Below are 70,000 nucleotides of genomic sequence, written 5' to 3' on the forward strand. Positions count from 1 at the left end.
ATGACTTGGACTCTTCCCTTAGAGATTCACCTTGGACTTTCACCTCAGAGACTTGAGACTTGACTCAGACGCTCACCTCAAAGACCCAAGACTCAACTTGGACTCTCACCTCAGAGACTTGAGACTTGACTCAGACTGTCACCTCAAAGACTCAAGACTCAACTTGGACTCTCACTTCAGAGATTGAAGACTCAACTCGGACTCTCACCTCAAAGGCTCTAGTCCCGAATCAGATTCAAACCTCAGAGACTCAACTCAAACTCTCACCTCAGAGACTTGAGCCTTGACTCAGACTCTCACCTCAAAGACTCAAGACTCAACTTGGACTCTCACTTCAGAGACTGAAGACTCAACTCGGACTCTCACCTCAAAGGCTCTAGTCCCGACTCAGATTCAAACTTCAGAGACTCAACTCAAACTCTCACCTCAAAGACTTGAGCCTTGACTCAGACTCTCACCTCAAAGACTCAAGACTCAACTTGGACTCTCACCTCAGAGACTCGAGACTTGACTCAGACTCTCTCCTCAAGAGACACAAGACTTCACTCTGACTCTCCCCTTAGAAACTTGCCTTGGACTTTCACCTCAGAGACTCAACGTGGAATCACACCTCAGAGACTCAAGACGTGACTCAGACTCTCTCCTCAAGGGACTCAAGACTTGACTCTGTCTCTCCTGTCAGAGACTTGCCTTGGACTTTCACCTCAGAGACTCAGGACTCAACTCGGACTTGAATCTCGGAGACTCGAGACTCGACTCGGACTCTCACCTACATTCACACAGAATGTAGCCAGACACACAAATCCAGCAGCTCCACACAGTGAGAGGCAGATGACGTGTATCTCAGCCCCTCTTCACAGGCTCATAACTTCGGATGTGAGTGTTGTATGAGCCCATGATGAGATGGAATGGAAAGGGCGGCTCTACGGATTCAGGAAGGGCTCGAACTGGATTTCTGAGCTGGATCATCATAAAGACACACACAGATATAGAGACAGGGCCCCAGAGGGTGTAAAGGCCATATCAGTGAAACCTGAACGTCCCTTTTCTTTTCTTTTCTTTTCTTTTTTTTTCTTTTTAAATAAAAGAGTTTGGTGCGCTTTGCTAATATTGTTCACTATAAATGGAAACTGTGGTCTGTTTGGAATTCAGGTTTTTGTGATGTCACATCCTCCTGTTCAGCCCACAGCACCCATTCACCCTTAATTAATAAGGAGTGTGATATTTGAATGAGGCGCAGCCAATCAGACTAGAGCTCATTTACATTTATCAGTCTTAAAGGCAGACTAACAAAAACAGTCTAATACTGCACTCCCAAAAAAGACGGCTCTTTAAGCGTTCCTTTGTAAAGTCGGTGGTTCTGTTTAGAACCATGAACAGTCAAAGAACCCTTTGCATGCTTAAATGGTTCTTTGAGTGGTGAACTGGTTCTTCGGATTGACAGGGAACGTGCTGCATTTTTAAAATAGAACCACAGATGGTGCTGCTATTGACGGCAGCATGCAAATAGTTCTTTGAGTGTTCATCGTTCTAAATAGAACAACTGTCTTTACTAAAGAACCACTGAAGAACCATCTTTGTTAAGAGTGTAATGGATAAATAGAGTTTAGAAAATAATAAAGTGAATTATGAGAGTTTTTGGTACATGAAACCGCTGAAATTTGTACAAGTGGTGGTTTTGTGTCGAAATTCGACCTCAGAGGTAAAAACGAATGAAATCAGTTTGGGCGAGTCTCTCCTCTTTATATGACACTGTAGTGATTATAACTCATTTATTTTAGTATATTTGCTGTTGTTTACCTGTTTACTGCTGCTTCAGCACCATATTAGCATGCTGTGTAATCTGACCACACCCTCCAGCTTTTCACACGTGCAGCGGTCACTCCAGTCTAGGGTTGCTGCTGTTAAATATAGGCCAGTCCAGCACCTGCAGTTCTCTCTCCACTTCACCTTTCAGTGCTTTTCTGCTTGTATGTCTCTGTTTAACTCTTAGACATCTAGTTGTTACTGTTATTTCACAATATAATCACAATTATAGTGACTAAATTACACAATGATTGAAATACATTAACATCTGATTTACGTTCTGTAGGGTCAGGTGTATTTTTTTTTTACTTCAGTCTTTCAGGAAAACAAGACACAACAACTTTTCATCACATTCAAACCATAATAAAATATTTGCTGTTCAAAAACGAATGTGATACAGATTTTATGGACTGAAACTTCAGTGCCCTACACAAAATTTCTCCGCTGTTTTAATGAGTTATGAGTCAGAAATAATTCCAATTTTACAGTATGACAAAATTTGCCTTGTCCACATCCTTGTGTTTGTTGTCCAGTATACAGTTCGGCCCTTGGCCCAGATCTGGCTCACACACTGTATAGTGAGTAGAACTAATGAAAGTGACCCAAATCTGGCCCAACTATATTATTGGTCCACAATATTCACACCAAAATTGGTCCACAAATAATGACACAAGGCAAAAGTATATGAAGCTGTCTGGCATCTGGCCCAATTCTGGCCAGAATACCTAGAATCTGCCTGGTAATCAACCAACACTCAGGTAATAAAGCCAGAAATCGGCCCAAAACTGTCTGAGAAGGGTTAAACTCATGACAGATTTGGTATGAGCTGGTAGTTTAGTAGTTTTAGACCAGATAATAGACTACAATAATGTAAAATAATGTGTAAAATAATGTCTTGGTGAAGAAGGAAACACAGCAAAGCCATGATTTCTGTTACGCCACGGTCCACCAAAGGCTTTGCCTTACTTGCCATCTGCTTTGAAGTTCTTCCATTGCCTGCTGCAGTGAGGCGCTATCCCACTTCTGACACCAACTGTAGCATCTTAGCGAAGAAGGAGACACAGGAGAGGCCAGGATTTCTACTACGAGAAGAGCTGTTTATCAAGACCAGCCGAAAAGACACATACACAAATGTCCCTTCTGCACTCGGCCCAAAGTCCACAGCTACCTCCAATCCTCCCTGTCAGCTTCCATTTCCCCACTGGCTCAGGTCTAGCACTGCGTCCCTTCTTCCTGCAGTGCCAGCACACCAGGTGCATTCAAAAGTCAGGTCTCGTTCAGAGGCCGGCACGGCATGCAGGCTCCTTTACCACGCAATGCTGTGCTGCTCACCACTGAGCTTCAACAGCGTCCATTTCGCCAGCCGCTCTCTTGCCGGCCTCTCCTCTGCTGAGCCTCACCGCACTGCTTCTGTTGTTGAGCCTCGCAAGAAAAACTTTCCTTCATTCTTCTAAACTCCTTGTCCTACTTGGATCTGGGGGAAGCTGGAAACACCCTGGGCAGGCCACCGGTCCATTACAGGGCAGATAGACAGACACATACATTCACTCACTTATTCATACCTAGGGGCAATTTAGCATGTGCAATTAGCCTGACCACATGTCTGGACAGTGCGAGTTCATGCGAACTCCACACAGAAAGGACCCTGGTGACCTGGCTGGGGAATCGAACCCAGACCCTTCTTGCTGTGAGGCAAGCAAATGTCTCCAAAATGCCAATTTTACAGGAGGGAGCAAAAACATTACCTTTAATGTTAATGTAAATTTGATTTCAAGCAGTTTCGGAGCATTTCTGTTGGTCCATTCATCATGAAATGTCCACTCAATGTAAAGGGCAGCTGCTGAGCGGAAATTCTGTCAAAAAAGAAAAAAATTGATCATAAACATCAAATCACAAGACTGTCTCTGGGGTGGTTCCCTAAAGGCTGCATCTCAGTACCTTCAGTCAGGGAACATAACTGAACCATAATCCACTGAAATGATCTGTTCTAAGCTGGACTGACTCCACACACCCCGCCTCGCCTCGCCTCCAGGCTTTTACTCTACTGCTCTGTTTTAAAACATTCGGTTATGAAAAGGAACAAATACCAACTTTTCACCTGGAGAACCTGATTTAAGCTCCACAATCAGACCTTAGAACCACTGTAGAACCTCTGAGGGAACATCTACACTGTTTATACCTCGATGAATGAAAAATGGACCTGAACAGACCCTTCATTTCTGACAGTGTATGGGAGACATGGAATCAGACCTGTGTTGTCTTCACATTTCAGATGGACAGAGAGAAGATCGCTCTGGTTTTGTGTCACAAAGTCACAGCGAGACTGGCTGAGCTACAGCCGAGTTAATCTGACCTGATCCACGGCTAATGAGGCAAGCAGACGCAGCCTGATCTCGTTCATACTCTCTCTCTGTCTCTCTCTCTCTCTCTCTCTCTCTCTCTCTCTCTGTCTCTCTCTCTCTCTCTCTCTCTCTCTCTCTCTCTCTCTCTGTCTCTCTCTGTCTCTCTCTCTCTCTCTCTCTGTCTCTCTCTCTCTCTCTCTCTCTCTCTCTCTGTCTCTCTCTCTCTCTCTCTCTCTCTCTCTCTCTCTCTCTGTCTGTCTCTCTCTCTCTCTCTCTCTCTCTCTCTCTCTCTCTCTCTCTCTCTCTCTCTCTGTCAGATGTAGGTCAGTGGAGAGATCTGAGTCACTGTGATCCAGTCTGGAGGGAACAGCGCGAGCGACTGGAGTGAGGAAAACACTTGGAGAACAAAACAGGTGAGTTTATTTCATACGGAGTGGACGAGCTCTGTCTTTACTGCAGAGAACATTTACTCAAGTACATGTACTTAAGTACTCATTACGATGGATTTCTGAGCTTATTTAAATGCTAATAGTTTGACTCCTGCTCAGATACACTAGAAGCCAAAGATGCACTGCAGGTGAAAGACCTGAGCCGACACAAAGCAGGCTGACTCAGCAAAATAAATAAATAATACAAATAAACCAGCTGTTATTCACGTGTTTGAAACTCTCTGCTTGTGTCTATACTTTTTGTATATGTGTAGGAAAAGTATTTACTTCTTCCTCAGTTCCACTTTTTCACTACCACTCAGTAACTCTCTTTCCTGGGTTTCATGTGGTTCTGCCTCACTGTCTCACACTCTCAGTGTGGAACCTCAGCATTTTTAGACCAAAAAGAGCAGATTAGAGTCAACAAACTACAGTTCCTGTGCTGAGCGATGCTGGATGGGCTGCACTGCAGTTCTATAGGGCGACTATCGCTACTACATGTACTTGAGTTGCTTGTTGCTGAAGTAGCAGTAACTGAGCGTGGGTTTAAACCCAGGGGTCGACAGCACACGGCTCCAGAGCCGCATGCAGCTCTTATACTGCCCTGTTGCGGCTCCAGATTTGGGGGTAAAAATAAAACATTGATCATTTGGAGATAAATTGACTTATTTGTATTTATAGTCACTCCAGCTGGTTTCCTGATACGTTGAATCTGCAATGAGAAACTGATAAACACTAAAGTCTCGAAGCTGAAGTCAGTTTCTCTGTCTTGTTTGAGTTTTCCCGTTCCACCTTAAATGGTGCTGCTACATTCTGGTGTCTCAGGCACTATTTAAGGTGGAATGACAAAACTTGAACAAGACGACGGCGAATGGGAATCGACTTCAGCCTCGTAAAAAGTCAAACATTACGAGACGCTTTACAAGAAACTGTTGTAATTCTGAGGAAAAGTTTCCTGCTGGAGATGCGAGAAAAGCAGCTATAGCTGAGCTGAAGCTTAAAGCTGAGCAAATTAAGTCTGCGTTTTTGTTTCTATTATACTTTTTATCCTCTACTAGCACATCAGCACATATTGAGACATATTTACAGCCAAACTGGTGGAAATGGTGTGGCTCTGTAGGTGGTTTGAATTTTGTTGAAACTTCTTCTTAATATTTGGGTTGCTGACCCTGGTTTAGGCTTTGCATGTCTTGTCCCCCAAAGGCTGGTGGGAAACACAGTTGTGAGAATTAAGACCAGGGCTCATAAAACCAAGCACTTTAAGGAGCACTGAAACAGTATCTATCTGTGTTTCACGCTGACATGACTGGCCGTTGAACTGTGCATGAAACAGCTGCTACTCAGCTTCCACGAGTTAGTCGGTTTCCCTGCAGCGTGCTGTCAAGAGCTGAAGAGCATCTGAAGCTTTTTGTGCTTAGATTAAAAACTCATGCAAAGCTGATGTAACAATAACAAGAGAGCACTAATTAGACTGTAACCAAACACTGCACTAGTACACAGTAGCTACAACAACAGAACCCTATCACATTCCAACCATAACAGTGGAGAACTGTCACACTGTGAGCATAACAATGAACCAATATCACCACATAACTATAACAAGGGACTATTATTGTGATGTAGCTCTTTAACAAGGGGACTATCCCACTGTAACTATAACAGGCCACTGTCACAGCATAACTAGTCTTATTAACTACTATCACATCATGACTATAACAATAGACCAATATCACATTATCACTATAACAGACACAAATCACAACATAACAAATAAATATTACTTACTGAATAACTATAACTATAAGCATAACTATTACAATGGACAATGGTCACATCATGAATTAAAACAACAGACCACTGTGACACTATAACTATAACAGACCACTGTCACGCTGTAACTATAAGAACCGACCACTGTCACACCATAACTAATCTTATTAACTATTAACTATCACATCATCACTATAACAGACAAAAATCACAACCTAACAAACAAATATTACTTACTGAAGACACAATACACAGCATAATTACAACAGACCACTGTCACACCATAACTATAACAACAGACCAGTCACACCATAACTATAACAACAGACCAGTCATACCATAACTATAACAACAGACCAGTCACACCATAACTATAACAACAGACCAGTCACACCATAACTATAACAACAGACCAGTCATACCATAACTATAACAACAGACCAGTCACTCCATAACTATAACAACAGACCAGTCACTCCATAACTATAACAACAGACCAGTCACTCCATAACTATAACAACAGACCAGTCACTCCATAACTATAACAAAAGACCGGTCACACCATAACTATAACAACAGACAGGTCACGCCATAACTATAACAACAGACCAGTCACTCCATAACTATAACAACAGACCAGTCACACCATAACTATAACAACAGACCAGTCACTCCATAACTATAACAACAGACCAGTCACTCCATAACTATAACAAAAGACCGGTCACACCATAACTATAACAACAGACAGGTCACGCCATAACTATAACAACAGACCAGTCACATCATAACTATAACAACAGACCAGTCACGCCATAACTATAACAACAGACCAGTCACGCCATAACTATAACAACAGACCAGTCACGCCATAACTATAACAACAGACCAGTCACACCATAAGTATAACAACAGACAAGTCACTCCATAACTATAACAACAGACCAGTCACTCCATAACTATAACAACAGACAAGTCACGCCATAACTATAACAACAGACAGGTCACGCCATAACTATAACAACAGACAGGTCACACCATAACTATAACAACAGACCAGTCACACCATAACTATAACAACAGACCAGTCACACCATAACTATAACAACAGACCAGTCACGCCATAACTATAACAACAGACCGGTCACGCCATAACTATAACAACAGACAGGTCACGCCATAACTATAACAACAGACCAGTCACATCATAACTATAACAACAGACCAGTCACACCATAACTATAACAACAGACAGGTCACGCCATAACTATAACAACAGACCAGTCACGCCATAACTATAACAACAGACCAGTCACACCATAACTATAACAACAGACCAGTCACGCCATAACTATAACAACAGACAGGTCACGCCATAACTATAACAACAGACAGGTCACGCCATAACTATAACAACAGACCAGTCACACCATAACTATAACAACAGACCAGTCACACCATAACTATAACAACAGACCGGTCACGCCATAACTTTAACAGACAGGTCACGCCATAACTATAACAGACCAGTCACTCCATAACTATAACAACAGACCAGTCACACCATAACTATAACAACAGACCAGTCACGCCATAACTATAACAACAGACAGGTCACGCCATAACTATAACAACAGACCGGTCACGCCATAACTATAACAACAGACCAGTCACGCCATAACTATAACAACAGACCAGTCACACCATAACTATAACAACAGACAGGTCACGCCATAACTATAACAACAGACCAGTCACGCCATAACTATAACAACAGACAGGTCACGCCATAACTATAACAACAGACCAGTCACACCATAACTATAACAAAAGACCAGCCACTCCATAACTATAACAACAGACCAGCCACTCCATAACTATAACAACAGACCAGTCACACCATAACTATAACAACAGACCAGTCACACCATAACTAAAACAACAGACCCGTCACTCCATAACTATAACAACAGACCAGTCACGCCATAACTACAACAACAGACAGGTCACGCCATAACTACAACAACAGACCAGTCACACCATAACTATAACAACAGACAGGTCACGCCATAACTATAACAACAGACCAGTCACGCCATAACTACAACAACAGACAGGTCACGCCATAACTACAACAACAGACCAGTCACACCATAACTATAACAACAGACAGGTCACGCCATAACTATAACAACAGACAGGTCACGCCATAACTATAACAACAGACCAGTCACACCATAACTATAACAACAGACAGGTCACACCATAACTATAACAACAGACCAGTCACACCATAACTATAACAACAGACAGGTCACGCCATAACTATAACAACAGACCAGTCACACCATAACTATAACAACAGACCACTGTCACACCATAACTATAACAACAGACCAGTCACGCCATAACTATAACAACAGACAGGTCACACCATAACTATAACAACAGACCAGTCACGCCATAACTACAACAACAGACAGGTCACGCCATAACTACAACAACAGACCAGTCACACCATAACTATAACAACAGACAGGTCACGCCATAACTATAACAACAGACAGGTCACACCATAACTATAACAACAGACCAGTCACACCATAACTATAACAACAGACAGGTCACACCATAACTATAACAACAGACAGGTCACGCCATAACTATAACAACAGACCAGTCACACCATAACTATAACAACAGACAGGTCACGCCATAACTATAACAACAGACAGGTCACACCATAACTATAACAACAGACCAGTCACGCCATAACTATAACAACAGACAGGTCACGCCATAACTATAACAACAGACCAGTCACACCATAACTATAACAACAGACAGGTCACGCCATAACTATAACAACAGACAGGTCACGCCATAACTATAACAACAGACAGGTCACGCCATAACTATAACAACAGACCAGTCACACCATAACTATAACAACAGACAGGTCACGCCATAACTATAACAACAGACCAGTCACACCATAACTAAAACAACAGACCCGTCACTCCATAACTATAACAACAGACCAGTCACGCCATAACTACAACAACAGACAGGTCACGCCATAACTACAACAACAGACCAGTCACACCATAACTAAAACAACAGACCCGTCACTCCATAACTATAACAACAGACCAGTCACGCCATAACTACAACAACAGACAGGTCACGCCATAACTACAACAACAGACCAGTCACACCATAACTATAACAACAGACAGGTCACGCCATAACTATAACAACAGACAGGTCACGCCATAACTATAACAACAGACCAGTCACACCATAACTATAACAACAGACAGGTCACACCATAACTATAACAACAGACCAGTCACACCATAACTATAACAACAGACAGGTCACGCCATAACTATAACAACAGACCAGTCACACCATAACTATAACAACAGACCACTGTCACACCATAACTATAACAACAGACCAGTCACACCATAACTATAACAACAGACAGGTCACGCCATAACTATAACAACAGACAGGTCACACCATAACTATAACAACAGACCAGTCACGCCATAACTACAACAACAGACAGGTCACGCCATAACTACAACAACAGACCAGTCACGCCATAACTATAACAACAGACAGGTCACGCCATAACTATAACAACAGACAGGTCACACCATAACTATAACAACAGACCAGTCACACCATAACTATAACAACAGACAGGTCACACCATAACTATAACAACAGACAGGTCACGCCATAACTATAACAACAGACCAGTCACACCATAACTATAACAACAGACCAGTCACTCCATAACTATAACAACAGACAGGTCACGCCATAACTATAACAACAGACAGGTCACACCATAACTATAACAACAGACCAGTCACGCCATAACTATAACAACAGACAGGTCACGCCATAACTATAACAACAGACCAGTCACACCATAACTATAACAACAGACAGGTCACGCCATAACTATAACAACAGACAGGTCACGCCATAACTATAACAACAGACAGGTCACGCCATAACTATAACAACAGACCAGTCACACCATAACTATAACAACAGACAGGTCACACCATAACTATAACAACAGACCAGTCACGCCATAACTATAACAACAGACAGGTCACGCCATAACTATAACAACAGACCAGTCACACCATAACTATAACAACAGACAGGTCACGCTATAACTATAACAACAGACCAGTCACACCATAACTATAACAACAGACAGGTCACGCCATAACTATAACAACAGACCAGCCACTCCATAACTATAACAAAAGACCAGCCACTCCATAACTATAACAACAGACCAGCCACTCCATAACTATAACAACAGACAGGTCACACCATAACTATAACAAGCAAGCAAGCAAGCAAGCAAAATTTATTTATATAGCGCTTTTTACAACAGGTGTTGTCACAAAGCAGCTTTACAGAACAATCAGCATTACAGAGAGAAGAGAAAAGAAGAGAGAAACTCCGGGTCCGAGCCCCCATGAGCGTCGCCAGCGGCAACGGTGGCAAGGAAAAACTCCCTAAAAGAGGAAGAAACCTTGAGAGGAACCAAGACTCAGAAGGGGAACCCGTCCTCCTCTGGTCGACACCGGACAGCGAACATTATTAGTATGAAGTTTTATAGTAAAGTGGGAAAAGAAAGAGAAGATCTGAGGGTGAGGACTGCACAGCGCTGTACAGCAAGAAGCTCAGTGGTGGTCAAACCGGTCCAGAAGGCTGGTGAGCAGCGGCACCAATCAAGGCAGTAGAGGCAACAGCATCAGGCGCACAGGATGGGCAGCTGATCAGCTCGGCAGAGAAAGGAGAAGAAAAAAAAAAAAAATAACAACAGACCAGTCACGCCATAACTATAACAACAGACAGGTCACACCATAACTATAACAACAGACCAGTCACACCATAACTATAACAACAGACAGGTCACGCTATAACTATAACAACAGACCAGTCACACCATAACTATAACAACAGACTAGTCACTCCATAACTATAACAACAGACCAGTCACATCATAACTAACCTTTTGTTACATGTTCAATGTTGCTGCTATGGGAAATTCATTCTCTCGTTCTGATTGGCTAGCAGTAGATTTATAAAGAACTTCATAGAAAATCATTATATTATGCAGTGCTTGGTCTGAAATGTCTGCCTGTGTTTGAGCAGTGATGATTCTATGAATATCCTGCTGCCCTGTGGGTCATGAACATGAGCAGGTGTTTATCCGGAGGCTCTTGTGCCCGTTTCTGTAACCCAACTCCAGAGTGTTTACTGAGCCGGTGCTGTTGCTCCTCAGTCCGAGTGTGTATGCGTTTCTGCAGTGTTTACTGAGTTAAACTGCTTTAAAGTGCTAGTTTGTATGATTGCTCCTGTTGTTTGACTGCTTCTGTCCTCCACCATGACGAGAACAGCACCGCAACTTGGCCACTTGGTGCTACATTGATATTACGTTCACATTACGAGCCGCGTTGCTCAAATCCGATCTCTCTGACTCAGTGTTTCTCAGCTTCATTATTAGAGCCAGACGAAGGAGAAAAAGGTGAGATGAGCTGCTTTTCCACCGTTTACAGGCTTTACCGTCTGTTCGGCGCTGTTGCCATGGTAACGCTGAATGATGCCGCATGCGCAGTGGACAAATAGCGCATGGATTCCGATCTGAGCGTCACGTTAAGGTCATCGGATACGTATCTGATCAGCTCAGGTCGGTTTTGAAAAGATCAGATTTGTGTCCACACAGCCCTGAAAACACCGGATCTGAGTCACATCAGGGCAGGAAATCAGATTAGTGCCACTTTAACCTGGTAACGTAACGAAGCCTTAGCTGTACCCGATTTCTTCGTCTGACTACGAGGGCCGTTCATGCGGTGCCTTCTTGTGGGAAACTCCAGAGTAGATCTGTCACAGATACTACACCCGTTTGAGATGAGCGGTTCTTTCAGCTGCCTGTGGTCATTTTCCACATTTGCCAGTTTTCAGAGAATTGTGTGTGTGTGTTTGAGGTAAATAACTGAAAATAAATAAATAAAATAAAGCAGTAAACGTGTACCGGGGAGCGAGGAGGCGGACGGACGTGCTGAGATAAGCGAGATTTATGAAGGGCAAATCCAGAACATCCAACACAGCAGATAACACCACAAGACAAGGGGCAAACACAGGGCTTAAATACGCAGGGAAAACGAGGGAAACAGGTGGAGACAATCAGGGGCGGAGTCAGGAAACCAGGGGGCTAAACCAAAACAAACGCACATGGAGTGGGAGGAGCCAATGCTTTTCCTGAGACATCATGGGGCTTCTAATAAAAGCAAACCTAGTTTTTACATCTAACTTGGTCCTCGAACACATTTAGAGCTAGTTCTAACGTTTAGCCAATGCTAATGTTTTTAGCATGTATGCTAACAGAGTGAGGTTTTTTTTTCCGTATTTTCTCTCCAGTGAAGAACACGTAGCTTTGCTGAAACATGATCCTGTGTAGACGTTTGTGTCTGTGCTGATTCCACAGCACTAGCAGGAGAGATCGCTGGTGCACATTTTGCTTTTTGTTGAATAATTTAAAAAATATTTAATTTGGAATATTCTCGTTTTTATACAAGCAACATGAACATCCCTGCTACTAATGAGTTGTAGCTCCTACCGTTCAGCATGAGGGCAGTGCAGTGTGCCAGTTTAGCCCATCAGATTATCTAAGAACACTGACTGAGAGCCAAACAATTACCAGTTAACAGTAAAGCCAGTAAAACCTCAAGGTTCTTTAGTAAACAAAATGGTTCTATATAGAACCATGAACACTCATAGAATGGTTTGCATGATTAAAGGGTTCTTTGCATGGTTCATATTGATGGAGAATGTGTTCTAGATGCTTCTATATAGAACTTTTTGAAAAGGGTTCTATATAGCACCAAAAAGTGTTCTGCTATCAGAATAAGCCTGATATTGTAACAATAGAAGAACCCGTTTTGGTGCTACGTAGAACCCTTGGGGGTTGTCGTGGGCTAGAGGTTAGGGAACCAGCCTTGTGGCCGGAAGGTCGCACGTGACTGAGGTGCCCTTGACCGAGACACCTAACCCCCAACTGCTCCCCGAGGTGGATTGGGCTGCCCACTGCTCACTGCCTCCTAGTGTGTGTGTGTAGTCACTAGTGTGTATGTGGTGTTTCACTGCACGGATGGGTTAAATGCGGAGGTGGAATTTCCCCGTTGTGGGACTAATAAAGAGGATCTTACTTGTCAAAAAAGTAGAACCATTTTCTCCACTTAAGAACCCTTGAAGAACCATAATGTTTAAGCGTGTGCTTAAAACCAAAACAATCTGGAAGACCCTAATAAAGAAGAAAATCCAAATGTTTTCTCTTCATTTAGTTTCATGTCTGTGTCAACTGGAACAAAAAGACTGAATGTCTTCTATTAGGCTTTGTGTGCTGAAGGAGTCTGAGCTGTAACGCTGTCTAAGAACTGACCCCACAGTGCGGAGGCCGGACTGAAGCCCAGCTGCACTTGCTGTGAGCTGGTCAGCTTCTTCAAAACGATGCTGCACTGTAGGAAACAAGTCGGTGATTAAAGTGATATCGACTTACATGCCATGAAAACACAATCTGGCTCAGATCTGTTTAAAACACTGACCGGTCGCTCTGAATCTTGGTGGGAGACTGCGGCTAAGAGATGTGGTGATGTGGGCAGAAGCTCACGCCGCTACGATCTTCTGTAACAACGTAAAAAGTCAGTGTTACATTGGGCCCCCGTTAGGTTGTTCCCCCGGCTCCCCACACATGTATTTTAACATTTTACACTAACATTAAAACCTTATTCTCGGTTCATATTCCCCCTGTGTTATTGTCTGCTGTCCGGTGTGGTCTAGAGGAGGACGCATTCCCCTTCTGAGTCTAGGTTTGTTCCTCTTGCTCTTAGGGGGTTTTTCCGTGCCGCTGTCGCCACTGGCGACGGTCCTGGGGTCTCGGACCTGGATTTTTCTGTAAAGCTGCTTTGTGACAACACCTGTTGTAAAAAGCGCTGTGTAAGTAAACTTTGACTTGACTAACTGGACTCGGCTGATTCGGCCACTTTAAGCTTCTGTTTTAATAGCTGCAAATAACGACCAAGAAAATAATTCAATCCTTAATCCTGACGGTTAACTGGCAGCTGTAATCTGATGACGGTGGTGGCCTTTAGTCCAGAGTGCTCACTGAGATGGTGCTGCTGCTTCACACTGTGTGTATGTACAGTTCCAGGTCTGGTGTGTTTACAGAGTTGGTGCCGTTGCTCAACAGTCTGGGTGAGTGTCCAACATGTCGCTCTACAGGACAGGCCGAGTCTCCCTCCACCCCCATTGGCTGGGGTTTATAGGTCGTACGGCTGCTGCGGTATTCAGGACGGGGATCCATATAATTGGCCTCTAATTGGCTGTCGCGTCTGCATGCCATACCAGCTGCCCACAGAACCAGTTCAGAGAAGAGCAGCTGCTCCTAAACAGAGCTAGACAGACATATTCATATATTCATATGCCCCAAATTATATATATATAAGAAAGATTTTACATTTATTATAATATTTTAAAATGATGCTGATGCACTATACAGGGCATAATCTGTAAATAGGGTTCATTTTAGGCTTTGGAACTCCTTAAAATTGAGCTTTGATTTACACTCTTAAAAAACATGGTTCTTCAAGGGTTCTTCAGTAAAGCAAATGGTTCTATATAGAACCATGAACACTCAAAGAACCCTTTGCAAGATTAACCCGTTCTCTGAATGGTGAAATGGTACTTCAGATTGATGGAGAACGTGTTGTATTACAATCTCAAGCTTATAACAATAGAAGAACCTTTTTTGCGCATAGTGATCTTAGGCTTATGTGCAGCTGCTCAGCCATGGAGACCCATTTCATGAAGCTCCTGATGGACAGATCTTATGCTGATGTTGCATCCAGAGGCAGTTTGGAGCTCTGTAGTGAATGAATCAACAGAGGATAGGTGATTTTACATGCTATGCACTTCAGCACATGGTGGCCCCACTCTGTGAGTTTGCATGGTCTACCAGTTAACAGCATATCATTTCACACTAATAGCACTTACAGTTGTCTGGGGCAGACCTAGCAGGACAGAAATGTCAGAAACAGAGGTGGCGTCCTATGACAGAGCCATTTGGCCATATAGTGTACGAGGCTAGAGTTGGGCTATAGAACGTGTTAAATCAAAATGCTTTACTGTTTCTTTCAGTGATGTCTCGGGAAAGTCCGAGTGGCTGGAGTGTGTGGGACGGGAACAGGGAGACAGAGGCCATTCCTGCTGTGACGACCCTCGACCCAGAGGAGCGAGGGGTGCAGGTAGGACAGGTATGCATGTGTGTATGTTTGTAAAAAGTGGGTGTGATAGTTCAACCAAAAATTTAAAATTCTCCCTCACTGCAAATGTAGCTCAGCTAAGACGTGTTTAACCCCAGCTGGTCCGGTTGGCGATCCTGTGCTGCTCCCAGACTGGACTCAGCTCGGCAGCAAAGTGACAAGTTTCCCTTGTGCACCTTTAATAAAGATTAAGACCCTTATTAATCCCACAACAGGGAAATTCCACCTCTGCATTTAACCCATCCGTGAAGTGAAACACCACATACACACTAGTGAAGACACACACACTAGGGGGCAGTGAGCACACTTGCCCGGAGCGGTGGGCAGCCCTATCCGCAGCGCCCGGGGAGCAGTTGGGGTTTAGGTGTCTTGCTCAAGGACACCTCAGTCATGGACTGTTGGCTCTGGGGATCAAACCGGCGACCTTCCGGTCACAAGGCTGGTTCCCTGACCTCCAGCCTTGTTCTTTGCATGTTCTTCAGATTGATGGAGAATGTGTTGTGCATGGTTCTATACTGAACATTTTTGAAAATGGTTCTATACAGCCCCAAAAAGGGTTCTGCTATTGTTAGGATGTCAAGCTTGTAGCAATAGCAGAAAACTTGTTGGTGCTACACAGAACCATATACAACATGTTCTCCATCAATGTGATGAACCATAGAAGGACCATCTTTTTAAGAATGTAGGATCAATGAAGTGCATAACATTTTGTGCGCTAAGAAAACTAAATGCAGCCTGTAATTCTCTTGGAGGAGGGGGATAAACACCCACGTGGTCGATCTGGATGGGAATAAATCACAGAGTGGCAGCAGTTCAAGAGGAAACGACCCCAGTACCACAATAATTTACCAGAGCTTACGTTGTGTGTGTGTGTTATATATCTATCACATTTATGTCTTGTAGGTCTTGCCCAAATAATTGGAATTCTGGAGTTAATTTGTTACATTTGTTGTCATTTATTATTCAAAACGTTGTCTTTAAAGCCACACATTTTAAAGGGCTCATATCCAGCATTTTTCCCTTGATGTCCACTTACAGTATTTGTGTTTGTTTACGTATCAAAAACAGTCATAATTCCTTTGTTTTTTTAATTCCTCTGGGATGAGCTTGAGTAATGAAGGTCCAATGAACAGCTTTGAGATAGTTAGAGTTGATAGACCTCCAATGAACACCTTTGGGATGAGCCAGTGAAGCTCCACTGAACACTTTTGGGATGACTTGGACCGATAAAGCTCCAATGAACACCTTTGGGAAGAGTTGGGCCGATAAAGCTCCAGTGAAGACCTTTGGGATGGGTGGGGCCAGTAAAGCTCCAATGAACACCTTTGGGATGAGTTGGGCCGATAAAGCTCTAATAAACACCTTTGGGATGAGTTGGGCCGATAAAGCTCCAATGAACACCTTTGGGATGGGTGGGGCCAGTAAAGCTCCAATGAACACCTTTGGGGTGAGTTTGGCCGGTAAAGCTCCAATGAACACCTTTGGGATGGGTAGGGCCAGTAAAGCTCCAATGAACACCTTTGGGGTGAGTTGGGCTGATAAAGCTCCAATTAACACCTTTGGGATGAGTTGGGCCGATAAAGCTCCAGTGAACACCTTTGGGATGAGTTGGGCTGATAAAGCTACAATGAACACCTTTGGGGTGAGTTGGGCTGATAAAGCTACAATGAACACCTTTGGGTGAGTTGGGCCGATAAAGCTCCAGTGAACACCTTTGGGATGAGTTGGGCTGATAAAGCTCCAATGAACACCTTTGGGATGAGTTGGGCTGATAAAGCTCCAATGAACAGCTTTGGGATGAGTTGGAGTGATGAAACTCCATTGAACCCCTTTGTGTGTGTGTGTGTGTATGTGTGTGTGTGTGTGTGTGTGTGTGTGTGTGTGTGAGCAGTCAGACTATGAGGAGTACCAGCCCGTGACGGAGTGTGTTCCAGCTGAGACGCCTCTGGTGGTTCCTGTAACCGGGGAGTCATTCTGTCAGTGTCCGACACAAACAGACCTGAGCTCTCAAACACAGCTGGACACGTACGCACTCGAGTGTACCTGCGGAGAGGACGAGTCAGGTAACCTCTGCACGTCTGAGTGTCTCTAAACAGCAGTTTCTAAACTTTCAGTGCAAGTCAGTGTAAAGAGGTTTTATTCCAAGTGATTTTAGAGCATTTCTATTGGTCCAATTATCGTCAAATTCTCACACAATGTAAAGGCCAGCTGGTGAGTTGAAATGATGTAGAAAAATAAAAATCAACAAAAACGGAGATAAATGGTTTTCTTTGGACAGCGACGATATGTTGAGTCACTGACAGTGATGAATGTAATTCAATACAGAAAAATCAATAAAAAGAAAAGAGAAAGAAAAAAGTGGGAGAGAGTAAAGAAATAAATATATCGTCGCTGTCCAAAGAAAAATAAGTATCTCCAAAATAGTAACTTTACAGGAGAGGGCAAAACGTTCTTCGCTTATAGTGTAAATTAATGGAAAAGGTTTTTATTCTAAGCAATTCTGGAGCATTTCTACTGGTCCATTCATCATAAAAATGAATACACAATGCAACGTAAAGAGCACAAACAAATTGAGATACAGGTTTTTCATTGGGCAGTAATGTTATACGTATATGTATATACAGTCACATAAAAGTGTACACATACAGCAAAAGATACATCAGTTACCAGTTAATGCATTGCCCCCAAAGGGTGCAGTGTAAAGCTGTAATAATATAATAATGCCTCCCAACTTTTCAAGAAAATACCTTCTCAACTGGACAAACCCAAGTCAGAATATGTGTACAACTGTTATTAACATAAAGAAATGAGAAAATGGTCCACATATTCTGGAGAATTTATTAGATGATCCTTTAAAGACCATCTATTTTTTCCAAACTAAAAAAATAAATATATGATTAAGAATAGCCATAAACCAACTCCACTGAACACCTTTGGCATGAGTTGGGCCGATAAACCTGCAATGAACACCTTTGGGATAAGCTGGAGTGATGAAACTCCACTGAACACGTTTGGGATGAGTGGGGCTGATAAAACCCCAATGAACACCTTTGGGATGAGTGGGGCCGATAAAGCTCCAGTGAACACCTTTGGGATGAGTTGGGGTAATAAGGCTCCAATTAACACTTTTGGGATGAGTGGGGCTGATAAAACCCCAATGAACACCTTTGGGATGAGTGGGGCCAATAAAGTTCCAATGAACATCTTTGGAATGAGTTGGGCAAATAAAGCTCCAGTGAACACCAGTGGGATGAATTGGGCCAATAAAGCTCCAATTCACAGTTTTGGGATGAGTGGGGCCGATAAAGCTCCAATGAAGACCTTTGGGATGAGTTGGACCAATAAAGCTCCAATGAACACCTTTGGGATGAGTTGGGCTGATAAAGCTCCAGTGAACACCTTTGGGATGAATTGGGCCGATAAAGCTCCAATTCACAGTTTTGGGATGAGTTGGGCCGATAAAAGCTCCAATGAAGACCTTTGGGATGAGTTGAAGCGAATAATGAAGCTAATTCACCTAGTGTGATAAGTACGGTTCATTTGATTTTAATGTGTGTGTGTGTGTGTGTGTGTGTGTGTGTTGCAGGTTGTGTGTGGGTGTGGCACGAAGAGTGTAAATCTCCCGCAGTGTTGCTGAGCTGCTCTAACAGGAAGGTGAGTTTTCACCCCGATTACAGCTGCGGCACAGCGGCCGTCCGTGGGTCAGCAGAGCTACGGCACGGTCAGCACTTCTGGGAGATAAAGATGACCTCGCCTGTGTACGGCACTGACATGGTGAGATACGTTCTGTAGAGATGGGTGCACTTATTTAAACATACTCTTAGTGTTGGTTCACTTAACTGGATGTTCTTAATGGGGCTAATTTGGCTAACAAGTAGTGCAGTCTTGTACCCCACCAGTTAGCATGGTGCTAACTGCATGTCTAAGTCATTATGAAGGAGAGATGATTGCGAGACTGCAGGCGTCCCGAAGCCGGAATTCTGGCCGTACTTCAGTCCGTGTTCGTAGATAATAGTCATCAGAATCAGAAACCACGTCATCAGGTGTGTTTAGGATCACTGTGTGTGTGTTTGTGTGCAGATGGTGGGGATCGGAACGCCGGAGGTGAATCTGGATCAGTTTAGACACAGTTTCTGCAGCATGCTGGGAGCAGACGCCCACAGCTGGGGGCTCTCCTACACAGGTACACACCGCAGGTCATGTGACCTTTCCCTTTATTTTAATAACTCATTTATTTGTAAGCAAACAAAATGTTGCTTCAAGCTCCCAGGAAGCACAGTGTAAAGTGTCAAATGGGTTTGATATGAAAATTAAGGGTCAAATTAAACATTTAGTAAAATTTGAATGGAAAAAAAGACAGAAATATGGACATCTTTATATTCACTGTGTAACTCGCCGTAAGTCGAACAAGCCTGCAGTCATTTAGGGTAATTGTTTGGTATTTGGGTGAGTAAGAATTACAATTATAAGTATTTACATGTGATAGTCGCACAGGCCATCTGCTGTTATTTTCAGGAATCCCTGAGCTGCTTAGATATGCCATTGTTTGACACGTTAATGCTAACAGACATTTGATACACTATATTTCCAAAAGTATTCGGTCGTCTGGCTTCACACGAGTGACGTCCCATTCTTAATCCATAGGGTTTAATATGTCGGCCCACCCTTTGCAGCTATAACAGCTTCAGCTCTTCTGGGAAGGCTTTCCACAAGGTTTAGGAGTGTTCATGGGAATTTCTGACCGTTCTTCTAGAAGCTCATTTGTGAGGTCAGACACTGATGTTGGACGAGAAGGCCTGGCTCACAGTCTCCACTCTAATTCATCCCAAAGGTGTTCTATGGGGTTGAGGTCAGGACTCTGTGCAGGCCAGTCAAGTTCTTCCACACCAAACTGGCTCATCCGTGTCTTTATGGACCTGCTTTGTGAACTGGTGGGCAGTCATGTTGGAACAGGAAGGGACCGTCCCCAAACTGTTCCCACAAAGTTGGGAGCAGGAAATTGTCCAAAATCTCTTGGTGCTGAAGCTTTAAGAGTTCCTTTCACTGGAACTAAGGGGCCGAGCCCAACTCCTGAAAACACCCCCACACCATGATCCCCCCTCCACCAAACTTTACACTCGGCACAATGCAGTCAGACAAGTACCGTCTCCTGGCAACCGCCAAACCCAGACTCGTCCATCGGATTCCCAGATGGAGAAGCGTGATTGGTCACTCCAGAGAACTCGTCTCCACTGCTCTAGAGTCCAGTGGCGGCGCTTTACTCCACTGCATTCCACGCTTTGCATTGCGCTTGGTGATGTAAGGCTTGGATGCAGCTGCTCGGCCGTGGAAACCCATTCCATGAAGCTCTCTACGCTGTTCTTGAGCTGATCTGAAGGCCACATGAAGTTTGGAGGTCTGTAGTGATTGACTCTGCAGAAAGTCGGTGACCTCTGCGCTCTATGCCCCTCAGCAGCCGCTGACCGCTCTGTCATTTTACATGTCCGACCACTTCGTGGCTGAGTTGCTGTCGTTCCCAATCGCTTCCACTTTGTTATAATCCCACTGACAGTGGACTGTGGAATATTTAGTAGTGAGGAAATTTCACGACTGGACTTGCTGCACAGGTGGCGTCCGATCACGGCACCACGCTGGAATTCACTGAGCTCCTGAGAGCGACCCATTCTTTCACTAATGTCTGTAGAAGCAGTCTGCAGGCCGAGGGGCTCGGCTTTATACACCTGTGGCCATGGAAGTGACTGGAACACCTGAATTCAGTGATTTGGATGGGTGACTGGATACTTTTGGAAATAAAGTGTATCTTTATGAATTAAAGAAAAAAAATTTACCCAACACCTGCAAAAGTTTGTAATTTTTTAATTTAATAAAAGTATCACCTCAGATACCTTTTCTACCTTGTTAGTCTGGAGTGTCTGTGAGCTAAAGCAAGAATTTTGATGGTGAATCATTTTGATGGCCATTATGGAACAAAAATAAACAATTAGCATGAGGCGAATGTGGTTTTTATTGATTTTCTGTCCTCTTGGATTCACCCAATGAAATGAATATATATACAGAATAAAAGAAGAATTGTCCTTGAAGGGATTAAGTGTCCAGTACTGCAAACAATGTTAAAGGGCTATTGGACAGAGCAACTACTACAGGCCCAGTAGAACAAATAAATGACTGCACTCAAAGGGGTAAATAAATAAATAAATAAATACATGGACAGTCAGTGTTGATATATATTACTGAACTTTAACAGTATTTGTGTAACAGAAAGCAGTCAGTTTAGTCAGTCAGTGCCAGCAACATAGCTTAAATATGTGCCTGTTTGAGAGCTCTCTGGGCGTGGCCTAATATTCTGATAAGCATGTGTGATTGACATCCTTCAGTCTGATACTCCCAGCTTACCCATATGGACAAATATGTACTCTAAATTTCTTTATCATATATATTTCTGCAGTGTATGAAAATGGATGAAAATGTATTTGTTAAATATAGATTTAAAACCCATTTATCAGTGTGTGTGATTCTCTGTGCTGATTTGAGCGTAACGAAGGTTCCAGATGTAGCTAAATGTACTGACTGTGATCTGCACTGCGCTTTACCTTAATCAGGTACGTCTGCATTCAGACTCTCACACCCAATGTACTTCACATAAACAAGATATCAGATTAGACCTGCATTTCACAGGGTATCAGTACCTACAGCCCTCGCTTCTGTCCTGCTAAAGGACCATTAGATCAGATTTAACACGAAGACACTGGAACACAAACTCATTTCTGAAGGAATCAGACAGTGAAGAGCATCAGACAGGATTCTGGAGATGTTCCTCCACTTTCAGATGGAGCTGATAAACTCATTTCTAAAGGAATCAGAAAGTGAAGAACATCAGACAGGATTCTGAAGATGTTCCTCCACTTTCAGATGGAGCTGATAAACTAATTTCTAAAGGAATCAGACAGTGAAGAGCATCAGACAGGATTCTGGAGATGTTCCTACACTTTCAGATGGAGCTGATAAACTCATTTCTAAAGGAATCAGACAGTGAAGAACATCAGACAGGATTCTGGAGATGTTCCTCCACTTTCAGATGGAGCTGATAAACTCATTTCTAAAGGAATCAGACAGTGAAGAGCATCAGACAGGATTCTGGAGATGTTCCTCCACTTTCAGATGGAGCTGATAAACTCATTTCTAAAGGAATCAGACAGTGAAGAGGGTCAGACAGGATTCTGGAGATGTTCCTTCACTTTCAGATGGAGCTGATAAACTCATTTCTAAAGGAATCAGACAGGGAAGAGCGTCAGACAGGATTCTGGACATGTTCCTCCACTTTCAGGTGGAGCTTATAAACTCATTTCTAAAGGAATCAGACAGTGAAGAGCATCAGACAGGATTCTGGAGATGTTCCTACACTTTCAGATGGAGCTGATAAACTCATTTCTAAAGGAATCAGACAGCGAAGAGCATCAGACAGGATTCTGGAGATGTTCCTACACTTTCAGATGGAGCTGATAAACTAATTTCTAAAGGAATCAGACAGTGAAGAGCATCAGACAGGATTCTGGAGATAATCCTCCACTTTCAGATGGAGCTGATAAACTCATTTCTAAAGGAATCAGACAGTGAAGAGCATCAGACAGGATTCTGGAAATGTTCCTACACTTTCAGATGGAGCTGATAAACTAATTTCTAAAGGAATCAGACAGTGAAGAGCATCAGACAGGATTCTGGAGATGTTCCTCCACTTTCAGATGGAGCTGATAAACTCATTTCTAAAGGAATCAGACAGTGAAGAGCATCAAGCAGGATCCTGGACATGTTCATACATTTTTAAATTATAACCCCATTTCCAAAAAAGTTGGATGCTGTGCAAAATGTAAATAAACACAAAATGCAATGATGTGCAAATCATTTAAACGCTGTATTTCATTGAAAATAGTACAGAGACAACAAATCAGATGTTAAAACTGAGAAATTTTGTTGTTTATTGAAACATTTTTGCCCAATTTTAATTTGATGCCAACAACGTTTCAAAAAAGTTGGGACAGGGGAACAAAAGTAAAGCATGGCAGGTAAAGTTGTGTAATGCTAAAAAACACCTGGTGGTTGATTGGCAGCAGGTCAGTATCATGACTGGGTATAAAGAGCAGCTCAGAGAGGCGGAGTCTTTCAGAAGTAAAGAGGAGGAGGGGGTCACCACTCTGTGAAAGACTGGACCATCAAATAGAGCAACAACTCAAGAAGAACGTTCCTCAACATAAAACAGCAAAGAGCTTCTGCTTTCCATCGTCTACGGTGCAGAACATCATTAAAGACTCAGAGAATCTGGAGAAATCTCTGTCTGTGAGGGACGAGGCTGAACACCAGTATCTGCTGGCCGTGATCTTTGGGCCCTCAGGCAGCACTGCATTAAAAACAGACATGGTTCTGTAGTGGAAATCACTGCATGGGCTCAGAAACACTTCTGAAAACCACTGTCTGTGAACACAGTTCATCACTGCATCCACAAACGCTGTTAAACTCTAAAACACAAAGAAGAACCCAAATATAAACAGGATCCAGAAACGCTGCCACCTTCTCTGGGCCTGAGCTCTTTAAAATGGACTGAGGGGAAGTGGAAAAGTGTCCGGCGGTCCGACAAATCAACATCTGAAATTCTTTAGGAAATCATGGACACTGTGTCCTCCAGGCTGAAGACCACTCAGCTGGTTATCAGTGCTCAGTTCTAAAGCCAGTATTCATGATGGTTTAGGGGGCATTAGTGCTCATGGCCTGGGTGACGTGCTCATCTGTGAAGGCTCCATTAAAGCTGAATGATATAAACATGTTTTATCAACATCTGCTGCCGTCCAGACGACGTCTTTTTCAGAGAAGGCCTTGATTATTTCAGCAAGACGATGTCAAACCACATTCTGCATGAATTACAGCAGCACTGCTCTGTATTAAAAGAGTTCGGGCGCTAAACTGACCTGCCTGAAGTCCAGACCGGTCACCACTGAGAACATTTGACACATTATGAAATGAAAAATACGACAAATGAGCCCCTGAAACTGACGAGCAGCTGAAATCCTGAATCAGACAAGAACAGAAAACATTTCACTGTCAGAGCTGCAGCAGCGTCTCCTCAGTTCCCAAACACTGACAGAGCTGTTAAAGAAGAGGAGGTGGACTCAGCGGTGAACAGACCCGTCCCAACTTTTATGGAACGTGTTGCTGGCATCAAATTCAAATGGGCAAATATTTAAAAAAACAATAAAATTTCTCACTTTCAACATTTGATATGTTGTCTTTGTAGTATTGTCCTTTTAAAATGCAGGTCATATGCTCTGCACATCATTGCATCCAATTTTTATTTACATTCTGCACAGCGTCCCAACTTTTTTTGAAAATGAAGTTGTATTTGAACTCATTTACATAAATTTATTTTTGTATGGTACACTGCTATCTGTAATATTTCCCCACACACTTTAAAATATATGCATTTTAAAATATATTTGGTTAATGTGGCAAAACATTTGGAAATATATTTTAGTGTTTGAATGTATTTCAAAATATATAAACATACATGTCCGTGTGTTTTGTTTCATATGGGTGGGTAAAGCTTGCTTATTCAGCATCCTCACTAAGGCTGGTGTGGTTGATCTGATGAACTGTCACCCCCAGTGATCTCTCTGTGTTCCAGCGATGTTGTCTTCTGTCTCTTTGTGTGCAGGTCTTCTGCACCATAAAGGGTCAAAGGTCAGTTTCTCTCCACGGTTTGGTCAAGGCTCGATTATCGGACTTCACCTGGACACTTGGCACGGAACTCTAACCTTCTACAAGAACCGCCGGTGGATTGGTGAGAGTTAACACACAAAAACACCCTGTGTCCAAAAGCACCAAGGCACTCAGGTGCAACCACTGCTGATAGGTGTTCTTGTGCACTCAGCTTGCGTAGAAAAGCACTGACCAATGAATGAGATGCTCTGGAGCAGCTACACATGACCCTAAGGTCACCATGTCCAGTGCCATGCGTGGGCCAAAGGGGTACAAAGCCCCCCAGCACTGGGCTGTGGAGCAGTGGATCTGTGTTCTGGATGGAACTCCAGTGATGGTGTGATGGAGCTCCATCCAGTAGCTTTGGGATGAGCTGGAGTGTCCAGAACTGACCATCCAGCATCAGTACCTGACCTCACAAATTCTCAATCAGATCCTCACAGCAATGTTCCAACATCTAGAGCCTTTCCAGAAGAGTAGAGGCTGTTCCTGCAGCACAGACTCACAATTAAAACCTTCCTTTCAGAAGAAACTATGGAGGAGCAGCATCTCAATGACTGGGATGTAATCAGAGTCATTCAGAGGGTTTGGTGTGAAGTGGTTCAGATGTCTTTACAGTGGTGGTGATGGGAACCAGGCGTCACCATGACTACAACACAGATATAGACACTTAATTTACCATCCAGAACCACCAGAGAACCTACACGAGTCTTCTGAGCTTATATGGAATGTTGATGATGGAAAACAGTGGAAAATCTGGAATAATGAGTTTTCTTTGGGGACTATTTTGCCGCACAGCGCCCTGCATGTCTCCCTCCACCATGAATGGAGTTGATGTTCTCTAAACTCTCATAAAACAGCGCCTCAGTCATCAGGCAGTGAATTCAGAACCAGTTCATGTAGGAACTTTCTGTAGGAGCTTTTAGAGGGACGACTGGTTCCCATCACCACCACTGTGAGGAGCTTTTAGAGGGGGACGTCTGGTTCCTATCACCACCACTGGGAATAGTTCTGAGTTTCTCTTAAATAAAGCGTTTCATACCAAACCGCTCTGTTTATATCTTAAGTGAATAGTTATGTAGGACATTTTTAAAAATGGGTAGAATTCCCTTTTAAGACAAAAGGAAGACCCAGTTTTTGCACTCTGCCTATTAGTCTGCATTAAGTATAAGAAATCAAGCAAATCTGAGCCGGTCAGTGGTGAACTGTGTCTGAAATCTGGTATTAGGTGGATTTTCCCTGATGTAAGATGTAACCTCTTCCAGGTGTGGCTGCCACAGGTCTGCGGAACAAGTCCTTCTACCCGATGGTGTGCTCCACTGCAGCTAAGAGCAGTATGAAGGTGATCAGCTCAGTTGCCGCCCCCACCTCCCTGCAGTACCTGTGCTGCATTCACCTGCGCGACTACTTGCCGGACGTGCCGGACGCTCTCTCTGCTCTGCCCTTACCGCCAGGGCTAAAGCTACAGCTCAGCCAGCAGCTCGGCTGGGTGCTCAGGCTCAGGAGGCCTGAGGCGTCCACGCATACCTGTGCTGAAGATTCCCAGCCAGGCCATGCCCCCTGTCAGAGCCCTTACCTGGACTCCACCTCCTTAAAACCTGCACATACATACCTGATCTCTCATCCTGACTCCGCCCACACACCTGGACACACACACCCGAGCTCTCATCCTGACTCCGCCTCCTTCACACCTGCAGATACATACCTTTCCCCTCATCCTGACTCCGCGTCCTTCACACCTGCCGATACACACCTGAGCTCTCATCCTGACCCCGCCTCTTTTCTTGATGCTACAGCAACTCCTGACTCAGCCCATTGCACACCTGCAGACATTTGCCTCACCTTTCGCCCTGACTCCGCATCCTACTTTGATGATGATAATGCTGCATATCCTGACTCTGCCTATTGCACACCTGCCCACACATACCTGTCCTCTCATCCTGACTCCGCCTCCTGCAAATATGTTGATCCTGACTTGTTCTCAGACCTTGGCTCCTGTTCTGACTCCGCCTCCTGCTCTGACCCTGCGTCCTGCCCTTGCTGTGATGCTCCTCTTTCTCTTGCGACCTGCGGCCATGACGACTGCCTCTCTAGTGCCTCCTGCTGCTCAGGCCCCGCCTTCCGCCCCACCTCCCCTCTTCCTGATCAGTCCTGCTGCCCTTCCTCTCCTGACCCCGCCCAGTCTAGGCCAGGCGCCACCTCTGGGAGTGACTCCGACAGCTGCACTTCGGAAACCTGCCAGAGGAAACGCTGCCGCTGGACATGACACACACACACACACACACACACACACACACACAGAGACACAGCTCCAGTCGTTTATTACACTTCCTGTCTTACCTCAGATAAAGAGCATGACTTGAACACAGCTAGTTGCCATATGAGTTACAATTTACCGCTTCTACCGTTGTATTTTGTATTCCAGCCAATCAGAATAAGCTCCTCCCCCTGTTCTGGGTCAGGCTCAGGGTGTTTTCTTGTTTAAAAACTTGATGTTTTTTGTGGACAGACTGAGAGTTGAATAGTGTAGCATTTTGAATAGCCCTCAGGTTTCAGAGACATTTATGCATGTGTTGTTTGGGCTTGACGAGTTTCCTAAAGCGCTTTACAAACATTATAGGCTGAAGGAAAAGTTCTCCGATCTGAAAATCTGATCTAAGATGCTCTGGTTTCTTTTCTAGTTATATATACAGAACCTCACAGAAGTGAGTGCACCCCTCACATTTCTGCAGATATTCTGTCTTTTGATGGGACGTCACTGTAGAACTGAAACTCTGATATAAGTTAAAGTGGTCAGTGTGCAGCTTGTACAGCAGAGCAGATTTACTGTCCTCTGAAAAGAACAACACACAGACATTAATGTCTAAACAGCTGGCAGCACAAGTGAGTCCACCTCACAGTGGACGTGTCCAGATTGGGCTCAGGGTCAATATTTAGTGTGACCACCGTTATTATCCAGCACCCGGAACCCTCTTGGGCATGGAATTCACCAGAGCTGCACAGGCTGCTACTGGAATCCTCTTCCACTCATGACGTCACGGAGCTGGTGGATGTTAGACGCCTTGCCCTCCTCCTCCTTCCACTTGAGGACGCCCCACAGGTGCTCAACTGGGTTTAGGTCTGGAGACACACTTGGCCAGTCCATCACCTTTACCTTCAGCAAGGCAGTTGGAATCTTGGAGGTGTGTTTGGTGTTCGTTATCGAGTTGGAAAACTGCCATGCGGCGTCTGACCTCCCACTTCTTCAACCTCTGCAGCAATGCTGGCAGCACTCATGCGTCTATTTCTAGAAACCTCTGGATATGATGTTGAACACGTGGACTCTTCTTTGGTCGACCCTGGCGAGAACTGTTCCGAGTGGAACCTGTCCTGGGAAACCGCTGTTTAACCTTGGCCACCGTGCTGTAGCTCAGTTTCAGGGTGTTAAGTCTTCTTATAGCCCAGGCGTCTTTGTGGAGAGCAGCAATTCTATTCCTCACATCCTCAGAGATTCTTTACCATGAGGTGCCGTGTTGAGTATCCAGTGGTCAGTGTGAGTGAATTGAACCCAAAACACCAAATTTAACAGCCCTGCTCCCCGTTCACACCTGATACTGTGTATATACATATATATATATATACACACGCACATGTATATACACACACTCAAGCCCATCCACTGTATTAGAAACCCCCACCTTATGGTTCCACTCATTAGCCACTTTATGAGCTCTACTCTTATAACTCACTATATAGGTGTGTGCAGCTGAGAATCGTCCAGCACCCAGAAGATACCCAACCTGCACCAGCTCTGTGGTCAGAACCTGACCAGTGATTTAGAGCTAGTTCAGCGATTCTCCACCCAGTGCCCTGCACATTTTAGAGTTCTCCTGTGCCCAACTCAAGGTATTACTCCACTGATCCAACCAATGAACTGATTACCAAGTCCTCCCTGAGGTGAACCAGAGGGGCAGTGCAGGTACAGGCAGTGGCACTACAGTACCAGGACGGAGAACCACAGGACAGAGAACCACAGGGCTGGAGGAGGACCAATACACAGTATCAACCAGGGTACAAGGGGACACTGTGGCCTGACTAGGAGAACCTCCCTGTGATGCAGACGTATCTTGAAGGTTGAGAAATCTTTGGAAAACGGCATCTGCTTTGGGAGTCATTTTATTTTGGACACATTCTGAGAAGAACTGATTCATTGCAGAACACCATTATGCTCTGAACAGTTGAAGGTAAAAGAGAATATGGAGGAAGACAATCAGAGGAACCTTGATCCAGCCATTCAGAAGACCTTAAGACCCAAACAGAAGACAGGACATTCTGGAGAAACACCATCCAGATGGACACCAGGAGTTGGGAACCCACTTACAGGCACTGACTCCTAATACACTCTCCAAAAAGATGGTTCATTCAAGAAAATGGTTCTATATAGAACCATAAAGAGCCTTTCTACAGCGGAGAATGCGCTGTAGATGGTCTCTTCTTGAAAAGGGTTCTTCTGTTACTACAAGCTTGACTTAACAATATCAGAACCCTTTTCAAAAGGGGTCTATATAGAACCATCTACTGCACTCTGCAATCTAGAGAGCACTTGTACTGTGTAAAGAACCCTTTACTCATGCAAAGGGTTATTCAAGTGTTCATGGTTCTATATAGAACCATTTTCTTTACTAAAGATCCTTGAAGAACCATCTTTTTTTTTTCAACACATTTCAAACAGCAGGCAGCTTAACAAACACCCAGTTGTAGCTGGAAACGTTCCAAAGTTCCTCCCACCTTCCGGATGAATCATCAGAAGAGGCTGGAGTGTCCCTTTAAATATTAAATGAATTCACTTGGTCTTTTATTTCACATCACTGAACACTGAAGGTCTTCAAGCGTTAAATGTAGTTAGATGTCTGCTACAGAAACCCTGATGTACAGTTAGAGACCGTGTGGCGGGTTTCCAATAAAGTGGACAAGGTGAGTTGGGCTGTAGCGAAACAACAATAACACGGCCCATCCATACAGGTTGCTGCTGTTGGAACAAAACCTCGTATCTCCAAAATGGAAACTTCACAGGAGAAGAAAAAAACCTACTTTACTTTTAATGCAAGTCGATGGAACCAGAATTATTACAGAGTCATTTTGGGCCGTTTCTCTTGGTCCACTCATCAAGGTTCTTCCAACAGCAGCGATATACAGTTGTAGGCAAGTTCTCCACAGAGAACACACCTCTGCACATTTACAGTTACTGTTATAAAACATAAAACATGGCCTGAGCACATTTTAATGATTTATTTTTTTTCTATGTTAAAGGTGCATCGTGTAAGGTTTAGTGCCACCTAGTGGTGAGGTTGCAGATTGCGCCCAGCTGAATCCCCCTCCCTCAGCCCTCCCTTTCCAAGCGCGTAGTATAACCCACGGTTGCCAGAAGGTCTTCCGTCCGTCGTCTGTCCCGATTTTGTTTTGGTTCTACATGCTTTCTCTAGTTTGACGGTGTGGATTCGCCCTCCCTCACCTTTTCTTGCACTAAATAATAAGTTTGATCCTCCACTTGTCAAAATTTCGGTTCTCAAACTTCACAAAATGGTTACCAGCAGTTAACAGCAACCGGAGCTACAGCGCCACCAAATTCAAGCTGCCCGCTTCAGTGTAAAAACGTGAAAGGCGCCCTCTAGAGGCAGTGTTTGGTTTGTCCTCTCTGGGCTGCTGCAGAAACACGGCGGACACTCGAACATAACGAGAAAACAACAATTAATAATTAAAGCAGATTTTAGACTAATAAACACGTGGCTTTAAATACGGTGCTCAATTTCTGATAATAGACGCCCCCAGATCTCAAACACGGCACTTAATTCAGCAAATAAACAGGAACTGTGCCTCAAAATGTGCAGAAGTGTGTCTCTGTAGAGGACATGTTCACAGTTTACTCAGAAAACGTCATTTAAACAGGGTGCGCCCAAACTTTTGACTGTTTATACACACACACAGTAAGAAGTGACAGGAACACGACTTCTGCTCATCGTAGCTGACGGAAGTGCTGCGGCGAGGCTATCAGACGGGGCGAAAGCTGGCACAGCGTGTGGTTTGTAGATGCTTGTATATAGTTTAAACTTTTCCTGAGGCCAAAAAATGCTGTCTAAGTTCTTAGACCATCACCCAGAAATGAGATTACCTGAGCACTTTTTATTATTGTTTGTAAACCTTTTTGTTCATCATATCAGTCAAACTGAGTAGTAAACTGCATGAACTCTGTAGTGCACTTTTATATAATCTTTGCACATTTTCTTACTGATGTTATTGTTCGGACAGAAAAGAAAATCAAGACTAAACAATAAAGCAGATACAAAAGGAAACTTGCGTTAATTAACCCCTTATTAACACAACATAATATCGGTCAATAAAGAAACAGTAAATTGCTGTAGTGCGGATGAACTTCTGTGCAAGCAGAGACAGCCTTGTATTCGTCTGTCGAAGGTCCTTTCTTTGTTGTTTCGGCGTCACGTCACGTTCATGGTTTTGTTAAGGCAACATCTGTACGTTGATCTTGAAGCGACGTCTTGACGAGGAGGAACGTCTCCAAACAAAACATGCAGTGTGGGAACGGTCAGTGGTTCTCTGGTGGACGGTGAAGTTCAGACGTGTTTCACTGTGGTGGCTCGAGACCTGTAGAGCAGGGAGGCAAACACAGACGTTCGACATGATCATGTGATGTGTTTTTGCCATTTCAACTGCTCTTTCATGAAACTTGGGTCACACAGTCAAAAGATCGGTTGCTGCTGAGTTTCACGTGAGTTGCAGGACGCTTCACAAGGTGCCATTTAGTTTCATGTAGGTTTCAAGCAAATAAGGTTACATTGTAAAGCCTAACATTACACCAAGAACACAGACCTTCATCACCTCCCGATTGCAGCGTCAGTGTTCAAGCCTTATAACTGCACTCATGGCAGTTGCAGGGACTTCCTAGCTGAGAGACCTTTAAATGATTTCAGTCCATACTTCCCAATAACGCTACTGTTTTCAGTCAGGTTGACTTTCTGTTGAAGAGCTCGTCTCCCCAACCTGATGTTAGATGTAAAGGTGAAACCTAGTTGTTTTGAGTTTTTTTGGGGTTTTTTTGCATTTTTTTAACTGTAACTTTTTAATGTATTCATGTCCAGTTCCACCTACTAGTTAGGACACAATACACCCAACACTAGGAGGTTACAGGCAAACACAAGCTTGCTGTGACTGAGCGTCACTGGAGCTCAACACGCTTGGAGGAGAACACTAAACACCAGCTCTGTTAATCAGCCAACAGACGCCTGTACTGACTACCATCACGCTGAGTGATGGGGGAGACCGGGGGTCATCCTGCCCACCCAGAGAGCGAGACAGCTATGATCTCTTGGCTTCCGGACACGAAAAACTCGCAACCTCCTGATGTAACCAACTGCTAGAGCTGCACCATATAGAATTTCAGCATCGTCGTGGCAGGACGTGCAAAGTCAACTAAGACAAATTAAATCAAATGTGTCATATTACTGCTAGGAATCCAAAGGGTTAAGATTCTGAGTGCATTGCATTGTGGTAACTGTAGTCAGTTTACCTGTAGTTTGTGTCTCTGCAGAGCACAATGCCCTCTCGCACGTTTCTTTTAACGATGGCCACTCGTTCTTTTTGATCATCGAACTGTCTGCAGTAAACGGCCAGCACTTAACTGCCGTTTCAGCCTCATCCTTATCGGTGGAAACGTGCCCAAGTCGCGGGAGCTAGTGATGTTCGTCAGCCCGGTGCGGAGGCAGACATCAGGAAAGGTAACCAGGTAAGTGCCAGGTTTCAAGCAAATGAGGTTACACTGTGTAAACGCCAACGTTACATCAAGGATATAGACCCATATCACTCGTGATCGGAGCAGCAGCAACGGACACAGTGGCAGGAAAGTGAACTTCACAAAAAAGGAAAATTTAGCTCAGCTCGGATCCATCGACCACAGACCTCTGAAGTCCTGCCATAACTCCCATATTAGGAACTCCAGGTCTTAGCAGTTATTCCATATGGGGGAAAAAATGAGCATAGTTTGGGAGAACGGCTGGGATGGTAAACAATAACATTTGAAAGTTGACACATTTGGTCTTCTGTATTTTCCTCTTTGGAGGCAGTCGTGGGCTGGAGGTCAGGGAACCAGCCTCGTGACCGGAAGGTCGCCGGTTCGATCCCCAGAGCCGACAGTCCATGACTGAGGTGTCCTTGAGCAAGACACCTGACCCCCAACTGCTCCCCGGGCGCCGTGGATAGGGCTGCCCACTGCTCTGGGCAAGTGTGCTCACTGCCCCCTAGTGTGTGTGTTCACTAGTGTGTATGTGGTGTTTCACTGCACTGATGGGTTAAATGCGGAGGTGGAATTTCCCCGTTGTGGGACTAATAAGGGTCTCTTAGTCTTAATCTTAATCATTAATTAAGCTAAGCAGGTCAGCCTATCGCTCTAATATCACTACATAACCATAGAATATAAAGACTGTACCGACGCTCTTCAAACACCTTCCTCTCGTCTTCCTCCGGCTCCACTAGTCCAGCACCAGCTGAGGATTCTGGGACGTCATGAGCCGATGCACACGATTTGACAGGTCGGGTCCGACACGCCTCTCTTTAGCCCCGCCCTTCACAGTCAGATCAGCCAATAGTTTACGTTGCTCTTCTTCTGATTTCGCCTCTTCATATGCCTGATGGGATACAGACAGGGATGATGAAAATTACAGGACTGGACAGAATAATAATTATTATTTGCATTCTATAATAAACTTTAGTAAATAAACTCTTTTGCTCTGCGTGACTCTAAACTTTCCATTTTTTTGTTGCCATCATAACAATCGTAACTCTACCAAACGTTACCGAAGGTGTCAGTCGTGACCGTTTCAGTGACCATTTCAGCTCAATCTGAGCTCAGAAACTCAGCAAACTCAGCTCTGAGCAGCTGTTCACTCAGAAAATCGTCATATTTTACACTAAAACACTAAAAAGTGCTGAACTGCAGAAAATACGGCGATTCTAAATGATCCTCACTGACTTTCAGACTTCGGGACACATTTACTTCAAACCAATGGGATCTATCTGCTCACCCTGTGGCCATGAGGGACAGGGATGCAGCCCCACTACCTGCTCTGAAATGCAGGGGTGTGGCTAAAACAAGGCTCCACCCACAGACCAAAACTGTTTGTCAATAGTGACATGAAAACAAGGAACAGCAAGTTTTTTTTTCTTCATTTTAAACAAACATAAAAATGAATCTTACAACTTAACCTTAAGCAATGAAGATCTTTAAAAAGCAAACACTGCGCTGCTGTGAGTGAATGGCTAGACTTCTTGTCTCCCCCTTGTCTACAGATTAAAAGGCACACAGCGTCACCTAGTGTACTGAGGTAGGAGTGTTTGTTGCTCATACTGGATCAGGGAACATATAAAAATTTAATCAAAAATCTCATGCATTCATCAATATCGTTTTATTTTTATTGCTGTGTTTCAATATTTTTTACTTACTACAACCCCAATTCCAGTGAAGTTGGGACGTTGTGTAAAACAAATAAAAACAGAATACGATGATTTGTAAATCCTTTTCAACCTACATTCAACTGAATCCACTACAAAGACTGCAACACGTGCAACATGTTCCAGAGAAGTTGGGACAGGGGCGTGTTTCCCACTGTGTTACATCACCTTTCCTTTAACACTCAATAAGCGTTTGGGAACTGAGGACACTGATTGTTGAAGCTTTGTAGGTGGAATTCTTTCCCATTCCTGCTTGATGTCCAGCTTCAGCTGCTCAGCAGTCCGGGGGCTCCGCTGTCGTATTTTGAGCTTCATAATGCGCCACACATTTTCAATGGGAGACGGTCTGGACTGCAGGCAGGTCAGTCTAGTACCCGCACTCTTTTACTACGAAGCCACGCTGTTGGAACACGTGCAGAATGTGGCTCGGCATCGTCTTGCTGAAATAAGCAGGACGTCCCTGAAAAAGACGCTGCTTGGATGGCAGCAGATGTTGCTCCAAAACCTGTATGGACCTTTCAGCATTAATGGGGCCTTCACAGATGTGCAGGTTACCCCTGCCATGGGCACTAACACCCCCCCACACCATCAGAGATGCTGGCTTTTGAACTTTGCACTGAAAACAATCCGGACAGTCCTTTTCCTCTTTGGCCCGGAGGACACGACGTCCATGATTTCCAGAAACAGTGTGAAATGTGGACGCGTCAGACCACAGGACACTTTTCCACTCTGCGTCAGTCCATCTCAGATGAGCTCGGCCCAGAGAAGCCGGCGGCGTTTCTGGGTGGTGTTGATATGTGGCTTCGCTTTGCATGGCAGAGTTTTAACCTGCACTTGTAGACGGAGCGACGAACTGAGTTCACTGACAGTGGTTTTCCGAAGTGTTCCTGAGCCCATGTGGGAATATCCATTACAGAATGATGTGGGTTTTTAATGCAGTGCTGCCTGAGGGGTTGAAGGTCACGGGCGTTCAGTGCTGGTTTTCTGCCTTGCCGCTTACCTGCAGAGATTTCTCCAGATTCTCTGAATCTTCTGATGATATTATGGACTGTAGATGATGAAATCCCTAAATTCCTGCAGTTGCACGTTGAGAAACGTTGTTCTTAAACTGTTGGACTATCTGCTCACGCAGTTCTTCACTAAGTGGTGAACCTCTCCCGTCCTTGCTTGTGAACGACTGAGCCTTTCAGGGAGGCTCCCTTTATACCCAATCATGACACTCACCTGTTTCCAGTTAACCTGTTCACCTGTGGAATGTTCCAAACAGGTGTTTTTTGAGCATTCCTCAACTTTCCCAGTCTTTTGTTGCCCCTGTCCCAATTTCTCTGGAACGTGTTGCAGACATCAAATTCAAAATGAGTGAATATTTGCAAAAAAACAATAAAGTTTATCCGTTTGAACGTTAAATATCTCGTCTTTGTAGTGGATTCAGCTGAATATGGGTTGAAAAGGATTTGCAGATCATCGTCTTCTGTTTTTATTTATGTTTGTATAATAAAACGAAGCGGTCTAAAATATATGAAAGCATCACTTAGTCAGGCTCAATTCACAGCCTGTTTATTAAAGTAAAAAATTAATAAGTAAATATGTGCTGTACCTGCAGTAGAAGGGAGGGTGACGGGTAGGCAGAGGTCACAGCTGTTGCCATGGCAGCGCTGACCCGGTTGAGCTGCTGAATCTGCCTTGTCCACACCTGAACGAGGCCCCGTCCACTTCCATCCACACGCACTCCTCCGGACCAGGAGCCGTCCAGACAGAAGCCCAGATCAGTACTGTCACATAGCGCTCTGCACACAAAGCACAACAAGAAAGAATGCTTGATTTTAATAATAATAATAAAAAGTCATTTTTAATTATATTTTATATATCATTCAGCTTTAATGGCGCCTTCACAGATGAGCAGGTCACCCAGGCCATGAGCACTAATGCCCCCTAAACCATCATGAATACTGGCTTTAGAACTGAGCACTGATAACAAGCTGAGTGGTCTTCAGCCCGGAGGACACAGCGTCCAGGATTTCCTAAAGAATTTCAAATGTTGATTCGTCGGACCGCCGGACACTTTTCCACTTCCCCTCAGTCCATTTTAAATGAGCTCAGGCCCAGAGAAGGTGGCAGCGTTTCTGGATCCTGTTTATATTTGGGTTCTTCTTTGTGTTTTAGAGTTTAACAGCGTTTGTGGATGCAGTGATGAACTGTGTTCACAGTCAGTGGTTTTCAGAAGTGTTTCTGAGCCCATGCAGTGATTTCCACTACAGAATCATGTCTGTTTTTAATGCAGTGCTGCCTGAGGGGCCAAAGATCACGGCCAGCAGATACTGGTGTTCAGCCTCGTCCCTCACAGACAGAGATTTCTCCAGATTCTCTGAGTCTTTAATGATGTTCTGCACCGTAGACGATGGAAAGCAGAAGCTCTTTGCTGTTTTATGTTGAGGAACGTTCTTCTTGACCTGTTGCTCTATTTGATGGTGCCGTCTTTCACAGAGTGGTGACCCCTCCTCACCTTTACTTCTGAAAGACTCCGCCTCCCTGAGCTGCTCCTTATACCCAGTCATGTTACTGACCTGCTGTCAATCAACCACCAGATTTTTTTTTTAAGCATTACACAACTTTACCAGCTTTTTGCGCCCCCGTCCCAACTTTTTTGGAACATGTTGTTGGCATTGAATTCAAAATGGTCAAATATTTTTCATAAAACAAAATTTCTCAAAGTTTCAACATCTGATATGTCGTCTTTGTGCTATTTCCAATGAAATATAGTGTTTAAACGATTTGCACATCACTGCCTTTTGTTTTTATTTACATTTTTCACAGCGTCTCAACTTCTTTGGAAATGCGGGTGTAGATGCTTTGACCCAGCTGCATTGCTGGTGTTGCTCTGATAGCATTGGTAGTTGCAGTGCTCTCTGTCAAACACAACATTTAAATGTCTTTGAAGCAGACTACGCTGGACAGCGCTCCCGGGAAAACGGTCAGGTGGAGTAACAGTGATGAGGTAGTGGTGTAATGGTACGGGTGTTCATCCCAAGCTGCCCAGAAAATATGGTACATGCGAGGTTTGATGAATGTAATGCAGTGCGAGTTCCACCCAGAAACCTTAAGCTGTGAGCCGTTAGCAAGTCAGCAGCGGCGGGCCACGGAGGACCCTCTGTCTGCAGCTAGTTTCATACCTGTGGCAGCGTCATAACTCCTGACCCCAGACCAGCTGTAAGGCTGAGTTTGAGGTGAACATCGAGGTGAGGAAGCAGCTATGAAATTAAATGAATGAAGCGAGTCTGATCTTCTACACAGCCTGCAGTGTTTCTGTGCCTGTGAACAGTTTCAGCACCAAGACTTACAACCTTTTCTGTGTTTGGCAGATCATTTTCCACAGGGAGGTGAAGGTGGTGTTAGGAGTCTTGCCCAAGGACTCTTATTGGTGTAGTGTAGGGTGTTTACCCAGGTGGGGCTTGAATCCCAGTCTACAGTGTAGAAGGCAGAGGTGTTAACCCACTACACCAGGTGTCACCAACACTAGGACCTTATGAGTCGCCCGCAGATCTGTTCTAAAAAAAGCACAACTCACTAGTGAGCTGCATCTAAAATATAATTTGATTCTGTTGCTATTCTTTTTTAACCACACTGGTATTATATATATATATATATATATATATATATCTTAATTTTAAGATATTTTAAGATATGTTCATTATACATGAAGTTTAGATAAGTTGAGGTTAACTCTTAGTTTTTGTCTAGAGTAGTTCAAAGGTCAGACAAAACCAGTGATCGCGGAGAGTAAACTAGCGGGCTAGCAGGCTCAGTGTGCAGCCTCTTACCCCGGAAACATGGCAGAAAAAAGAAAAAAAAAACGTATCACTTTCATAACGAATAGAGGTGGAGTTCTTCTTTACGACTGTTAAAGGAACCTCATTTGCGGGGCGGCTGTGGCGACACCAAAGCGGCACAATGTCGAGAGACACTTCACTACCTGTCACAAAAGCTACAAAGCTAACTATCCACCTGGAAGCGCACTAAGGGCAGAAAAGGTCTGTGAGCTAAAGGCAGCTTTGGTTACACAACAGACTTTTTTCACGAGGCCAAACAAAAAAAATCACAAAAAGCCACCGAAGCCTCGTTCAGAGCTCCACATTTTCTGATCAAGAAGAAGAAGACGGCATTTTCAGATGGAGAAGTTGTCAAAGAAGCAATGTTAATAATTGCTAACACTGTATTGAAAGATGAGAAAAATGGAACCGATCTAATCTCCACTCTCTCCGACGTCCAACTGGGGGCATCTACGATGGCTAGACAAGTGTCAGCTATGTCTGGTAACTTGGTCGATCAGTTGGACCAGGATCTGGTGAAGTGCAGGTGGTTTAGCATCCAGTGCGACGAGTCCATGGACAGCAGCAGGTACAGCGCCACTGTTGGTTTTTATCCGGATGGTGTTTGAAGACTTCTCCACAAGAGAAGAACTCCCGACACTATTGCCCTTAAAGACAACTACGAGAGGAGTTCACACTTATAATACGGTGAAGGAGTTTTTCGTGCAGAAAAATGTACCATTGGGAAAGCTGGTAGCCGTGACTACAGACGGGGCTCCTGCTATGATCAGCCGGCATACAGGTTTCATCGCTCACTGTGAAGGTGACCCAGACTTCCCAAAATTTCTGCATTACCACTGCATCATTCACCAGTGATGAGTGATGACTCCCGTTGGGAAAATCATTAACAACATTCGCTCCAAAGCAAAACAGCACAGGATTTTCAAGGCGCTATTGGAGGAGATGTCAGCTGAGTACGGTGACCTGCTGCTACACACAGAAATCTGATGGCTCAGTACAGGACGAGTTTTACTTCGTTTTTTTTGTCACTTTTGGGTGAAATCAAAGAGTTCATGCAGTCCAAAGGCGAAGACGTCTCACAGAGGACACAGAGTGGACACTTGACCTTACATTTTTGACGGACATTACTGGGAAACTAAACCACTTGAACTGCGAGCTGCAAGGCAAAGGTAAGACTGTTGTCGATATGATAAGTGCTGTGAATGCATTTAAAGCCAAAATGAACGCTTTCTCAGCAGATTTACAAAGAAAAAGGGTTCTGCACTTTCCCTCTCGGCTGAAAGACAAAGCTTCTGCATCTGAGACATCTGACAAAGTTGCAGAAACCTACTAAGTCATAAACAGACTTGGGCAAGAGTTTGAGAATAGGTTTAATCAGCTTGAGTCATGTGTGTCATTCATTTCCAATCCTTTCATGGATGGGGACACGACATGCGTTGCTGTGCAACTAAGTGCTACGTTCAACTTGGATGCTGGACAGGTGGAAATGGAAATCATAACATTGCAAAATGACCTTCACCTCAAAGCCTACCAGGCTGCACCAAACTTCTGGTGCCTTGTTGCCACAGAGAAGTACAGTGGCGTATGCCCAGCAGCTATGAAGGTTGCCAGCCTGTTTGGTTCAACCCATCTCTGTGAATCAGCTTTGAACTTCATCAAGAACAAACACAGAACACGCCTCACTGATGCACATCTGAAAGACTCATCACAGTTGCAGTGTCAAGTTACACACCAGATTACAATACACTGGTGAACAGTATGTAATGCCCGTCTTCCCACTAACAAAGAAACAGATACAAGATGTTGTCAATGGCAAAGTTGAATTAAAATATTGAAGAATTGTGTTCAATTTAAAAGTGCATTCATGTTATATAACAGTTATATCTTTGCTTTAAATATCACAGATTTGATCTTTAGTTCCAAATGTGAGAAGATTTGTTTCAAAATATGCCAGTTGATTTTTCTTTAACATTACATAATTGCTAACTTTTTGAAACATGCTGCAACACAGTTCATGATTTGTTAAAAGGATATATCAGTGGCTAGTGAAAATGGGAAATGTTTGCTATGACATGTAGTGATGTACGTGATCATCAGAAAATTGCTGAGATTAATAGAGTTGAAGTGCTGAATATTGATATCTGTTTTCCACCTTGTTGTCATTGTTGATAATTATTGTGAGAAATCATTAATTAATCTGATCAGTGTCTTCACACAGATACGTATCATTAATCATTAATAATATATAACTAAAGGCAAACTGAGCCAATTTTTTTAAGAAGAGCACATCAAACTGGTAGCCCTTCGTATAACTCGGTAACCATAAAGTAGCTCTCAGTTTCAAAAAGGTTGGTGACCCCTGCACTACACTATCCAACCACTGCTCCAACTACAAAACTATCAGCGCACAAATTAGTTAACGTTAGTAACTTTCCCTGTCGCGTGAAAATGACCCACTACAGCCTGCAGCAGCTAAAGCTACCTTAGGGGGGCGCTACACGACACCAGGTGGTAACTTGCTGTAACTTGTGCTACTGCCTGTTCAAAATAAATGAAAAGAAATGCCTTGTGCATTTGGGGGTTTTGTTGCTTTTTTCTATCGTACTGATCCGTGATGTCCAAACCACGCTGTTAGCTGACCTGGACTTGTGCGTACCACTGCAACCCTACAGCATAATATATCACGGTATTGAAAGATGATGGTACTTCACTTCAGTGCGTATACCTGCTCTCAGTAATCCAATCATAACCGGATTTCTGCAGTTATGCAATTATTTAAATAGTCATGTAAACACCACACTCCGATCTAGAAATCTGATTAAGAATCTGATAAAGAGGCTGGCTTTGAGCTCAGTAATCAGATTTCTCAGCGCTGTGAACTCTTACTCTGATTTCTTTCAGATTTCTCAGCGCTGTGAACTCTTACTCTGATTTCTTTCAGATTTCTCAGTGCTGTGAGCTCTTACTCTGATTTCTTTCAGATTTCTCAGCGCTGTGAGCTCTTACTCTGATTTCTTTCAGATCTCTCAGCGCTGTGAACTCTTCCTCTGATTTCTTTCAGATTTCTCAGCGCTGTGAACTCTTACTCTGATTTCTTTCAGATCTCTCAGTGCTGTGAGCTCTTACTCTGATTTCTTTCAGATTTCTCAGTGCTGTGAGCTCTTACTCTGATTTCTTTCAGATTTCTCAGCGCTGTGAGCTCTTACTCTGATTTCTTTCAGATTTCTCAGCGCTGTGAGCTCTTACTCTGATTTCTTTCTGATTTCTCAGTGCTGTGAGCTCTTACTCTGATTTCTTTCAGATTTCTCAGTGCTGTGAGCTCTTACTCTGATTTCTTTCAGATTTCTCAGCGCTGTGAACTCTTACTCTGATTTCTTTCAGATTTCTCAGCGCTGTGAGCTCTTACTCTGATTTCTTTCAGATTTCTCAGTGCTGTGAGCTCTTACTCTGATTTCTTTCAGATTTCTCAGCGCTGTGAGCTCTTACTCTGATTTCTTTCAGATCTCTCAGCGCTGTGAACTCTTCCTCTGATTTCTTTCAGATTTCTCAGCGCTGTGAACTCTTACTCTGATTTCTTTCAGATCTCTCAGTGCTGTGAGCTCTTACTCTGATTTCTTTCAGATTTCTCAGTGCTGTGAGCTCTTACTCTGATTTCTTTCAGATTTCTCAGCGCTGTGAGCTCTTACTCTGATTTCTTTCAGATTTCTCAGCGCTGTGAGCTCTTACTCTGATTTCTTTCTGATTTCTCAGTGCTGTGAGCTCTTACTCTGATTTCTTTCAGATTTCTCAGTGCTGTGAGCTCTTACTCTGATTTCTTTCAGATTTCTCAGCGCTGTGAACTCTTACTCTGATTTCTTTCAGATTTCTCAGCGCTGTGAGCTCTTACTCTGATTTCTTTCAGATTTCTCAGTGCTGTGAACTCTTACGCTGATTTCTTTCAGATTTCTCAGTGCTGTGAACTCTTACTCTGATTTCTTTCAGATTTCTCAGTGCTGTGAGCTCTTACTCTGATTTCTTTCAGATTTCTCAGCGCTGTGAGCTCTTACTCTGATTTCTTTCAGATTTCTCAGCGCTGTGAACTCTTACTCTGATTTCTTTCAGATTTCTCAGTGCTGTGAGCTCTTACTCTGATTTCTTTCAGATTTCTCAGTGCTGTGAGCTCTTACTCTGATTTCTTTCAGATTTCTCAGCGCTGTGAGCTCTTACTCTGATTTCTTTCAGATTTCTCAGTGCTGTGAACTCTTACTCTGATTTCTTTCAGATTTCTCAGTGCTGTGAGCTCTTACTCTGATTTCTTTCAGATTTCTCAGTGCTGTGAGCTCTTACTCTGATTTCTTTCAGATTTCTCAGTGCTGTGAACTCTTACTCTGATTTCTTTCAGATTTCTCAGCGCTGTGAGCTCTTACTCTGATTTCTTTCAGATTTCTCAGCGCTGTGAACTCTTACTCTGATTTCTTTCAGATTTCTCAGCGCTGTGAGCTCTTACTCTGATTTCTTTCAGATTTCTCAGTGCTGTGAGCTCTTACTCTGATTTCTTTCAGATTTCTCAGCGCTGTGAACTCTTACTCTGATTTCTTTCAGATTTCTCAGCGCTGTGAACTCTTACTCTGATTTCTTTCAGATTTCTCAGTGCTGTGAACTCTTACTCTGATTTCTTTCAGATTTCTCAGCGCTGTGAGCTCTTACTCTGATTTCTTTCAGATTTCTCAGCGCTGTGAGCTCTTACTCTGATTTCTTTCAGATTTCTCAGCGCTGTGAGCTCTTACTCTGATTTCTTTCAGATTTCTCAGCGCTGTGAGCTCTTACTCTGATTTCTTTCAGATTTCTCAGCGCTGTGAACTCTTACTCTGATTTCTTTCAGATTTCTCAGCGCTGTGAGCTCTTACTCTGATTTCTTTCAGATTTCTCAGCGCTGTGAGCTCTTACTCTGATTTCTTTCAGATTTCTCAGCGCTGTGAACTCTTACTCTGATTTCTTTCAGATTTCTCAGCGCTGTGAGCTCTTACTCTGATTTCTTTCAGATTTCTCAGCGCTGTGAACTCTTACTCTGATTTCTTTCAGATTTCTCAGCGCTGTGAACTCTTACTCTGATTTCTTTCAGATTTCTCAGCGCTGTGAGCTCTTACTCTGATTTCTTTCAGATTTCTCAGTGCTGTGAGCTCTTACTCTGATTTCTTTCAGATTTCTCAGTGCTGTGAGCTCTTACTCTGATTTCTTTCAGATTTCTCAGTGCTGTGAGCTCTTACTCTGATTTCTTTCAGATTTCTCAGTGCTGTGAGCTCTTACTCTGATTTCTTTCAGATTTCTCAGTGCTGTGAGCTCTTACTCTGATTTCTTTCAGATTTCTCAGCGCTGTGAACTCTTACTCTGATTTCTTTCAGATTTCTCAGTCCTGTGAACTCTTACTCTGATTTCTTTCAGATTTCTCAGCGCTGTGAACTCTTACTCTGATTTCTTTCAGGTTTCTCAGTGCTGTGAGCTCTTACTCTGATTTCTTTCAGATTTCTCAGTGCTGTGAACTCTTACTCTGATTTCTTTCAGATTTCTCAGCGCTGTGAACTCTTACTCTGATTTCTTTCTGATTTCTCAGTGCTGTGAACTCTTACTCTGATTTCTTTCAGATTTCTCAGTGCTGTGAACTCTTACTCTGATTTCTTTCAGATTTCTCACTGCTGTGAACTCTTACTCTGATTTCTTTCAGATTTCTCAGAGCTGTGAACTCTTCCTCTGATTTCTTTCAGATTTCTCAGCGCTGTGAACTCTTACTCTGATTTCTTTCAGATTTCTCAGCGCTGTGAGCTCTTACTCTGATTTCTTTCAGATTTCTCAGTGCTGTGAGCTCTTACTCTGATTTCTTTCAGATTTCTCAGCGCTGTGAGCTCTTACTCTGATTTCTTTCAGATTTCTCAGCGCTGTGAGCTCTTACTCTGATTTCTTTCAGATTTCTCAGTGCTGTGAGCTCTTACTCTGATTTCTTTCAGATTTCTCAGCGCTGTGAGCTCTTACTCTGATTTCTTTCAGATTTCTCAGCGCTGTGAACTCTTACTCTGATTTCTTTCAGATTTCTCAGCGCTGTGAACTCTTACTCTGATTTCTTTCAGATTTCTCAGCGCTGTGAACTCTTACTCTGATTTCTTTCAGATTTCTCAGCGCTGTGAGCTCTTACTCTGATTTCTTTCAGATTTCTCAGCGCTGTGAACTCTTACTCTGATTTCTTTCAGATTTCTCAGTGCTGTGAACTCTTACTCTGATTTCTTTCAGATTTCTCAGCGCTGTGAACTCTTACTCTGATTTCTTTCAGATTTCTCAGCGCTGTGAGCTCTTACTCTGATTTCTTTCAGGTTTCTCAGCGCTGTGAGCTCTTACTCTGATTTCTTTCAGATTTCTCAGCGCTGTGAACTCTTACTCTGATTTCTTTCAGATTTCTCAGCGCTGTGAGCTCTTACTCTGATTTCTTTCAGATTTCTCAGTGCTGTGAACTCTTACTCTGATTTCTTTCAGATTTCTCAGTGTGAGCTCTTACTCTGATTTCTTTCAGATTTCTCAGCGCTGTGAACTCTTACTCTGATTTCTTTCAGATTTCTCAGCGCTGTGAACTCTTACTCTGATTTCTTTCAGATTTCTCAGCTGTGAGCTCTGACTCTGATTTCTTTCAGATTTCTCAGTGCTGTGAGCTCTTACTCTGATTTCTTTCAGATTTCTCAGTGCTGTGAGCTCTTACTCTGATTTCTTTCAGATTTCTCAGTGCTGTGAACTCTTACTCTGATTTCTTTCAGATTTCTCAGTGCTGTGAACTCTTACTCTGATTTCTTTCAGATTTCTCACGTGCTGTGAACTCTTACTCTGATTTCTTTCAGATTTCTCAGTGCTGTGAACTCTTACTCTGATTTCTTTCAGATTTCTCAGCGCTGTGAGCTCTTACTCTGATTTCTTTCAGATTTCTCAGTGCTGTGAACTCTTACTCTGATTTCTTTCAGATTTCTCAGTGCTGTGAACTCTTACTCTGATTTCTTTCAGATTTCTCAGCGCTGTGAGCTCTTACTCTGATTTCTTTCAGATTTCTCAGTGCTGTGAACTCTTACTCTGATTTCTTTCAGATTTCTCAGTGCTGTGAACTCTTACTCTGATTTCTTTCAGATTTCTCAGAGCTGTGAACTCTTACTCTGATTTCTTTCAGATTTCTCAGTGCTGTGAGCTCTTACTCTGATTTCTTTCAGATTTCTCAGCGCTGTGAGCTCTTACTCTGATTTCTTTCAGATTTCTCAGAGCTGTGAGCTCTTACTCTGATTTCTTTCAGATTTCTCAGTGCTGTGAGCTCTTACTCTGATTTCTTTCAGATTTCTCAGTGCTGTGAGCTCTTACTCTGATTTCTTTCACATTTCTCAGTGCTGTGAGCTCTTACTCTGATTTCTTTCAGATTTCTCAGTGCTGTGAGCTCTTACTTTGATTTCTTTCAGATTTCTCAGCGCTGTGAACTCTTACTCTGATTTCTTTCACATTTCTCAGTGCTGTGAGCTCTTACTCTGATTTCTTTCAGATTTCTCAGTCTGCGTGAGATCAGACGGCGGATGTTACCAGATGGCAGCATAAGACTTCTGGAGAGGCGCTGAAACCAAACACGAAATTAAGGATTTATATACTCTTCATCATCTAGATGATGTTTGTTCGTGCTTTCAGGTAAAGTGATGTTAAAAACGTGGCAGGAAGTTCGAGTTTTATGTTTACGTCATGTCTTCTTCTGCAAGTTTATTGGCTGGTTATAAAGTAGAAATCTGATTATTGTCTGACTCGTGTAGACCCGGAGTTTCCCATGTTGTACTATTTTTTGGACACCTGCTCATCCAGCGTTTCTCTTGGTTCTGCTCTGTAAACAAAGCTCCTCCTGTGTGAGTGAGAACGTTACTCACTTGAAAGGTCGTTTGGACAAGGCCTTCGTAACAGCACACACGTACTGCGTCACCTCCCGCCAGCCGAACAGGAAGTGGACTGACACGTTCTTGAACAGCTGCAGGTACACCAGCATCTGGTTACCACGGAAACGCAATATTAGATCAAACGCTCATCACAGCACCCAATTTTACGTTTTTTAAAAAAAGGTAGTAGTGGACTTCTGACCTCCTCAATGTCGATGTCCTGGAGGCCCAGTTGAGAGCGAGGACAGACATCATCATCAACACCATCATCATCATCATTCCATGAGCCTCTATTACACATAACCACATACAAATACAGTGCTACATTTCTGAGAGAGCAAATATTACAGTTGCATTGCTGCATTTTAATAAGTGCAATAATCCATGCAGTTTTGTTGTGGGACGGGGAAACAAAAGGCTGGTAAAGTTGAGTAATGCTAAAAAACACCTGGTGGTTGATTGACAGCAGGTCAGTATCATGACTGGGTATAAAGAGCAGCTCAGAGAGGCAGAGTCTTTCAGAAGTAAAGAGGAGGAGGGGGTCACCACTCTGTGAAAGACTGGACCATCAAATAGAGCAACAACTCAAGAAGAACGTCTCTCAACATAAAACAGCAAAGAGCTTCTGCTTTTCATTGTCTACGGTGCAGAATATCATTAAAGACTCAGAGAATCTGGAGAAATCTCTGTCTGTGAGGGACGAGGCTGAACACCAGTATCTGCTGGCCGTGATCTTTGGGCCCTCAGGCAGCACTGCATTAAAAACAGACATGATTCTGTAGTGGAAATCACTGCATGGGCTCAGAAACACTTCTGAAAACCACTGACTGTGAACACAGTTCATCACTGCATCCACAAACGCTGTTAAACTCTAAAACCCAAATATAAACAGGATCCAGAAACGCTGCCACCTTCTCTGGGCCTGAGCTCATTTAAAATGGACTGAGGCGAAGTGGAAAAGTGTCCGGCGGTCCGACGAATCAACATTTGAAATTCTTTAGGAAATCATGGACGCTGTGTCCTCCGGGCTGAAGACCACTCAGCTTGTTATCAGTGCTCAGTTCTAAAGCCAGTATTCATGATGGTTTAGGGGGCATTAGTGCTCATGGCCTGGGTGACGTGCTCATCTGTGAAGGCTCCATTAAAGCTGAATGATATAAACATGTTTTATCAACATCTGCTGCCATCCAGACGACGTCTTTTTCAGGGAAGGCCTTGATTATTTCAGCAGGACGATGTCAAACCACATTCTGCATGTATTACAGCAGCACTGTTCCATATTAAGAGTCCAGGCACTAAACTGACCTGCCTGCAGTCCAGTAAGTTATGAAATAAAAATATGACACTGGAGACTCTGAACTGTTAAGCAGCTGAAATCTGAAGCTGGTTTACATGAGTTGCACAGCATCTCAACTTTTTTGGAAATGAAGTTGTATATATAAACACAGGATACGTGATTTTTACATATAGGCCTTTACATACATATGTATGTATGTATGTATGTATGTATGTGTGTATATGTATACACACACACATATATATATATATATATATATATATAAAATATCCATATGGGTCATACCACGAATACATATAAACCTATATAAAATAAGGATTTGTACTGCTGGAGTTTGTATGTAAGCATAAATGTATGTGTACCGCTGAGTGTGTTGTGCTCCGGTCACCAGCAGTGAGACGACTGTTCCTGAGTTATGGTTCAGATATTCAGAGAGCGGCTGAAACAGAGACTCCGCCCCCTCAGATCCACCAATCAGTTCCTGGGAAAACAGGACACTGCAGCGTAACACATTCCTAGCTCATTCCTACACAGACCAATCCTGGGCCATTAAACAATAAGAACAATTACTACATTTTACTACACGCAATGAATGCGTGTGACGTATTTTCCTCCATCTGGCATTAGTAGCAGAGCTGAACACTGAACAGCCTCTATTTGCGTGTACACTAGGTGGCGCTGTGAGTCTTTTACTCTGCAGATGGGAAAGGACAAGCAGTCTAGCGGTTCACTCACAGCAGCACACATTAGCATATTATACTGACATTATTACTGATAATTCACTGCCAACTGAATCTAATCGATGTGGGGTTTTGTTCCGGTGCGAGTCTGACTGTGTGTGTTACCTGTTTAATGGAGGTCACCATGTCCATAAACTCTCTCTGAGAGATCACCATCAGCACCTGATCTTCAGCCACCACACCAGCACCATCCTCACCATGAACCTGCAGCATGGACACACAACACACACCTGATCAGGTCACATGAACCAGCTAAAACAAGGAGAAAACACCTCTACAGTAAAGCCAGTCGGTGATGGGGCCCCTATTAATACAGCATATGAGCGCTCTTCTAATGCTATTAACTTATAGATTAATGCTGGATGGATGAGAGGGTCTGGCTCACAGTCTCCGTTCCACTTCATCCCAAAGGTGTTCAGTGGGGTTGAGGTCAGGGTTTTGTGAGGTCACTCTAGATCCTCCACACCAAACTCGTCACTCCATGTCTTTATGGAGCTCATTTGTGCTCAGGGACTCAGTCCTGCTGGAACAGGAAAGGCTCTTCCCCAAACTGCTGACCCAAAGCTGGAAGCTTAACTGTGTAAAATGTCTTTGTGCTGTAGCATCAACATCACCCTTCACTGGAACTGAGAGCCCAAACCCTGAGAAACAGCCCAGCCCATCATCCCTCCTCCACCAAACTTTACTGCCAGCTCTGCGTTCCGGTAGGGAACGTTCTCCTGCCATCCACCAAACCCAGAATCATCACCAGACTGACAGATAGAGAAGCTGATTCATCTCTCCAGAGAACACGGTTCCACTGCTCCAGAGTCCAGTGGCGACGCTTTACACCCCTCCAGCTGATGCTTGGCATTGCGCACAGTGATCTTAGGCTTGTGTGCAGCTGCTCAGCCATGGAGACCCAGTTCATGAAGCTCCTGATGTGCGGTTCTTGTGCTGATGGTGCTTCCAGAATTAACAGCACTCTGAAGTAAGTGATGCAACAGAGGACGAGCAGAGCTGCTGTTATTCCTACACACTTCCATTTTACAACAGTCCAAATCAGAATGCTTGTAAACATGAACGACAGCTGTACTTGTGGGTGGACAACACATCCAGTCAGTGGTAGAAACAGCTGGTTTTAAGTGCCGATAATAGTAACGGAGCAGACGGAACCAAAACATGGTCAGTGATGGTAAATGTTGCTGTGTTTGAGGCTTTAATGTCAAACGCATTTGGGGAAAATAGGGTCCATGTGCCTTGAAGAAGTGCAAAGGGGCCACATTTTCTGTTACTGCTGACCGAGAGAGTGAAAAGTCCTGCCCACGGCTCCCCCTGCTCTCCTCGGTTCATGTTCGGTTTAATGTCAGAGCATAGAACTGTGAATAATAGCCGCTGGGTTCTGGAGCTCCTCTGGCTTCAGTGTGAAATGCGTGCTAAAGTGACCTCAGAGCAGCTTTCCCAGCTTTCAAAGGCTTGCAATGCCCAACATCCACCATTCAGCGTCCCGACTAGACTGTCCCATTTCGAAGCTCCTTCATATGCGGCAGAGAAATGTGTCCTTCGTTTCCATGGCAACCCACTGCATCCTTCGCCAGCCAGCATATCCCGAGGTTCACTGCATGCCGGCGAGGATTCGAGAACAGGACGGCGTCAGCAGAGGAGCGAACGGCGGCTGAGGAGACGCTTTAAATGCAAGTACTGGGTTTAAACTGAGTTGAATAGCTGATAAGGATGTTAAGCCAAATATGGGCTGAAGATAAACTTACGGTAATGTTTCGTTTTGTTTTAGGAAGCAAAGAACCGACAGCTCTAATAAATGAAAAGATAAACTAAATCAAAGTTTATCTGTCTTTAAAGGACTTTAAAAGAAGGATGCAGCCCCTGAATTTTGATTATTGCTATAAAACCAGCGTCATCCGTCTTTTGTTACTGTGTCGTAACACTAATTTATATAAGAGCACTTACAGTTGTCAGGGGCAGATCTAGCAGGGCAGAAACCTCATGTACTCACTCGTGGCAGAGGTGTCATCTTGTGACAGTGCCATGTTTAAAAACACCATGTGCTTGAATTTATACACCTGCCGTGTCAGAACCCACACAATCAGGGTGACAGTCCTAACTATTATTTTAACTTTTAAATTCTGCAGTTATAGTTTGCATGTATTCTCCCATTACCCACCTACCCTTAGATCTGTTTATCACTGGTACTAAAGCCATTCTGAAAAAGTATATATATATATGGAAGCATAATTCAATGCACTGTATTGTACTTCCATGTACTGTATTGTAATATACTGTACTGTAGTTTAATATACTGCACTATAAAGTAATGTACCATACTGTAATGTACTATAATGCAGTTTTATGGACTGTAAAGTACTGTACTTTAATGTTCTGCACTGTAATACACTGTATTGTAGTGTACTATAATTTAATGCAATTTTATGGACTGTAAAATACTGTACTTTAATGTTCTGCACTGTAATATACTGTACTGTAGTTTAACACACTGCACTTCAATGCACTGCACTGTAATGTATTGTACTTTAATGCACTGTAGTATAATGTAGTGTAATTTAATGCACTGTACTGTAATGGACTAACAGACAGCTCTGTAAAGTACTGTAAATTAATGTACTGTACTTCAATGTGCTGTAATATACTGCAGTGTATTGTGGTGCACTGTAATGTACTGTAACATACTGCAGTGTACTGTACTAAAATGGGCTGTACTGTAATATCCTGTATGGCACGTTACTTCCATGCACTGTATTTTGCTGCAATAAACTGTAATATAATATATAATAGTAAATACTGTAATGTACTGTACTTTAATGCACTGTGATGCATTGTGCTATAATGTACTTTACTGTACTGTAATAGGTCGTAATGGGCTATAATTCATTGTACTATAATGTACTTTACTGTAGTGTAATAGGTCATAATGGGCTATAATTCATTGTACTATAATGTACTTTACTGTAACTAAGGAGCTGTAATGGACTGTACTGTGTTTATAGTGAATGGTTTACTGTACCTGGGCTGTCTGCCTGGTCCAGCTGATGCTGTGGGTGAGGCTGTGCTCCTCTATACAGTGACTCCACTCTAATCCACCCAAAGCCCCCAATAACACGTCACACCCGCAGTCCTGCAGCAACACTAAACACACAGTGATACTGTATTAATATATCATATCATTATATTAATGCACATAGTACACATTAGTGCTACTGAGAGCTGATTGGTTAGCGTTACTGCTACTGGGAGCTGATTGGTTAGAGTTACTGCTACTGAGAGTTGATTGGTTAGCGTTACTGCTACTGAGAGCTGATTGGTTAGCGTTACTGCTACTGAGAGCTGATTGGTTAGAGTTACTGCTACTGAGAGCTGATTGGTCAGCGTTACTGCTACTGAGAGCTGATTGGTTAGAGTTACTGCTACTGAGAGCTGATTGGTTAGCGTTACTGCTACTGAGAGCTGGTTGGTTAGCGTTACTGCTACTGAGAGCTGGTTGGTTAGCGTTACTGCTACTGAGAGCTGGTTGGTTAGCGTTACTGCTACTGAGAGCTGATTGGTTAGCGTTACTGCTACTGAGAGCTGATTGGTTAGCGTTACTGCTACTGAGAGCTGATTGGTTAGAGTTACTGCTACTGAGAGCTGATTGGTTAGAGTTACTGCTACTGAGAGCTGATTGGTTAGTGTTACTGCTACTGAGAGCTGATTGGTTAGAGTTACTGCTACTGAGAGCTGATTGGTTAGCGTTACTGCTACTGAGAGCTGATTGGTTAGCGTTACTGCTACTGAGAGCTGATTGGTTAGCGTTACTGCTACTGAGAGCTGATTGGTTAGCGTTACTGCTACTGAGAGCTGATTGGTTAGTGTTACTGCTACTGAGAGCTCATTGGTTAGTGTTACTGCTACTGAGAGCTGATTGGTTAGCGTTACTGCTACTGAGAGCTGATTGGTTAGAGTTACTGCTACTGAGAGCTGATTGGTTAGAGTTACTGCTACTGAGAGCTGATTGGTTAGCGTTACTGCTACTGAGAGCTGATTGGTTAGCGTTACTGCTACTGAGAGCTGATTGGTTAGCGTTACTGCTACTGAGAGCTGATTGGTCAGCGTTACTGCTACTGAGAGCTGATTGGTCAGCGTTACTGCTACTGAGAGCTGATTGGTTAGCGTTACTGCTACTGAGAGCTGATTGGTTAGCGTTACTGCTACTGAGAGCTGATTGGTTGGCGTTACTGCTACTGAGAGCTGATTGGTTAGAGTTACTGCTACTGAGAGCTGATTGGTTAGAGTTACTGCTACTGAGAGCTGATTGGTTAGCGTTACTGATACTGAGAGCTGATTGGTTAGAGTTACTGCTACTGAGAGCTGATTGGTTAGTGTTACTGCTACTGAGAGCTGATTGGTTAGCGTTACTGCTACTGAGAGCTGATTGGTTAGCGTTACTGCTACTGAGAGCTGATTGGTTAGCGTTACTGCTACTGAGAGGTGATTGGTTAGCGTTACTGCTACTGAGAGCTGATTGGTTAGCGTTACTGCTACTGAGAGCTGATTGGTTAGCGTTACTGCTACTGAGAGCTGATTGGTTAGCGTTACTGATACTGAGAGCTGATTGGTTAGCGTTACTGATACTGAGAGCTGATTGGTTAGCGTTACTGATACTGAGAGCTGATTGGTTAGCGTTACTGATACTGAGAGCTGATTTAAATAAAAATAAGTTGTCTTTAGCCTCTAAAGTCCTTAAGTATATGTACACATATACACATAATATCTACCACTAACACCACTGAAGAACAGGGTAACAGAGTATCAGAGAAACAGATGGACTACAGTCTGTAACTGTAGAACTACAGAGTGCAGCTATACAGTAAGTGGAGCTGATAAAGTGGACAAATCCAGATGTGTTCTTTTCTTCATATCCATGTTTTGATTTTACTATGGTGTTAAAAGACGATGCTTAGCAGCTGTTTGGAATAAACTGACCGCTGTTATGGGATCAGTGGAATGATACAGGTGTGGTGAATCCTTTTTAAGCCCATCAGGCTGTGTGGGCGGAGTTTTTGATCTCAGTAAGTTCGGCTCGTGCGTCCTACCTGGGTGGACGTGCACCTTCAGACTCCTCAGACAGTTCTCCGGTTTCAGACTCCTCACCCTCTCCGCCTCCTCCCTCCTCCACCGCTGCTCCTGCCGCTTCTCCTCCTTCGCTCTCTCCCTCTCCGCTCGCGCTCTCTCTCTCTCCGCTCTCCTCTCCTCTACTCTCGCTCGCTCCTGCTCTCTCTCCTCCTGAGTCCTCCTCTTCCTCCCAGGGCTGACGGAAGGGGCCCGAGAGCCGCGGACCCCCTGAGGGATCAAACTGTCCAGTCTGACCGGGTCAGCTTCACAGTGGGGGTCTGAACTGACTGTCTTGGGTTTACTTTGGTGGCCCGAACTGTTGGTCTCAGTTTTACAGTGGGGGTCCAAACTGACCATCTTAGTTTTACAGTGCGGGTCCGAACGTACTGTCTTGGTTTTTCTGGGAGGGTCCAAACTGACTGTGTTAGTTTTACAGTGGGGGTCCGAACTGTTGGTCTCAGTTCTACAGGGGGGGTCCGAACGTACCGTCTTAGCTTTAGAGTGGGGGTCCAAACTGACCGTCTTAGTTTTACAGTGCGGCTCTGAACTGCTGGTCTCAGTTTTACTGTGGAGGTCCAAATGGTCGTCATCTTTAGCTGGACTAAAAACAAAAACAACAAAATACACTGAGGGTTTAAATCTCAGACACTTGAATTAAATAAGAAGCTATTTTACTTGATTATATTAAATTAACATTTCAAAAGTATTAAAATGACTTAAAGGCAAGTTTTACTGAAGATTCAGGTGGTTTGGGCTGAAGTGGTTCAGACGTCTTTACAGTGATGGTGATGGGAACCAGGCGTCGCCATGACTACAACACAGATATAGACACTTTATTTACCATCCAGAACCACCAGAGAACCTACACGAGTCTTCTGAGCTTATATGGAATTTTGATGATGGAAAACAGTGGAAAATCTGGAATAACTGCCTCATAACACATAACATGGTAACCAGACGCCCCCCTCTAAACTGGTCTAAACTGGTCTAAACATGAACTGGTTCTGAATTCACTGCCTGATGACTGAGACGCTGTTTTATGAGAGTTTAGAGAACTTCAACTCCATTCATGGTGGAGGGAGACATGCAGGGCGCTGTGCGGCAAAATAGTCCCCAAAGAAAACTCATTATTCCAGATTTTCCACTGTTTTCCATCATCAACATTCCATAAGCTCAGAAGACTCGTGTAGGTTCTCTGGTGGAAAGTGAGTTGATAGTAACCAAAATGCTGTGTTCCAAATATCACCTCATCAGCTCCTGGTTCCCATCACCACCATGGTAAAAGAAAAAGTCTGTAAGTCTCTGTAAACTGAGTCATTACATTACATTTCATTACATTAAATTACATTTAGCAGACGCTTTTATCCAAAGCGACTTACAAATAATGTGGTACATAGAACAAACATAGTCAGGCCAAAGTTTCACCCCAAACCACCCTGAATGAATCTCTCTCAGCCACTGAATTCGCATAAATTTTGAAAAATTGGTGGAATTCTCCTTCAAGGTGCTGCTTTTGTGCTTCCACCCACGTTTTATTGAAGAGTGCATCGACTTGAACTGCGCTGTCATCACCTCACTGCAGAACTTCGCTGCTTTTACTGGAGACGTGAGGCTGAAATCGGCTTCTCGGTCGATCTCTCCGTTCCACCTTAAATGGTGCAGAAGTTCCATTCTGGCGTCCGAGGCAGGTGCAGTAACTGCCGCGCCATTTAAGGTGGAACGGAAAGATCGAACAAGAAGCCGATTTCAGGCGACTGCGCCGTGTTAGTGGTCAGGGTCATCACCCACCTGTGTCCGCCCGGTCCGGACGGGGTTTGTTCTCCCTCCGAGTCCGAAACCTCCCAGGTGTTCGCTCTTTTTAAAGAGGCCATGATTTGATAAATACCCTGCAATCAGCCTCGCCGCTGTCAACGCGCTCATACCGGCCACGGAGGCTGGACAGACTCACATCTGACACACTTCAGCCCGTCTGCTGGAAAAAATCTATGTTTTTAAAGAATACGGTGGCCGCGAGGGACAGAAAGCGCAGCTGGAAATATCTAGAACCATAGATATCCACAGCGATCTGTCTGAGGTCATACGTCTGCGCGTCCGCCATGTTGGAGAGGTCAAGATCTGCCTGTGAGCAGATTCACTGGACGGAGAGTCTCGGATTAAATCACAGAGGTGGACGAAGTTCACAAACCATGTACCTGAGTTAAAGTTGAGACACCAGAGGTAAAATATTCCTCCAGTAAAAGTAGAAGTTCCTCCCTTTAGACCTCCACTTGAGTAACAGTACTAAAGTATTTCCCTTCAAATGTACTTAAGTATAAAGTAAAAGTACTAAAAGAGTAATTCTGGCTCTGATGTCCTGTTATCATTTTTATAACCAGACTGGCTTCATGAACTCATTTCAGGTGAAAGTCCTCCAGCGTCTCTCTTGGTAAACCAGTCTTTTAATAGAACGTCATTAATTAGTGACGCTGACGTCTATTAAAATGATCAGAAGCACAAAAAACTGAAGGTAAACAGTTTCCATCAGGGAGAACCGAGTGGCTCTGAAATCACTTTTTAAACACAAGCAAAGTTTCAGTTTCAGATTTATTTACAACTTAGTTCCAAGTTTAAGTTGAATAAAAACTGGCTTTAAACTCAGGATCACAGATGAGCTCCTTTACTATGTTGATCTGTAGGCGTCTGTTCATAAACATAAACCAGCCCAAACTCATTTACTATAAAATGAAATGGTGTTTGTAGAAATTCAGAAAAAAGCCGCGTCAGTCTCGACTGCATATGTGGACATATTTCTATATTGAGCTCTATTTACACAAAGTTAGGTTAGTTCATCATTTATGTTGAACAGACTCTCCCAAAGTTTTACGCTGCTGCGCTGACGTTGAACCGCGTGCTGCACTGGGTCGGTATGACCAACAGGTCAAAACCAGCTCTAAACAAAGTGACCGCTGGGCCCTGATTGGTGCTCTGGCTTTGCGCTTCTTTCGTTTTGACATGTTACGTTTTTATACACACAGAAACCAAAAGGAACCACAGATTTCTCAAAATGTAGGAGGAAAAAGTCGGATATTAGACTCTGAAATGTAGTGGAGTGAAAGGAGAAAGTCGCCCAGAACGGAGAAACTTCAGTACAGATACACCAAAATCCATCAATGTGCGAATCACTTCTAACATTAATACACATAACAATACCATAAACCCCCCAAACACAGTAAGCAGGAAGCAGCTAATGTTGGCTAACTAACGGCTACCTCTCTTGTCTATTGTCTGTTTAGAATATGTAGTTTTATAGTCCATCCATCCATCCATCCATTATCTTCCGCTTCTCCGGGGTTCGGGTCGCGGGGGCAGCATCCTAAGGAATGAAGCCCAGACCTCCCTTTCCCCAGCCACTTCCACCAGCTCTCCAAGGGGGATTCCGAGGCGCTCCCAGGCCAGCTGGGCGATATAGTCGCGCCAGCGTGTCCTGGGTCTTCCCCCGGGGTCTCCTCCCAGGTGGACTCGCCTGTGACACCTCCCGAGGGAGGCGTCCAGGAGGCATCCTAACCAGATGCCCGAACCACCTCAACTGGCTCCTCTCGACGTGAAGAAGCAGCGGCTCTACTCCGAGTCCCTCCCGGATGACTGAACTTCTCACCCTATCTCTAAGGGAGAGTCCAGACACCCTGCGGAGGAAACTCATTTCGGCCGCTTGTATTCGCGATCTTATTCTTTCGGTCATTACCCAAAGCTCATGACCATAGGTGAGGGTGGGAACGTAGATCGACCGGTAAATCGAGAGCCTTGCCTTATGGCTCAGCTCTTTCTTTACCACAACAGACCGGTAAAGAGCCCGCATCACTGCTGACCCAGCACCAATCCGCCTGTCAATCTCCCGCTCCCTTGTACCATCACTCGTGAACAAGACCCCGAGATACTTGAACTCCTCCACTTGAGGCAAGAGCCTATCCCCGACCCAGAGAGGGCTCTCCACCCTTTTCCGCCTGAGAACCATGGTCTCGGATTTAGAGGTACTGATTCTCATCCCAGCCGCTTCACACTCGGCTGCAAACCGAACCAGCGAAAGCTGAAGTTCGCGGCCTGATGTCCCCAATAGGACCACATCATCTGCAAACAGCAGCGATGTGACCCTGAGGTCACCAAACCATCTGGACACCCTCCATCGCTTGACTGCGCCTAGAAATTCTATCCATAAAAATTATGAATAGAATCGGTGACAAAGGGCAGCCCTGACGGAGTCCAACTCTCACTGGGAAAGAGTCTGACTTACTGCCGGCTATGCGAACCAAACTCCAGCTTTGTTTGTACAGGGCCTGAATGGCTCATAGCAAAGAGCCATGTACCCCGTACTCCCGAAGCACCTCCCACAGAATACCCCGGGGAACACAGTCGAATGCCTTCTCCAGATCCACAAAGCACATGTGGACTGGTTGGGCAAACTCCCATGAACCCTCCAGAATCCTGGAGAGGGTGAAGAGTTGGTCCAGTGTTCCACGACCAGGGCGGAACCCGCACTGTTCCTCCTGGATCCGAGGTTCGACTATAAGCCGGACTCTCTTCTCCAGTACCCCTGCACAGACCTTGCCAGGGAGGCTGAGGAGTGTGATTCCCCTGTAGTTGGAACACACCCTCCGGTCCCCTTTTTTAAAAAGAGGCACCACCACCCCAGTCTGCCAATCCAGTGGCACCGCCCCCGATGTCCACGCAATGTTGAAAAGGCGTGTCAGCCAAGACTGCCCCACAACATCCAGAGCCTTGAGGAACTCAGGGCGGATCTCATCCACCCCTGGAGCCTTGCCACCAAGGAGCTTCTTAACTACCTTAGCGACTTCGGCCTCAGTAATGGACAAGCCTATTCCCATGTCCCCAGACTCAGCCTCCTCACTGGAGAACGTGTCGGTGGGATTGAGAAGGTCCTCAAAGTATTCCTTCCACCGCCCAATGACGTCTTCAGTCGAAGTCAGCACCACACCATCTCCACTATATACAGTGCTAGTGGCACACTGCTTTCCCCTTCTGAGTCGCCTGACGGTTTGCCAGAATCTTTTCGGAGCCGACTTAAAGTCACTTTCCAAGGCCTCACCAAACTCCTCCCATACACAGGTTTTTGCCTTGGCGACAACTGAAGCCGCAGATCGCTTGGCCTGTCGATACCTGCCAGCTGCCTCTGGTGTCCCACAGGCCAACCATGCCCGGTAGGACTCCTTCTTCAGCTTGATGGCATCTCTCACCTGGGGTGTCCACCACCGGGTTCGAGGATTACCGCCCCGACAGGCACCAACTACCTTACGGCCACAGCTACAGTCAGCCGCTTCAGCAATGGAGGAACAGAACATGGCCCATTCTGAGTCAATGTCCCCCACCTCCCCCGATATCTGGTCAAAGTTCTGACGGAGGTGTGAGTTGAAGATCAATCTGACAGGTTCTTCTGCTAGACGTTCCCAGCAAACCCTCACTATACGTTTGGGCTTGCCTGGTCTGACCGGCATCTTCCCCCACCACCTGATCCAACTCACCACCAGGTGGTGATCAGTTGACAGCTCAGCTCCTCTCTTTACCCGAGTGTCCAAAACACATGGCCGCAAGTCCGATGACATGACTACAAAGTCAATCATTGAACTGCGGCCTAGGGTGTCCTGGTGCCATGTGCACTTATGGACATCCTTGTGTTCGAACATGGTGTTCGTGATGGACAAACTGTGGTTTGCGCAGAAGTCCAAAAACTGAACACCACTCGGGTTCAGATCAGAGAGGCCATTCCTCCCAATCACACCCCTCCAGGTCTCACTGTCATTGCCCACGTGAGCGTTGAAGTCCCCCAGTAGGACAATAGAGTCTCCAGGAGGAGCACTTTCAAGCACCCTTCCCAAGGACTCTAAGAAGGCTGGGTACTCTGAACTGCTGTTCGGTGCATAAGCACAGACAACAGTCAGGACCCGTTCCCCAACCCGAAGGCATAGGGAAGCTACCCTCTCGTCCACCGGAGAAAACCCCAACATACAGCCACCGAGTCGAGGGGCTATGAGAAAGCCCACACCTGCCCGCCGTTAACAGGGTTAACAGGGTTGACTGTAACCCTGTTACAGTCAACCCTGTTACAGTCAACTCTGTTACAGTCAACTCTGTTATAATCAGCCTTGTTACAGTCAACCCTGTTACAGTCAACTCTGTTAGAATCAACCCTGTTACAGTCAACTCTGTTATAATCAGCCTTGTTACAGTCAACCCTGTTACAGTCAACTCTGTTAGAATCAAACCTGTTACAGTCAACCCTGTTACAGTCAACTCTGTTAGAATCAACCCTGTTACAGTCAACCCTGTTACAGTCAACCCTGTTAGTCAACTCTGTTAGAATCAACCCTGTTACAGTCAACTCTGTTATAATCAGCCTTGTTACAGTTAACCCTGTTACAGTCAACTCTGTTAGAATCAACCCTGTTACAGTCAACCCTGTTACAGTCAACTCTGTTATAATCAGCCTTGCTACAGTTAACCCTGTTACAGTCAACTCTGTTAGAATCAACCCTGTTACAGTCAACTTTGTTAGAATCAACCCTGTTACAGTTAACCCTGTTAGAATCAACCCTATTACAGTCAACTCTGTTATAATCAGCCTTGTTACAGTCAACCCTGTTACAGTCAACCCTGTTACAGTCAACTCTGTTAGAATCAACCCTGTTACAGTCAACTCTGTTATAATCAGCCTTGTTACAGTTAACCCTGTTACAGTCAACTCTGTTAGAATCAACCCTGTTACAGTCAACTCTGTTATAATCAGCCTTGTTACAGTTAACTCTGTTATAATCAACCCTGTTACAGTCAACTCTGTTATAATCAGCCTTGTTACAGTCAACCCTGTTACAGTCAACTCTGTTATAATCAGCCTTGCTACAGTCAACACTGTTACAGTCAACCCTGTTACAGTCACCTCTGATATAATCAGCCTTGCTACAGTCAACACTGTTACAGTCAACCCTGTTACAGTCAACTCTGTTATAATCAGCCTTGCTACAGTTATCCCTGTTACAGTCAACCCTGTTACAGTCAACTCTGTTATAATCAGCCTTGCTACAGTCGACACTGTTACAGTCAACCCTGTTACAGTCAACTCTGTTATAATCAGCCTTGCTACAGTCAACACTGTTACAGTCAACCCTGTTACAGTCAACTCTGTTATAATCAGCCTTGTTACAGTCAACACTGTTACAGTCAACTCTGTTATAATCAGCCTTGTTACAGTCAACCCTGTTACAGTCAACCCTGTTACAGTCAACTCTGTTAGAATCAACCTTGTTACAGTCAACTCTGTTATAATCAGCCTTGTTACAGTTAACCCTGTTACAGTCAACTCTGTTAGAATCAACCCTGTTACAGTCAACCCTGTTACAGTCAACTCTGTTATAATCAGCCTTGCTACAGTCAACACTGTTACAGTCAACCCTGTTACAGTCAACTCTGTTATAATCAGCCTTGCTACAGTCAACTCTGTTATAATCAGCCTTGTTACAGTCAACACTGTTACAGTCAACTCTGTTATAATCAGCCTTGTTACAGTCAACCCTGTTAGTCAACCCTGTTACAGTCAACTCTGTTAGAATCAACCCTGTTACAGTCAACTCTGTTATAATCAGCCTTGTTACAGTTAACCCTGTTACAGTCAACTCTGTTAGAATCAACCCTGTTACAGTCAACCCTGTTACAGTCAACTCTGTTATAATCAGCCTTGTTACAGTCAACCCTGTTACAGTCAACTCTGTTATAATCAGCCTTGCTACAGTCAACACTGTTACAGTCAACCCTGTTACAGTCACCTCTGTTATAATCAGCCTTGCTACAGTCAACACTGTTACAGTCAACCCTATTACAGTCAACTCTGTTATAATCAGCCTTGCTACAGTTAACCCTGTTACAGTCAACCCTGTTACAGTCAACTCTGTTATAATCAGCCTTGCTACAGTCAACACTGTTACAGTCAACCCTGTTACAGTCAACTCTGTTATAATCAGCCTTGCTACAGTCAACACTGTTACAGTCAACCCTGTTACAGTCAACTCTGTTATAATCAGCCTTGTTACAGTCAACACTGTTACAGTCAACTCTGTTATAATCAGCCTTGTTACAGTCAACCCTGTTACAGTCAACCCTGTTACAGTCAACTCTGTTATAATCAGCCTTGTTACATTTAACCCTGTTACAGTCAACTCTGTTAGAATCAACCCTGTTACAGTCAACCCTGTTACAGTCAACTCTGTTATAATCAGCCTTGCTACAGTCAACACTGTTACAGTCAACCCTGTTACAGTCACCTCTGTTATAATCAGCCTTGCTACAGTCAACACTGTTACAGTCAACCCTGTTACAGTCAACTCTGTTATAATCAGCCTTGCTACAGTTATCCCTGTTACAGTCAACCCTGTTACAGTCAACTCTGTTATAATCAGCCTTGCTACAGTCAACACTGTTACAGTCAACTCTGTTATAATCAGCCTTGTTACAGTCAACCCTGTTACAGTCAACCCTGTTACAGTCAACTCTGTTAGAATCAACCTTGTTACAGTCAACTCTGTTATAATCAGCCTTGTTACAGTTAACCCTGTTACAGTCAACTCTGTTAGAATCAACCCTGTTACAGTCAACCCTGTTACAGTCAACTCTGTTATAATCAGCCTTGCTACAGTCAACACTGTTACAGTCAACCCTGTTACAGTCAACTCTGTTATAATCAGCCTTGCTACAGTCAACTCTGTTATAATCAGCCTTGTTACAGTCAACACTGTTACAGTCAACTCTGTTATAATCAGCCTTGTTACAGTCAACCCTGTTAGTCAACCCTGTTACAGTCAACTCTGTTAGAATCAACCCTGTTACAGTCAACTCTGTTATAATCAGCCTTGTTACAGTTAACCCTGTTACAGTCAACTCTGTTAGAATCAACCCTGTTACAGTCAACCCTGTTACAGTCAACTCTGTTATAATCAGCCTTGTTACAGTCAACCCTGTTACAGTCAACTCTGTTATAATCAGCCTTGCTACAGTCAACACTGTTACAGTCAACCCTGTACAGTCACCTCTGTTATAATCAGCCTTGCTACAGTCAACACTGTTACAGTCAACCCTATTACAGTCAACTCTGTTATAATCAGCCTTGCTACAGTTAACCCTGTTACAGTCAACTCTGTTATAATCAGCCTTGCTACAGTCAACACTGTTACAGTCAACCCTGTTACAGTCAACTCTGTTATAATCAGCCTTGCTACAGTCAACACTGTTACAGTCAACCCTGTTACAGTCAACTCTGTTATAATCAGCCTTGTTACAGTCAACACTGTTACAGTCAACTCTGTTATAATCAGCCTTGTTACAGTCAACCCTGTTACAGTCAACCCTGTTACAGTCAACTCTGTTATAATCAGCCTTGTTACAGTTAACCCTGTTACAGTCAACTCTGTTAGAATCAACCCTGTTACAGTCAACCCTGTTACAGTCAACTCTGTTATAATCAGCCTTGCTACAGTCAACACTGTTACAGTCAACCCTGTTACAGTCACCTCTGATATAATCAGCCTTGCTACAGTCAACACTGTTACAGTCAACCCTGTTACAGTCAACTCTGTTATAATCAGCCTTGCTACAGTTATCCCTGTTACAGTCAACCCTGTTACAGTCAACTCTGTTATAATCAGCCTTGCTACAGTCAACACTGTTACAGTCAACCCTGTTACAGTCAACTCTGTTATAATCAGCCTTGCTACAGTCAACACTGTTACAGTCAACCCTGTTACAGTCAACTCTGTTATAATCAGCCTTGTTACAGTCAACACTGTTACAGTCAACTCTGTTATAATCAGCCTTGTTACAGTCAACCCTGTTACAGTCAACCCTGTTACAGTCAACTCTGTTAGAATCAACCTTGTTACAGTCAACTCTGTTATAATCAGCCTTGTTACAGTTAACCCTGTTACAGTCAACTCTGTTAGAATCAACCCTGTTACAGTCAACCCTGTTACAGTCAACTCTGTTATAATCAGCCTTGCTACAGTCAACACTGTTACAGTCAACCCTGTTACAGTCAACTCTGTTATAATCAGCCTTGCTACAGTCAACTCTGTTATAATCAGCCTTGTTACAGTCAACACTGTTACAGTCAACTCTGTTATAATCAGCCTTGTTACAGTCAACCCTGTTAGTCAACCCTGTTACAGTCAACTCTGTTAGAATCAACCCTGTTTACAGTCAACTCTGTTATAATCAGCCTTGTTACAGTTAACCCTGTTACAGTCAACTCTGTTAGAATCAACCCTGTTACAGTCAACCCTGTTACAGTCAACTCTGTTATAATCAGCCTTGTTACAGTCAACCCTGTTACAGTCAACTCTGTTATAAATCAGCCTTGCTACAGTCAACACTGTTACAGTCAACCCTGTTACAGTCACCTCTGTTATAATCAGCCTTGCTACAGTCAACACTGTTACAGTCAACCCTATTACAGTCAACTCTGTTATAATCAGCCTTGCTACAGTTAACCCTGTTACAGTCAACCCTGTACAGTCAACTCTGTTATAATCAGCCTTGCTACAGTCAAACACTGTTACAGTCAAACCCTGTTACAGTCAACTCTGTTATAATCAGCCTTGCTACAGTCAACACTGTTACAGTCAACCCTGTACAGTCAACTCTGTTTATAATCAGCCTTGTTACAGTCAACACTGTTACAGTCAACTCTGTTATAATCAGCCTTGTTACAGTCAACCCTGTTACAGTCAACCTGTTACAGTCAACTCTGTTATCAATCAGCCTTGCTACAGTCAACACTGTTACAGCAACCCTGTTACAGTCACCTCTGTTATAATCAGCCTTGCTACAGTCAACACTGTTACAGTCAACCCTGTTACAGTCAACTCTGTTATAATCAGCCTTGCTACAGTTAACCCTGTTACAGTCAACCCTGTTACAGTCAACTCTGTTATAATCAGCCTTGCTACAGTCAACACTGTTACAGTCAACTCTGTTATAATCAGCCTTGTTACAGTCAACCCTGTTACAGTCAACCCTGTTACAGTCAACTCTGTTAGAATCAACCTTGTTACAGTCAACTCTGTTATAATCAGCCTTGTTACAGTTAACCCTGTTACAGTCAACTCTGTTAGAATCAACCCTGTTACAGTCAACCCTGTTACAGTCAACTCTGTTATAATCAGCCTTGCTACAGTCAACACTGTTACAGTCAACCCTGTTACAGTCAACTCTGTTATAATCAGCCTTGCTACAGTCAACTCTGTTATAATCAGCCTTGTTACAGTCAACACTGTTACAGTCAACTCTGTTATAATCAGCCTTGTTACAGTCAACCCTGTTAGTCAACCCTGTTACAGTCAACTCTGTTAGAATCAACCCTGTTACAGTCAACTCTGTTATAATCAGCCTTGTTACAGTTAACCCTGTTACAGTCAACTCTGTTAGAATCAACACTGTTACAGTCAACCCTGTTACAGTCAACTCTGTTATAATCAGCCTTGCTACAGTCAACACTGTTACAGTCAACCCTGTTACAGTCAACTCTGTTATAATCAGCCTTGCTACAGTCAACACTGTTACAGTCAACCCTGTTACAGTCAACTCTGTTATAATCAGCCTTGTTACAGTCAACACTGTTACAGTCAACTCTGTTATAATCAGCCTTGTTACAGTCAACCCTGTTACAGTCAACCCTGTTACAGTCAACTCTGTTATAATCAGCCTTGTTACAGTTAACCCTGTTACAGTCAACTCTGTTAGAATCAACCCTGTTACAGTCAACCCTGTTACAGTCAACTCTGTTATAATCAGCCTTGCTACAGTCAACACTGTTACAGTCAACCCTGTTACAGTCACCTCTGTTATAATCAGCCTTGCTACAGTCAACACTGTTACAGTCAACCCTGTTACAGTCAACTCTGTTATAATCAGCCTTGCTACAGTTATCCCTGTTACAGTCAACCCTGTTACAGTCAACTCTGTTATAATCAGCCTTGCTACAGTCAACACTGTTACAGTCAACTCTGTTATAATCAGCCTTGTTACAGTCAACCCTGTTACAGTCAACCCTGTTACAGTCAACTCTGTTAGAATCAACCTTGTTACAGTCAACTCTGTTATAATCAGCCTTGTTACAGTTAACCCTGTTACAGTCAACTCTGTTAGAATCAACCCTGTTACAGTCAACCCTGTTACAGTCAACTCTGTTATAATCAGCCTTGCTACAGTCAACACTGTTACAGTCAACCCTGTTACAGTCAACTCTGTTATAATCAGCCTTGCTACAGTCAACTCTGTTATAATCAGCCTTGTTACAGTCAACACTGTTACAGTCAACTCTGTTATAATCAGCCTTGTTACAGTCAACCCTGTTAGTCAACCCTGTTACAGTCAACTCTGTTAGAATCAACCCTGTTACAGTCAACTCTGTTATAATCAGCCTTGTTACAGTTAACCCTGTTACAGTCAACTCTGTTAGAATCAACCCTGTTACAGTCAACCCTGTTACAGTCAACTCTGTTATAATCAGCCTTGCTACAGTCAACACTGTTACAGTCAACCCTGTTACAGTCAACTCTGTTATAATCAGCCTTGCTACAGTCAACTCTGTTATAAGTCAGCCTTGTTACAGTCAACTCTGTTATAAGTCAACCTTGTTATACAGTCAGCACTTGTTACAGTCAACCCTGTTAGTCAACCCTTGTTACAGTCAACTCTGTTAGAAGTCAACCCTGTTACAGTCAACTCTGTTATAATCAGCCTTGTTACAGTTAACCCTGTTACAGTCAACTCTGTTAGAATCAACCCTGTTACAGTCAACCCTGTTACAGTCAACTCTGTTATAATCAGCCTTGCTACAGTCAACCCTGTTACAGTCAACTCTGTTATAATCAGCCTTGCTACAGTCAACACTGTTACAGTCAACCCTGTTACAGTCACCTCTGTTATAATCAGCCTTGCTACAGTCAACACTGTTACAGTCAACCCTGTTATAGTCAACTCTGTTATAATCAGCCTTGCTACAGTTAACCCTGTTACAGTCAACCCTGTTACAGTCAACTCTGTTATAATCAGCCTTGCTACAGTCAACACTGTTACAGTCAACCCTGTTACAGTCAACTCTGTTATAATCAGCCTTGCTACAGTCAACACTGTTACAGTCAACCCTGTTACAGTCAACTCTGTTATAATCAGCCTTGTTACAGTCAACACTGTTACAGTCAACTCTGTTATAATCAGCCTTGTTACAGTCAACCCTGTTACAGTCAACCCTGTTACAGTCAACTCTGTTAGAATCAACCTTGTTACAGTCAACTCTGTTATAATCAACCCTGTTACAGTCAACCCTGTTACAGTCAACTCTGTTATAATCAGCCTTGTTACAGTTAACCCTGTTACAGTCAACTCTGTTAGAATCAACCCTGTTACAGTCAACCCTGTTACAGTCAACTCTGTTATAATCAGCCTTGCTACAGTCAACACTGTTACAGTCATCCCTGTTACAGTCAACATCTGTTATAATCAGCCTTGCTACACTTAACCCTGTTACAGTCAACTCTGTTATAATCAGCCTTGTTTCAGTCAACTCTGTTACAGTCAACTCTGTTATAATCAGCCTTGCTACAGTCAACACTGTTACAGTCAACCCTGTTACAGTCAACTCTGTTATAATCAGCCTTGTTACAGTCAACACTGTTACAGTCAACTCTGTTATAATCAGCCTTGCTACAGTCAACACTGTTACAGTCAACCCTGTTACAGTCACCTCTGTTATAATCAGCCTTGCTACAGTCAACACTGTTACAGTCAACCCTGTTATAGTCAACTCTGTTATAATCAGCCTTGCTACAGTTAACCCTGTTACAGTCAACCCTGTTACAGTCAACTCTGTTATAATCAGCCTTGTTACAGTCAACACTGTTACAGTCAACTCTGTTATAATCAGCCTTGTTACAGTCAACCCTGTTACAGTCAACCCTGTTACAGTCAACTCTGTTAGAATCAACCTTGTTACAGTCAACTCTGTTATAATCAACCCTGTTACAGTCAACCCTGTTACAGTCAACTCTGTTATAATCAGCCTTGCTACAGTCAACACTGTTACAGTCATCCCTGTTACAGTCAACTCTGTTATAATCAGCCTTGTTACAGTTAACCCTGTTACAGTCAACTCTGTTAGAATCAACCCTGTTACAGTCAACCCTGTTACAGTCAACTCTGTTATAATCAGCCTTGCTACAGTCAACACTGTTACAGTCATCCCTGTTACAGTCAACATCTGTTATAATCAGCCTTGCTACACTTAACCCTGTTACAGTCAACTCTGTTATAATCAGCCTTGTTTCAGTCAACTCTGTTACAGTCAACTCTGTTATAATCAGCCTTGCTACAGTCAACACTGTTACAGTCAACCCTGTTATAGTCAACTCTGTTATAATCAGCCTTGTTACAGTCAACACTGTTACAGTCAACCCTGTTACAGTCAACTCTGTTATAATCAGCCTTGCTACAGTCAACACTGTTACAGTCAACCCTGTTATAGTCAACTCTGTTATAATCAGCCTTGTTACAGTCAACACTGTTACAGTCAACCCTGTTACAGTCAACTCTGTTATAATCAGCCTTGCTACAGTCAACACTGTTACAGTCAACCCTGTTACAGTCAACTCTGTTATAATCAGCCTTGTTACAGTCAACCCTGTTACAGTCAACTCTGTTATAATCAGCCTTGCTACAGTCAACACTGTTACAGTCAACCCTGTTACAGTCAACTCTGTTATAATCAGCCTTGCTACAGTCAACACTGTTACAGTCAACCCTGTTACAGTCAACTCTGTTATAATCAGCCTTGCTACAGTCAACACTGTTATAGTCAACTCTGTTATAATCAGCCTTGCTACAGTCAACACTGTTATAGTCAATCCTGTTCCATTCAACTCTGTTATAATCAACCCTGTCACAGTCAACTACATCTAATCAACCCTGTTACAGCCACTGTTAGAAATAGAAATTTGCAGTAAACCATGATGGAATTAATGCTGCTAGGATTACGACTTGTATGTTACAGTAAATCTTGACAGAATTAATTACACTGCCCAAATATATTACTTTCGATTTTACATTATAGTATATTATGAAAAACAAACACTTGGAAAAGGAGGGGGTTCATGGGTTGCAATTAGATGCCACTAAATTTTACACACTGCGCCTTTAAAAGACATGATGAAGAGTAAACTGCATCACTGAAGCCTTCAGAGGAGCCAAGATCAAAAATGGGCACATTCTGCTTCCACAAAAACAGAAATAACAATGTGAAAAAAGTCACTGTGCTGAATAAAAACACTGGAGTAGTAGCTAAAGTTGTCTAAACTGTACAACGTTGTGTTCTTCTGTAGTGAAGCAGCACTGAGGCTTACTGGTGACCCTACAGTGACCACATGCTCTGCTCCAAAATGCCTGACTCAGCTCACGAAGGACTTGATAATCACCCTAATGAGTAGAAAGAGGTGTGAAAGCAGGAAAGACAAGAATGTGCAGGTCAGGACTGTCTAGGCTATGAGACAGATACATTATATGTCCAAAAGTATTCGCTCGTCTGGCTTCACTCACATATGAACTTGAGTGACATCCCATTCTTAATCCAAAGGGTTTAATATGATGTCGGCCCACCCTTTGCAGCTATAACAGCTTCAGCTCTTCTGGGAAGGCTTTCCACAAGGGTTAGGAGTGTTTATGGGAATTTCTGACCGTTCCTCCAGAAGCACATTTGTGAGGTCAGACACTGATGTTGGACGAGAAGGCCTGGCTCACAGTCTCCGCTCTAATTCATCCCAAAGGTGTTCTATGGGGTTGAGGTCAGGACTCTGTACAGGCCAGTCAAGTTCTTCCACACCAAACTGGCTCATCCACGTCTTTATGGACCTGCTTTGTGCACTGGTGGGCAGTCATGTTGGAACAGGAAGGGGCCGTCCCCAAACTGTTCCCACAAAGTTGGGAGCGTGAAATTGTCCAAAATCTCTTGGTGCTGAAGCTTTAAGAGTTCCTTTCACTGGAACTAAGGGGCCGAGCCCAACTCCTGAAAAACAACCCCACACCATGATCCCCCCTCCACCAAACTTTACACTCGGCACAATGCAGTCAGACAAGTACCGTCTC

General features: G+C 43.7%; 2 protein-coding genes across 5 annotated transcripts; one reads left to right on the forward strand and one right to left on the reverse strand.

The window, feature by feature from the left end:
• Window positions 1-4,470: 4,470 nt before the first annotated feature.
• spsb3b (splA/ryanodine receptor domain and SOCS box containing 3b) lies at window positions 4,471-28,203 on the forward strand. 2 transcript variants are annotated; one of them, XM_037536993.1, is made up of 7 exons: window positions 4,471-4,561; window positions 15,587-15,702; window positions 17,603-17,774; window positions 19,298-19,485; window positions 19,792-19,894; window positions 25,412-25,537; window positions 26,721-28,203. In XM_037536993.1, exons 2-7 carry the CDS (start codon window positions 15,589-15,591, stop codon window positions 27,719-27,721), a joined length of 1,704 nt encoding a protein of 567 aa, XP_037392890.1. In that variant the 5' UTR covers window positions 4,471-4,561; window positions 15,587-15,588; the 3' UTR covers window positions 27,722-28,203. The 2 variants fall into 2 exon arrangements, with proteins under 2 accessions (XP_037392890.1, XP_037392891.1); XM_037536994.1 differs by having other exon boundaries at window positions 15,587-15,693.
• A 3,391-nt stretch (window positions 28,204-31,594) lies between these two features.
• On the reverse strand, window positions 31,595-55,841 carry LOC108415379 (crossover junction endonuclease EME1). 3 transcript variants are annotated; one of them, XM_017688419.2, is made up of 10 exons: window positions 55,622-55,841; window positions 53,815-54,434; window positions 51,750-51,871; window positions 48,836-48,934; window positions 48,353-48,471; window positions 46,896-46,983; window positions 46,688-46,803; window positions 36,551-36,740; window positions 33,949-34,130; window positions 31,595-32,094 (listed from the first exon to the last, which is right to left on the reverse strand). In XM_017688419.2, exons 1-9 carry the CDS (start codon window positions 55,702-55,704, stop codon window positions 33,975-33,977), a joined length of 1,593 nt encoding a protein of 530 aa, XP_017543908.1. In that variant the 5' UTR covers window positions 55,705-55,841; the 3' UTR covers window positions 31,595-32,094; window positions 33,949-33,974. The 3 variants fall into 3 exon arrangements, with proteins under 3 accessions (XP_017543908.1, XP_017543907.1, XP_017543909.1); XM_017688418.2 differs by having other exon boundaries at window positions 33,932-34,130; XM_017688420.2 differs by lacking the exons at window positions 46,688-46,803; window positions 46,896-46,983 and having other exon boundaries at window positions 33,932-34,130.
• Between the last annotated feature and the right edge of the window lie 14,159 nt (window positions 55,842-70,000).

The sequence above is a fragment of the Pygocentrus nattereri genome, chromosome 3, assembly GCF_015220715.1.
Source record: "Pygocentrus nattereri isolate fPygNat1 chromosome 3, fPygNat1.pri, whole genome shotgun sequence".
In the NCBI taxonomy this organism is placed as follows: Eukaryota; Metazoa; Chordata; class Actinopteri; order Characiformes; family Serrasalmidae; genus Pygocentrus; species Pygocentrus nattereri.

Coding starts and splice junctions, on each gene's coding strand:
- spsb3b (XM_037536993.1), top strand. CDS start 15,589: ATGTCTCGGGAAAGTCCGAGTGGCTGGAGTGTGTGGGACGGGAACAGG. Junction 15,703..17,602: donor GAGGGGTGCAGGTAGGACAG/GTATGCATGTGT, acceptor GTGTGTGAGCAG/TCAGACTATGAGGAGTACCA. Junction 25,538..26,720: donor CAAGAACCGCCGGTGGATTG/GTGAGAGTTAAC, acceptor AACCTCTTCCAG/GTGTGGCTGCCACAGGTCTG.
- LOC108415379 (XM_017688419.2), bottom strand. CDS start 55,704: ATGGCCTCTTTAAAAAGAGCGAACACCTGGGAGGTTTCGGACTCGGAG. Junction 48,935..51,749: donor GGACCAGGCAGACAGCCCAG/GTACAGTAAACC, acceptor TCCATGCTGCAG/GTTCATGGTGAGGATGGTGC. Junction 36,741..46,687: donor TTGTCCAAACGACCTTTCAA/GTGAGTAACGTT, acceptor CTTTGTGTGCAG/AGCGCTATGTGACAGTACTG.